Here is a 51884-nt window from a genome sequence, read left to right as displayed (position 1 = left end):
CACTGTTGTACCTAAAAGTGAGTGTTGGGAGGAACTGCTTGGTGCTGTGTTTGAGTAAGTTCTTTGCTGTGTTGCTGTAACATATTTTTGTAGAGGAAAAGGAGAGAAAAGTGCCATTTTATGGCACTTTTCTCTCCTTTTCCTCTACAAAAATAAACTTGGAAATGTCAGCATCAAGAATGGCAGCATGTTTCTTGACAGGATGAGTGAAAGATCACACAGTCACTTCACAGAAGCACTGCTGAGTTGTGTTAACTAACTTCTTCTGTGTGCCCTTAACATGCCCAGCTGGAGGGAAGCGTTGGAAATTGTAATGGTTCTGGATAACAAGAGTCAGTGTTTTGGTAAGAAAATATAAATTGAATCACTCTGATGTAGAATTAGAGAAGGGGGTGAGTCTTGTTGCACTGCACTGAATGTTAAGTTTCAGTGAGCTCTCCCTACGTGCTTTGGTCCTGAGCCCCACCAAACTATAACAGTGACTGTACTGCATTATAAATGACGTCTTTTTGTGGAGAGTCCACTGACTCACACTAGGGACAAATTTGGTGGGAACCTCAGGACAGAGAGGAACTTTTCAGTTGAAGTGTAATTTCAAATTTCAGTACAATTTTGCATAAGCTCTTCATCTTTTGTCGTGTTTCAGTTCTGCATGTCTGTACTATCGCTTTGTGTAGCTGAAAGGGAAGGGGAAAGAAAGCTCAGTCAAACAGTTACAGGAAAACTTTGGAAGTGAGACCAAAATACTGATCAAAGCCTTTTCAAGGACTGCACATCTTTGCAGTGCACTGCTGAGAGCAATGCTCTCCATGTTTCTGCACGTGCCCAAACAAGTTCTAAATGTTTGCTGCTCTGTAATGCTTGTGGACCCATAAATAACTGCTCATGCCTCTGCTCCAATCTTTAACTGTCAGATAGCTGAACATTTAGATAAAATATTTAAATTTGAAATGCTCTTGTTACAATATTGGCCTTTTAATTTGCTCAGCATTAGAAGAGCTGTGTTAATGAGACAAATGGTCTCTTGTTATGTAAATAAGTGTAGAGTCAATAACCACAGACCATTTCTTATCCTTCTTTCCTCCACTCTTTTAATGAGAATGTTGCCATTGAAAAATGGAATTTCACTTTGCCTCCATGGTGTGGAAACTTGTCAGGTGATCCTATTGAAGGGTTCGGAGAAGAACTGTCTGTGTAAGTGTTCAGTGTGGATATTTATAATTAGCTATTAATATAAAGAAACTGCTGGTCCTGGTAATAAAGCACATGGTACTGATGGGACTCTGCTTTTGTGGGCACTTTTGCTAGACAGGAGTAAATTATTTAAATGAATATTTGCTTTGCTGTTAAAAACCTCCTGGAAATAGCAATAGCTGTACCACATAGATAGTATTCCAAGACAAATGTGCTACTAACAGAGGATGAAAGGATGAATAGCTGTGAGTCTGTTATGTGATTACAGATGAGGCTGTCCAAAAAAGACTATAATACAGTATGATACATACTGGGAATTTTATTAATGTTGTAATGGAGAACTGTTGCTTTTTACTGTCAACTTCAGTTTCATATAGCAGAGTCAACCAAATGATTGATGCAAGTGGATGCATCTGGTGGAGCACATCATTCATGTCATGCCAGTAGACCATCAATCACCCTCTACTGCTCAGTCCCATGGGAGACTCTTCAGGGATCTAATGCACCTTCCTGTTGCAAGGTATTTGCCATTCAGCCCCCTCGTGCTTCTTTCACAATCAAACTGTTACACAGATCACATTGAGCATCTCCTTCTCATCTTTCAGAGCTGGACTGTTGCATAAATGCAGACTGCAACCCCAACTCTGGAATTTCAAGTCTGGTTTCCATGGCTTAGGTTGTAAGAGCTGCTCTTTAAACAGAAGCCTCTAGGAATGAAAACAGCCAAGTTTATGCACTAGAAGGGGTAAAGAACATCTGAGTGGCATGGACAAGACAGAGCATGGCTGTTTGATCTCTTGCATTTCAAGGACTAGGAGAAATTACATTATAATAGCAAGTAGCAGCTTCAAGCAAACAAAAAAGAGGTGTTTTCTCAACAAGGGACAGAGGCTGTTTTGTTTATGTTGATCCCATGAGTCATTGGAGAGTTTCATGGAAAAAAATATGGTGAATATCAATTCAAAGATAACATATTCTGGCTTCAGCTACAGCCAAGTAAAGTCTGGGAGAACACTGGTATAATGTTAGTCATATTTTATGGAAATCACACAGGGTGGTGTTCTCATATGGCACTGCAGAATGTATCTGCTGATGAAATGCTCTGGCAAATTAAAGGCGTTTCAAAAGACTCATTAAAACCATTAATTTTATACCACTAATAACTGATATTCAAATACCTCTTTAGGTAATGGAATCTGGCTTAATTTATGTTCTTTCCTGCTGGCAGAATATTTTGTTACCTGTTAAAAAAATCTTGGATTTGTAGACTACAGGAACAAAAAATTACAGTCCCTGGACACACCTGTATTTTGTATAGATTAGATTAGATTACATTAGATTAGGTTAGGTTAGATTTGAACTCAGATAAAATATCTAGTCTTCAAGTAGTGAGTTAAAGGTTTTATACTCTTAATTGCCCCACTAAAACTAATGTTTTGAATTCTTCATATAAAACAGAAATCAAACTGGTTTCCAAATGAAAATACAATCTGTATATAGCTTATTCTATCAAACATAATCAATTTATTAAAAACATTAGTGCTACTAATTTTTCTTCTTTCTCACCCTTTCCTCTCCTCCTACTCTTGTAAGACCATCCTGTTTTCTTTACGTGCCATTACAAAAAGTTGCACTTGGTTGGGGCTCTGAGCAACCTGGTCTAGTGGAAGGTGTCCCTGCCCATGGCAGGGGGGTTGAAACTGGATGGTCTTTAAGGTCCCTTCAAACCCAGACCTTTCAATGATTCTGTGATAATTCTCTCCCTGATCCTTTGCATTTGCATATATATCATGCTTTTCAAATCCTACTGAAACTTCTTTCATGTTCTGCTCTGGGAAAGCCTCGTTTCCTAATCATTGTGTGTTCTAAGCACGCAACCTGAATTAATCCTTTATTTTAATTTTCTGTATCTCCAGCAAGGATAAGCAGGCTGCTCATGACTCTACACATTCCTTCTTCTGTTTTCACAGTAAGTTTGGCCATCCCAAACTTTCAGGCTCCAAATTTTTGCTCTCTTGCGCCATGACTGCTAAAAATGTGGTTGTTTCTCTCTGCTTCTTCTGTAAAGTTGAAACTTCATACCCACAATATGTGCTATAGAGACTGAAAGTGTGTATTCCTTCTGTGTGTTCTTCCCTGAAAAGCCACAGAACTGTAAAATGTAGCAGTGAGTTCCCCAATCATCCTCAGAAGATCATACCTACCTAGAAAATGCACACAAATCCCGAACTGGGGCAACTGAAGTAGAACAATCAGCCTTATGAAACACATTGGCCTTTATTCTTCAGCTTTTCTCACCTAGAGATTTCTGGACTGAGAATAAAATCAACGCTAACTTTTAGAAATGGTGCAGTGCACCTTTTTGCCTTTCCATTCACACTGCTGCTGTGGGCACTGGTCTTTCCCTACAAAATAAAAAAAAATCCATTATTTGGAAGTAATGCAGTTCTGCAGAAATACAGAGTTGGGATTGGCAACCACAGCTGAGATTCTGTGCAAGATCACGAAGACCAATATGAAATTTGATTCCTGAGTAGTAAGCAAATCTGGACGTGAATTCACTGTGAAACCACTTGGCTACAAAGTGGTTATGAAAATAGTCAGGGTGGCTGATGTTTGTCAAGTGATTGTTGGATGTTATACATTCAGTGAGCATCTATTTTATGGAGGAAGTTTTAAGCTACATTTTTATGGTACATTTTTAATTGTTCAAGGCTCGTGGAAGCAGCATGGTTCATTTTATACACATCAGTTGGGAAGCACTGTCGTAGAAGCAATGAATGAACATAATTTCTTTTTCCAAGGGAAAGGGTTGCTGCAGCAGAGATAAGAGGCTACAATTATGATGACAAGCAATTGAGCTGATTTGAAGCCAATGTATTTAAAGTTAAATATTTCTGAAGTTTCTGTATTTTCTGTCCATGAGTTGTGGAAGTTCTTTGTGAGCTTGCCTTTTCTCCATAATTAGCAGCAGGTTACATTGCTTCTGGTTGATAAGCCATTAGTTATTAGTACAGTGCTAAATCTGCCCCTGTAACAAATGACCCAAAGGGGAAAAGCTGTCTGTTTGATGACAATAATAATAGCTTTTAACAATTGGATTTACTTAGCTAGATGCTAATTGATCCACTTACAACCTTCTGCAAGAAGAGTTTGTGAATGTTACACAGGACTGCAGAGAGCTGCAGGCAAAAATTAGAAGACAGCTGGTGAATTAAGGGTTATGAACTGCCAGGTTCTATTGAAGGAAAACTACATTTCAAAAAAGGTCTCGGTCAGTGCTGAACATTTAAAAGAGTTATGCAAAGTTTAACTTTGGATAGTGGTGTCACTATCCAAAAATCACTTTATTACATAGTTACTTATTTTCCATTGTTCTCTTGCTTTCATTGACACTGAAGAGTGGAGAGATACCTGGAAGGTGTCCATGATTATGAAATCCATAATTAGGAATCTGAAGGAAAGAAGTTTCTGTGTCCAGTAATCTTTCAAGAAAAACAAATGACTGATGCGCTGAAATTTGGCAACTGGGAAACCCCCAACCTTGCATAAAATGACAAGGAGCGTTTTAAGTAGAAACCATTTGCAATTTCAGTTAAGCAGAGAAGTGTTTTAACCTGAGATCCACAGGTTTCTGATCCTTTCCCCTCTCCTAGTACCTCTTTGTCTTATTTAATTGTAACCTGTTCCACTCCAAGTACAGGAAAACTGAACCACCATTAAGTGCTGGTCTGTGTGCCAGTCAGGAGGGAATCCATCCAGCTGTGCAAACACAGCTACAGGGCTAACATACTATTCCAGGAGAGAAAAACAGCTTTGCATGTTTCTGGTTGACTAAGCCAAAGCATAATTCCTAGAGACTTCCTCAGTATGAGGAAAAGTATTGCCAAGAAAAAAAAATTACAGGAGAAAAAAGTAAACAATTGCCTGGAATTCTAAGCAGTGTGAGCCACACTGCTGCAATAGCAACACAAGAATTTATAGGGAGAGGGAGTATTTTTTCCCCTGTTTATCACATGGGGATGCTTAAATCTTCATGAATAATATCTTCTGTGTACTTTCTGATGTAAAACAACCCCCAAAACTTTAGAAAATTGAATTAGATGTCCAGTACAGCACATCTGGTGTTACACTCACCATACATGTAGTACTACTGAAATACCCTAGTTTGGAACGTTCATCATCCCTGCTGTGCTGACCTCAGAGTTTACAATGACTGTTTCTGAACCTCCTTTCCTTCATGTTAGAGCAGGCTCCTAACCAGGATTAATAACAGTGCATATTTTAAAGCAGACCCTGAGAGAGACTGGCAGCGTTTGTTCCCATTTACAGTTCTAAAGTCCCTGTCAGCACCAGGGTTCCCAAGGAAGGCAAAGCAATGCTATGCACAGGAGCTGCAGAAGAGCAGGGGAAGGAAGAACATCTTAGAACACTTTAAAACACCTCAAACTCTGCCACAGCAACTTCCCCCCTGGCTGAGTCCTGGAAAACGGCTGGTAATGGTTGTTCTAGGAGACACTTGGAATTCTGTTCCATGCTAAAGGTCTGATCCAACCAGGCACCCTGTATCCTTGCTTCTTTCTGAACTTGATGTGAAGTGGTGGTGCTAGATTGTATATCCAGTGTGTTGATGGACTGAAACTACAACTGTGTGATTTGCAAATTATTTCTCCAACTCATGTTTGAATCAGCACTGAAAACTGCTCAGCCAGTGCTTTGCCACACACTCTGTCTACACTGAGGACTGTGGTGGGCCATAAAAACCTCTGCAAATGATACTGTACACAGCAGTGCCAGTCATATCTTCAGTGTGGTGTGTGTACAATTACAGACAGTCTCTAGCAGTGATCTTACTCTTAATTTCTCAAGAATAAGAAAACAAAACAAAACCAAAAACCAAGAGCAGATATTTGCTCAAGTGTTTAGGAAAGAACTGCCCCTTAGCCATGCTTCTGTGTTTTTGCAGACTATTGATCCATAACTTGGCTCATTTTGAGAAATTGGATTTTTACTTTTAGTGGAACACTTCCAGTGCAGTCTTGCTCCATTGGACCTAATGGTCAAATCCTCACTGGCTTCACTGAATTCAGGATGTAAGTGTAAGTTCATCCAACAGCTCTCAATTTTTCCCCTACAACTACAGTTCAGCTCTTGAAAACAAGACTATGTGGAGGCCCCTTGCTAAGGCTATGAAAGGGTGATGTCTATTGAGAGTCAAAAATTAGATTACAAGGTCCTATTTTGGTGTAGCCAAGAATTATGATATGCAACACATTTATGGTGTTTAGTATCTTTATTGGCATGTCTAAAAATACTTTATTTGCAGCTATTTTTTCAAAATTATTTCTTAAAAATATTCTAATTACACATTTCTAATGCGATCTTCATCTCTGTGTTTGCTCTCGTCACTGATGATGCTCAGTACTAGCATTTGGAGATTTGCTGGTAAGTCTGTAAATTCTACTGTTCTTCACTTCTGTATCAGCAGTGGGCTCACTGTACCTTCTTAAAGACCTGCTTACACATGACTCCACATGCTCTTATTTCCTGAGAAGAGAAAATAATTAAAAAATACAACTTTTACCCAAAAGACATGGCTTTATAGATTCACGTGTATGTCCACCTTAATTTGAATCCACAATTTCTATTAAATTAGTTTGGGAGGCTCATACATATTTTTGCCTATTTTTCATGCTAAAACAAAACCATTTTGTTTTTGTTTTTGTTTTTGTTTTTTTTTCCTGGTACAAGATGGAGTAAGAGAAGTTATTTTGGGACCTCTGATCTTAAGGGCCAAATATTGCGCATTATTCTCTATTTGCAGTTTATGCAACTGCTTAGATCTTTGAAATGGGCATTTCTATTTTGGACACGTAAAGAAGTTGAGGTGGGTTTGACAAGACAGACACAGGCTGAAGGCCCACTCTGGCAACACAGAGATCATGGTACTAAAGCACAGGTGTACACAAGAGTTATCTGGGTCTGTAAAGCAGCACAGCAGAGAGTCCTGACTGATCCTGAGCACACTGGATGCCTAAGGCTGCCTTCTGCGTTCCATAAGAGCTTTCCCAAAATCCTCACTTGCCAGGCATTGGATCCCTGTGAACTGGGCAGAAGCAGGTGCAGTGATGTTCACATCCTGGCCTCTGCTTTGTGAGGGCTGCTGCTTTCACCTGGTGACCCTTCTCTACTGCTGAGAATACTTCACTTTGACCTGAGAAGTGCTCACAGATGTGTCCATGTGGGATGTGTCCATGTGGGATGTGTGCATGTGGGATGTGTCCATGTGGGATGTGTCCATGTGGGATGTGTGCATGGGTCAGCTGGTTTAGGTGGCAGAAAAATAGCATAGGAGCTGTTAAAGGACACAAGGACAAAGGTTATGTATGACCCAGCAGAAGGGATGGTTGTACTTTCCCAACAAGACTTTCAATGAAGATGTGGGAGTACTTTGAGGAAGTTATGCACATTTTTTAGGGGGGACTTACTTGGATAAAATGACATTAAAAACCTTACATTAAGTCAATAACCCTATTGACATATGTTGCTGGACCCCAAGAGGAGAAAGTGCTTCATAATGAACTGGTGAACCAGGCAGACCAATCCACTGATTTGTTCACTACTCTATAGGTAACCCAGAAGAAGGAGTGTGCAATAAGGGCTAAGAGATCTGCTGACAGTGACAAAAACCTGGGGAGCAGAAGCAATCAATACAATAGAAAAGGGCAATAAAACTCAAAAGGAAATGGAGAATGGCCAAATAAGTCACTCACATAAAATAAAATCTAAGGAGGAAAAAGAACTACAAAGTGCAGACCATAGAATGAAATGAAGGAAATAGGAAACAATAAACTACTAAAGCATGTGGTATCACTCTCTACAGAACTGGGGAAGAATTAACACTTGGCTCATTGTGTAAAGTTCAATAGGATCATAAAGCTATCGAAGTATCAATTTTTTAGAGGAAACTGCTCATTTTATCAAAGCACTCTCAAAAGTACAAGCCCTAGTAACCTTAGCTGGTCAAAACTAAAGTACGAAAAGGACTCTTTACTGTGTTTTTAATGGGGAGAGTTACATTAACAAGGATCAGGGAAGTGAAGAGGATGTCTTTTGCAGTTCATGAAATATAAAAAGTGATAAAATTGAAATATTGGGGAGTGGAATCTAAAACACTTTTTGCATGAAGTAATTTTATACTGAGTTCTGAGACAGATTGTGATAAATTTTACAAGTGCCAGTGAGTACAATGATGCCTGCATGAGCTGGCAGGTGTGACACAGAACCCTGCACAGCCTTTGGAAAGAGCCCCAGATCAGTCAGATTACCTTGGGGTACCCAGACTGGCACCAGACACATATATTTGAGAAACTGAATCTCAATTTCTGGCTTATAAAATCAACCTCTTGACAGGGACAAGGTGAGAAAGTGGTCTGGGCTGGAGGTCCATGGCAGGTTGAGTGGATAGCAGCACTCAGGACTCAGAGAAATCCATACTGGGGACTTCCTGAAAATAGTGTTTAGTAGAGGTTTGGGGTACTTTTGCAGATTTCATAGCTCTGCTACTGATTTGAATATTTAGGGAACATCCATTTAGGCTGCTGAATGCTAATAGTCCTGGACAGAAATGGAGGCTGGATTTTATTATCTCAGCAGGAAGACTGCCTTTTACCCACACTGATGAGAGAGTGAGGCTGCTCTAAAGCATTACAGGATAAAAGGATAGGCATCTTCTTTCAGGCCCTGTTAATTTAGGAAGATGAAAATGATGATCTGAAAGAACATACCTTTCAAAAAACTTAATTGCTGTTTTAGTTCTGTAGGCTACAATGCAGTGTGACCTGTAATTATTTTAAAAGAACAATGATGTATTTTTCCCTCATTGTTGGGTGTGCAATTTCACCAGCTCCCATAGTGTGTATTTTAGAGACTGTGAGAGGGACATTCTGTTAAATGTCTTCCTCAGTGTGAACATTTCAGCCTGGCATGTCTGGACAGACAGTTAAAACAGACAGAGTGGTGCTCTGAAACCTTTGTGAGGTTTTTGTGAGGGACACAAAAGTGTAATGGCTCCAAAAGAAATTGTTGCTTTAGAAACAAGTCAAATGCTGCACCAATACATGATTATGTCCAAGCAGGCCCAAACAACAGCACATCCCCTGCTGTGTTACATCCAAACATTTTAATAGAGTGGCATTTAAAACCTCTGACATGATCTTACCAGGTGCATTTTATCTCCTTCAATCCACTGGGTCCAACCACGACCTTCTTTTTCTCCATTCTGTACACAAAGAAGTTTATCTCCATCCCAAGATACAGTGGTCTAACAAAATAGACATGCTCAGTGTTACTGCAGTATTCTCTGGTTTTATGATTAGTTTCCATGAGGCAAAACTTATCTCTAATGTAATTAATAATTAATGTATCCCATAAGAACTGTAGAGTGTTATAATACTTAGGATAACTACAAAAGAAATGAGCCCAAACAGAAAGATGCTGCCCAACTGCCTGCCAAAAACTGGAAGCATGAGATAAAGTTGTTTAAATGCAAGAAAAAAAATACCATCAAAATCACTGATGATGAGAGCACACTGCTCCCTCCCTGCTGACAAACAGCAGGAGAAGGGTCTGCAGCCTAACGCTGTGTTTACAAAAGGAGCTGAAAATTTGAGATTCAGTTTGGGTTTTCCACCCTAAGAATGACTCCCCAGCTGCTCTACCTGAAAAAAAAATTCCCACTTCCCAGCCTTATGGATGAACAAGGCTTTTCAATACTGAGCTGGGTTTTCCTCGTGTCTTAATCTGCCTTCCTTCATGGAGCAGAGTGGTTTGGAAGCATCAGCAAACTGCTGACTTTCCCAGTATCACACCTTTTAACTGAGGCTGGGGAACTGCCTGAGCCAGGACTGGCAGATGAGAGTGAGAGTCAGGTGTTGCAGTATTCAACACAGCACTCTTGTGAATATTGGTGCTGTCCTGAGTGGTTCAGTAAAACTTGATTCATAGAACTACTTAAATGTATGACGGTGCATCCTGCAGTTGTTACTCTGGTTAGTGTTTCCTGACAGTTTGCCTTCACATCTCCCTAAGATAAAGAGGAGCAACACTCTGTAAAATATTTAAAGAGGGAAGAGCACTGACAATTTGTGCTCCATGACGATAATTTAACATCAATATTAGCACATGGCTTTTAAATCAGCTTGTTTGAAGTGACTCTGAGGACTAAATATGGAATTACTGTCTATCTTGTAAAAGCCTTCAGCCTCTGCCTGCATGAGGAGCCAAATCAGGAGAGATGATGAATTCTGATCTGTCATTAAAGGAAACTTCTTGCATCCATCCTGTGGAGTTTCTAAGAGAATTCAGCCTCCATTTTTCAGTCTGGGAATTAATGCCAGTTCAACACTCAGGAACTATGCAGTCCTATTTATTTAATCCGTGCATGTCACAAACAATTAATTCTTAAGTGATATCCTTGATAGCCACTATCTCTGAATGAGTACAGCCAGCAGGCTCCTACTGTGGGCAGCTTTAGACTAAACAAGCATGGAAAATGAATCATAGAAAGAGTGCCAGAACAGATAATCACAGGCAAGGCATTGGTATTGTTCACACATAGTCTGTTTGCACCACATGGGGTCTCTGAAAGACAAACTCATGTGTCCTTGCTAAAAATCTCTTCAATTTGGAAACTGCACTTACAAATTCTTCTGTTCACTTTTGGAAAATGATGTATTTAAACCACGTAGCAGATAACATTTTAATGAAACTATATCCTCTTAATGTGAAAAATGCTAATGTAGGAAGGAACACATTTGGGTAAAACAGTAGTTTATGTGCTCACCCACAATATAAAATCCTTTCCTATATCTGTTTGACTCCTACTATTTGCTGTCTTCTGTCTCTAAGTGGATGTCTTCAGATTCAAAGTGGAAAATGTTTATAAGCTAACATACCTAAGAATTTCTGATGCTGAAAATGAATACAACAGGAAATGAGTGATAACTTGTACGTGTGAGGGATCCTGAGGGACGAAGCCTTTGTACGTGCAACTCTGCTTAGGAACTGCACTTACTCGTATCCATTGAGTATTAGCTCAGCACAGTTTAATCATTAGACTATCTACTAGTTTCTGTGGGTTTTGGTAGGAATTCAAAGGCAATATACCGTGACAAAGTAAGATCCAACTTTATTTATCCAGCTACTAATGCTCAAAGTCAGTTGTGAAAATTATTAGGCCTGATAATATTCCCTGGCTTAGTACATTTGGGGGCAGTCGACAAATATTTGTAGCTGTTCAAGGAAACGTTAACTTTTTAGCCTCCAAGGGTGACTGAAATTGTTTCATCTCAGAAAACAACACACTTTTTTTCTCTGGCTTTCTTGTTTTTCCAGTTAAGATTAGATATTGCTTTTTACAATTTGGTGATAACCACAAAGAGTATAATACCACAGACCGTTAACCAAGCTGCTTTATCAGACAATGTTCTCAGTTATCATCCTCTGCCTTCCCTCAGAGAAATAGAAATGCTGAGGGGATATGAGTAAACCATACAATTTCTGATTTTTGTATGTAGCTATTTTGCTCTCAAGGTTATAAAGGACAGAATATTGCAGGAGAACATAATGTCCTTTTCTTTATTAGCAGAGCAACCCCTTTATGACAGTGAGGTTAATCAGCAGCATCTGTATCTTGTCTTTCTTTAGGTCAAACTGTAACATCTCAATGTCTCTCTTATTAAAGACACACTAATACAGAAGACAGAAAATTCTCTTTCAACTCAGATTGAAACAATTTCTTTCTCTCTAAACATCTCTACTGACACACAGTGAGTGGTAGCTGAGGTTGGAGGGGCTGTGGCTGCTGCATTTGCACCCTCCACCAACACCTAACACAGAGCAACACCTGCCTTACAACATTCCCAAACATTTGGGTCAGAACATAAAAATAATACTCCAAAAATACCACTGTAGGGCAAATGTTGGTATATATCATCTCTTTTGTTGTCTATAAGAGCAAAGATTCATTTTGAAAGACTGGATCAGGATTTCCCCACAGCGTAATCAGGAGCCAAGCACTTGAACAGACTGAGGCAGCTCTGCACGAGCCTGCAGTTGCTGTTGTTTTCCTCTCCTGGCACACACTATCAAGAAACACTTTGCCTTTTATGTAAAGCTACTTTTCTTAGAAAAGTAGGCCTTTCTAATTAACCTTGTTTGCCCCCATTTTGATAATAGTGTTACCTAAGGTTTGCCTGATTACAGAGACTGAGCCATGGCTGGAAACCTTTGCCAGGGTTTGGTGGACACAGCATGCCCAGGCAGGCAGCTCCTATTCTTCATCTTCCTCCACAAGCAAGAGGAGAGGCAGATTAACTCAGAGGACACTGGGAAGCTGCACTTTCCTGATGGTAACAGAACCAAGCAGATGAAAATGTAGTATTTCTCTAAAACTGAAGACTCCTGCAGGATAAATGGAAGACATCATTTATTCCTTTTAACTGGGCAGTACATAACCTAGTTTGTTATAAGCACGCCTGAATTTTGCTTACTCACTATCTGATCATTCTTAAACCTAAGGTGAATACTTCTTAGGTCAGATGCATGTATTTCTGTGGGAAACTTCAGCAGAGAATGGGGATTAACGTGCTATTAAAAATACTGAAGGTACAGAAGAAAAGGTAAGGGAGTGAGATAAGAGTGAGTCTTGCCTTAATTTAACTCTTCTCAAAATCTCTAACCAACAATACTGCACTTTTTTCAGACTGCATACTCTTTGTTCTTGAGGAGTAATAATATGGAATGGAGCTCCTCTGGGAAATGCAAAAGCCTTTGAAGCCTGAGAACACAAAAAAAGTTCAAGTTTTCTTTAGTTTTATGCTATGATTTCTGTAATCTTACACTTTTTCTGTACTCTGATATTTTCCTTTCATTACTTGGTCATTCATACACTTTCATTAGTGATTTAATCTCCTTGATTTAATCTCCTGCTATGAAGATTTAAATTCATGTGCACAGCAACACCACCTTCCTGAAAATTAAAGCCGGAAGAAATTATGATTAAAATATTCTCATTGCTGTTTTCAGTTATGAGACAAGGTCGATTTATTAAATGAAATATTTAATAAAACCAAACCACATCATTGACTATGTCTTTGCCTTTTCTCTAGTAGCAGTAACAGTGGTGAAGTCTTGCACAACTCCAGCTTCTGGTGGCAAGTCATATTGCCCCACAGCCAGAGACAGTGACTTTTGTCATGCACTGAAATAGCCATCAAACCTGTTATCAGAGAACTTTGCATTTCCCAGCGAGGTCTAAGTGCAAACCCATTTGATGCTGGCTCTGCACCACCCTTCCCATTCCCCTGCTGGCTGTTCCTGCTGTGCCAGGTGCTCTGCAGCTGAAGGTACAGAATGTATTTTACGGGCAAATGAAGGAAAATAACTTTTTTCAAAGTAGTTCATGAACATTTTTTGTTAATGCTGCATAGATTTTTGACACATTGCATTTACAAATACGAGCTGCAGCCACCATCTTTCGTCAAAAGTATGTTACTGATTTCCTGTCTGTAGGAGAACCACGGCAGTACCAGCGCTGTTTCTCTCCCACTTCCCCTCAGAGTGTTGTCTCTATGTATGGTGCAGCAAATGACTGCAAAGCTCCAAAAGTGCACTCCCTGCTCCATCTCAGTCCAGCAGTTCCCTGCTTGTGAGAATGACTTGTCATTTCACAGCTCTAATTATGATTTCAGAAGGATTAAACAATGGAAAGTCATTTTTTTTTTAGGTCAGATGACACAGGAAAATCCAATTTGAGCTGTGTCCTGTACAGTGTTTACAAATAACACCAAAGACAATATCCTAGAACTTTTGGTCAAACATGGCAATATATCCAACTAGGTATCCAATGGCTTCTCAAGATAAAGCATTTTCATCTGTACTATCAAAGTGATATAAAACCCTCTGATAAGCAGTTTGCAGGGGAAATTTTCATCAGATGAAGTGCTGATGGAATCAACTAATGTTGATGTCACAGCCAAAGTGTAATGTAGCTGTGAAGGGACGTTCTGTAATGCTGTGGCCTGTGCAGGAGGCTCCAGCCATGCTCAGGGCTTGTCATCTTCTCTGTCCTGTAACCCCTTTCATCTCCTCAAATCTGTGTCTGGTAGGTTGGTGACAGAGGGGGAAACCACTGAGAAAACAACAAACCCAACAGAAAAATCAGTGTTTGGATTCCTGGATTTATCTCAAGAGCCTGTTGCTGGCCAAAGGCTGTGCATACTTAACCACACTGTACCTAGGGCATGATAAAGTCTTCTTTGCTTCTATTACTGCCAGCATTTCCACTGCTAGAATTGCTAGAAAAGGGGCTGAGGATTGGACTGGCAAGTTTTAGATCAAAGGTGTCTGCTGTCAGACAGGAGCAGATCTTAAATGTTCCAATTCCTTATTTTGAATCCTTGCTCATAAGAGCAACAGAGGAAAGCAATGAGTAAGAATATGATGCAGGGAGTGGACGAAAAGCTGCAGGCCATGCAGCTGACAGTATGTGGGAGGAGGGGTAGAATCACTATTTTGGACAGTGCATATTGTTTCATTTCTTAGACATGGTGGGTTTTTTCTTACTGAAATAAAATTGCATCCAAATAATACAAAAATAGAAGAGTTGTGTATATGCTAAGCCAGAAAAAATAATAATAAAAAAAAAATAAAACCCAGCACATCCAATTCACTTCATCCAAGGATCAGAATCGATTCTAAGACACTTACTGTTTAAATTAATGTGTATAATTGATTTATCCCCTGTGTAATTTTAGCAAGATGCAATTGTACATAACACTAATGGCTTGTCATTCAAAATTGGATTTGTTACATCTGGTTCTCAGCTTTTCAGCTGATTCTTTGTGATTGTACTTTCTGCATTCATAACTCTCAGAGCTTTTCAGAATTCTCAAAAAAGCTGAAATGCTAAACCCATCCAAAACCACGTTTCCTACAGAGCTTCAGTGTGCCAGCAGTGCTTTTGTGAATAACTGGCTCAAAAAGCTTCTGATCAGTCTCAGATTTTAGACACGAATCCAGACCTGCAAAATTTGAAGTTTATGACAAATTATATGGCAAAAGATTCATTTGCTATCACTGTGTGAATGTGCTGAGCATTTCACCTGCAGGCAATAAGCAGTGATGCCAAAAGAGCAGGCAGGGGGAAACAAGGCAGGAAAAAGGAAACAGTTCCTCTTTACTGAGGCACAGACAGGAGTCTGAGAGAGTCTGAGAGAGCCAGGAGTGGACCTCTGTTCTCCAGACCTCAAGGGGATTTACTGGAGGGTCAGAAATATCAACAGAAAACTACATGAAAGTCTGCCTCTTTAAAATTATTAAAAAAAAAATCAAATCTGTGATTATGCCAACGAGGAGCTGGGGAAAACACAGCACTGCAGAGAGAGAGGGGGCACTGACTCTGAGAGAGGACCAGTCCCAGCTGCAGCGATTCCAGAACAACGCTTGAGCCAACAAAGTGTGTGAAAAAATATCTACAGGCCCAAAAGGACAGCATGGGAAGGGTAAAGAAACAAACCAGCCCAACCAGAAGGATCAAGTAAAGACATATTGATGATCCTGCATCTTACTAGACAGGCACAATTTATTTTGAGACTTCTCATCCTGTGGGGATCCCTACTGAAACTCCAAGTATTGGAATGGTGTTTGTTGGTTGTTGTTTTTCTAGCAACAAAGTCTTAATTCCAAAACCTACTCTGAACTAGATTAAGAGCTGTGAATTCCATTTGTGTAACAGGAGAGCCTTGCCTAAACAGTTAAATAAGCTTCATGAGCCATGTGATTTTGTAACAGGGCTTTATCCTGACCTTGCAGTGGTATAAATCAAATTATGTCCAGAACAACTAAATTTCATATAAACTAGAGAGGAATCAGTGTCACACAAGGCATTTTTGTTAAATAAAACTGCAGCCTCAAACAACTTGTCTCCCCTCAGTAGGATAAGACACAGGTAGCAGTCCTTATGTGGCTGTCTTAAACATTAATTGACTATATTTTCAGGAAGCTACTTCATATGGTAAGATGGATGATCGATCTGATGAGTGAATTCTACAGCTCCCAAATCCTCACCCTACCCCATCCCAGCAAGTCTTAACTATGACCAGAAGTTATATTAGTTCCAATAAAGGAACCCTAAATACCAATTGGATAACTTATTCATGGTTATATTCTGCTTGCATTCAATTTTTTTCACTGACTGGTTAATAGGTATTATTTCCCATATTCAGTTTAAAATTCCTGCTGGTTTCTCTCTTTACCAGTTCCCAGTCATTGTCATTTCATTTCCTGCTCCAATGGAAGAAGAAAATTACTACACCAGGCTTCGAATTACCAGAGCATCCCTCATGTGCTCGGCCAAATATTCAGTTCTGATGCAACTAAGACTGCTTTCAGTTATCCAGGGAATTCTGCTGTTCTATATTTAGAACATAAAATCTTCCTTGATTTTTTAAACAGATCATTTGCCCTTAGTCTCTGTCAGAAGAGAGCTTCATTCTGCAGAGTGTGGGCTAAAGCAATTCAGTCAAATGCTTGAACAGCAGAGGAAAATTAGAATGCAAAAGGTTCCTTGGACTTCAGCAGCAAAATGATTAGAAAAGTAAAAAATTTAGGAAGGTAGTTTTTGCATCTGAGCTATCCCACTTTCAAGCTGCTTTGATTCACTGGGTGCAAAGACTGGGAATGTGAAACTTCAGCCTTTGTTTCAGCTTTTAAGCTTTTTCAGTTAAGTTTTCCATAAATTTTTTAGTACATATTAAGCAAATACACTTTGAAGGCTCATATTTTCTGCTTAGTGTCAATTCCTGCCCTGACATATTTCACGTTGCAGATGATTCCTCAGTTCCACTGTTTATTACCTGCTGATGAATGAGATTTACTCGCAGAGATGGTTTTCAATTAGTTGTCGTTTCAATAAGGTCTTGCCTCTTTTGTGCACAATAAATTTTTTCCACACTAATGTTTATACACATGAAACAAAGCTTCATCCTTAGTGCAGTACCTGAGACAGTCACTAAATTAATCACAATGAGAGATTACAGACATTATCTTTAAAACTGAGGACATTTCATGATGAGACTGGAGCTTCACTGAGAATTAAGACAGCAGGATCAAACACTCAGTGCAGGAAATACCAAAGGCAGACAGGAGTGACCAACTACAAAAATGAAAGAGCCCTCACTGAAATGAAGGAGAGAGCCTGTACTGCCACAGGAGCATCAACTCACAGTGTCAAAACTTCAACTTACTTCTAAAATAAGTATCAGCAAAGCTTTTCAGCCTTTTCTCATTATGGGCAGGATCAATTTGGAATTCCTGTAGTTACACTCTACCCTGACTGACTCAAGGATATGTTTTACAACTGAAAGGTGAACACAATTTCAGTGATTACACACAAGATGTAACCTGTTCACTGTGCTAACATTATGTTAACTCTAGTGAGGTGATCTATTCTTCATTAAAAGAAAAAACGATCCATACCTATAGGGTGAATTACCTCCAAGGTTGTTTGTGCTGCTCTCCTGATGATTGCTCTGCCATACAGATTAATGTTTAATGTGCAATTTGTCTTATCCATGTTACTTTGTACTGCTCATACACTGAGCTACTTGGATGAAACTTGCCCAGTGGTCTGCTCAGTCCACAATATAAATAACAATAATTGATTCACAATCTCTCCCATTACACAGGCTGACTATTAATGATTAAGCCATTTATGGAGGCAGTTCCACAAGCCCCAGCTGAGCAAAGGAAATACCAAGAATGATATTCAACCTTTGCTTTTATGGTGGTTTTCTTGGTAACACCACTCAGGGAGTGGTCCAGTATCTCTTAGAGCCTCCATGACCCTGCTCTCACAGGACTCTTTCTGCACTGCTGGAGTTATTTTGCTGTTTAACAACTGCAAATTTTTCCTGGTGTTTATCAGATTTGGCCTGGAGTAATTTCAGAAAGACAAAGCTTCTTGTACTGTTTTGCCTTTGACAAACAGAGGCCTCATGTATAAGTCTTTAATCAGAAAATGGAACTATTAGGTGTGATATGTTGCTACAAGGCAAGCAGAGAAGCAGGGATCAGTGACCTGAACTGTACAGCTGCAGCTGGAATTTGTTCTTAGAGGCCATAAAGACACATGGAGACCTCTGGAGGGTTTTGTGGAGTTACATCCCTAAGTAATTCTTAACAAAACCCCCCATCAGGATTAGTGACTACCTCTGATTTTTTGTTTGGTTTTATTTTGAAAAGGCAAGAAGGTGCTGGTACCTTCTGCTTCCAAGGCTGAATAAACATTTTGCACTAAACAGTAAGCAGATAAAATGTTTGAGTAACCTTTGAAAGCAGGGTGAATTAGGTTCTACTGCAAATCAAATAGCTGTTGTAGTGGCTAAAATAATCTTTCTCTACTATCTTCTTTCTGGTTTAACATTTTGAATTCTTCCCTATCACTCAGTTTAGCAAAAAAGGGTAGAAAATTTTTGCTCATTACAAATAATGAAATCTTTAGGCTATTTCGGGGGAAATCAAGATTTCTGTGTTAAATCTATTTAGTACTTTGAAAGCAGGATTAGGCAAGGACCACATTTCCCTGTCTTCTCAATCTGACTTTTTGGCACAGTGGTTGCCTCACACATCTTGTAAGAACTCAGTGCAGGCACTTGCTAGGCAGCCTCAGAGCACAGAGACTTCTTTCTGCCATGTAGAGGATGGTTTAGTCCTCCTTTAAACAGGACTTTAATGGCATTTGAGTACAGGCAATGCTTAGATGGAGACAGCTCTGTGCACACAAACACTGTGAGCAGATGTTCTGATGTTTCCTATCTCAAACGGCAGTTTGGCCACCTAAGTCAAATCTTTCTGTGGGCTCATAACTGCTCAGTGCATCTGGACCTCATTATTCTGATCAAGAGCCTTCCAGGAGTCAAAAATGCATTGTGCCATTGGGGCATTTTCCTGGCCACAAATCCATGTGCTCCTCCCTGCTGTGCATTCTGGATGTGCACTCCTGTCACACCTGTACCCTCTGGAACAAGGAGTACAAGGCATTACTTGAGGCAATCAGCAGGTAGCCATACTTTTTTTTGGTCTCCACAATCTTTCCCTTTCCTGCCATGACCAGAGCAAAAGCAAATTTGCATATCTTACTGTCAGATAAAACTATTGGCTTAAATGGCACTATCTTTCCAAGAATGGAAAGCTAATAATTCTCTTTTATGGGATTTCTCTTCTATAGTCCCTCCCGAGATAAATGTCATTTGTTTATCAACTTCTTCACTGTAGAATATTGCCAGTGCCACGTTTTCAAACTAAGAGGTGAGAACTTTGTATTCTCAAGTTTTTCCCCTGTTAATTGCTATTTATCAGTCATAAGATAAAAACTACTGTCTCCCTGGCAAGCAAAAAGAGCTCACAAGAGTCACAGCTCAGAGAGAGAGTCCTGTTTGTTTGATCATTTCAATAATATTTGCTGCAGTAATTAATGTGTCTACTCTAATAAATGCATATAACAATTTCTAAGTAATATATACTTATAATTTCAATTATCTTACATGAATTTTTCAGGCCCTTGCCCATTCTTACACATGGGGACTGGTGTTTGGTCCTGCAATAAGTGGATTTCCTCTACCATAAAACATCATGCAGTGAAGAGGTTCTGAGAGGGAACTGAGATGCCTTTTTGGCTAATGAATATCCCAATATAACTGAGCAAAGTTTCACTGAAGTTACTGTTCACTCACTGATAAAATAGCTTTGTGCTCCTGATTAAAATTAGTAGGTACTGCAGGTACATCTTGGCCAACTGAGAAATACAGAAACAATTGTAGGAATAGCCCCACAAAAAGGTACCAGATGAGGTCTGGGAAAGGCCTCAGATTAGCAGGACTCTTGTTTGCCCGTGGTTACAGTTCTAATTCTTACCATGCACTTGCGATCATCCACCCCAGATAAATCCTCCTCAAACTCCTTTCCTATATCAAATTCCATGATGTAGTTTCTAAAAGTGCTTAGAGTTTTAATGATCATATGATCCCCGTTCTGAAGGATTTCTTTGTCAGGCTTCACCAAGTTTGCTATTTTTCTGACAGCAACGTTTACATCTGAAAAAGAAAAAGTGTTATTTTTTTATCGGGAAAAGTCGTCCACAAAAACAAGCTTGTCGCTTTTTAGGGAGAACTAAAAGGAACAAAGATAAATAAAATGTCCAGATCTTTCAGGCCAGACTTCTCACCAGGAAAAAGTCCACCACCAAATTCTTTTAACTTCAATAACTTAATGTTTCAATTTTCTCATCACGTGGAATCTTAAAAAAATTTGTATTGGGCAATTCATAAGGCCTCGAGTATTTCTCTAGAAATACTAACACAACATCAAATGCAGACACATAAAATTGCATAATGTACAGTACTGATTCTTTATTAAACACAAAAATTTTACTCTTTTCAAATTATGATTGTGGTTTTTTTTAAACACAAAATCTGCCAGCTCTTCAAGCTCTGTTGTTTCATCTCTGTTAATGCAAGCTTCAAGATGATAAAAAGTAGAGGCTGATTAAGGCAAAATAATTTTCCTTAAGGCAACTCTTAAAAGCGCATTCCTGAAGAAAATATTTATCACAAAAATGATTTATGACTATACATGAAAAAAAATAGATTAATTTAAAGACCAAGGTGACATTTATTGATTATTTACTGAAGAAGTACAAAGGGAACCTTACCCAGTGCTTTCAGATACTCCTCAAAATTGTCATTGCTGACCATTTTCCAGTACCCATTGAAATCCACAGGCATCCCTACTTAGGGAATTGTCCAAACCAAAGCCTCAGAAGCGTGTGCTGATTGTGCACCACACAGCTCACTGCCTTTCTTTGGGCAAGCTGGAACTCTGCTTTCTTTTATCTCTTTTTCAGCCCATGGAGCTATGCAAGTCCTCCTAAGCCGATTATTGCTGAAGTGCTGCCTTTAAACCCTTCCACAAGGCTGACCCTCGGAGGTTTCCAGTGACAGCAGGATGACTTGATTCACACTGAATGAAACTTTCACCTTTCCTATAACTTCTGCAAGGGACATCCACTTTAACCATATTATCTGCATTTCTCATGCCACTCAGAAAAAGAACCCTTAAAAAGGTTTAGTTTAGGAAATCAGCCAGAGCTACACAAGTGCTTACCTTGTATGGTTTCTGAGGCAAAATCTTCCTTCTTGAGTTATGTTTCAGCTACTTTGTATCTTCTTCTTTCCAGAAAACAATCACACAGACTCTTTCAGTGAAAGCAATTTGGGTCTGGCTTTACTTCAACTTCTCCCCAAGCTCCTTAATTCTAGAGAACCACCAGTGGAAGCTGTCTGGCCAGCTGAGGGTTCAGGGAGGTGGAAACTTGTATGAAGAAGCAGTGGTTAGCTCTGTATATTGAAAAATGCCACATCACTACTGAACACATAATTTAAGAAACTTTGAAACACAAAAATAACACTTTAGAGAGTTTCTATATTCTCTGAAGGTGTCTTCTGTCAGAAATGAGAAACACTGATCCAGCACAACAGGCAACCAGCACAGAAGAGAACAGATTTTTCTGGCTAAAATTACAGCTCAAAGACTGAGCCCTGTTAGATAATTTCATTTATTTATTTTCCACTGTGTATTTTCAAATGGAACAACTGATGTTCCTCTTGCATATATTATCAACTCTGGGGCTTTGGCAACTACTTACCGTTGCAGAAGGCTCTGGATCAGAGAAGTAAAGAAACCCACTTTGAACGTGGGGATGAGGATTGTGTGGAATCTGAGTATCCAGAGGCTCAAAAGTAGCATAAGAGTTACATGTGTTTTGATGTGCTCGCATGAAAGAAAGATTTATTTCCATCTCTTGGCCAAACTGCCAAAGCTCAGAAAGTTATTTAGGGTCTTATAAAGTGAAATTTTAGCATGAACATATAGTGAAACATATCCGTATAAAGTTATGGTTCATTATATTTTGCTGTTTCCAACACTAAGCCATCTTCAGGCTAAAACAGCCTGTAAGATCACAGCATTACAATTTAGGAAAGTCCTATGTTTGACCTTTAGGCATTACTAAAGATGAGCATTCATTATGAAGACCTCCTTTCTTTTACTTTCACAAGGAAGCTGTTCTTTTCATACTTTAGGCTGTGCAGCTGAGCCGATTCGCTTACACAAGGATTCATGTATTTAAAACACCACACGATTTCAAGAAATTTCGGGCTGATGTGCTTTCTTTTTATTAACAAGAAACAACTTTCTGAAGGATTTTCAATGGAAAAGCTCCCTGGGTGTCGAGGTCAGCCCCTCCAGCCATCAGTCCCTCCGAGTGGTTGCTGTTGGGTTGTGCAGTTTCAGAGGCTGCAGCACGTCCCCCTCGTTCCTCCTCTCGCTCTCCTCTGTGTAGATGTTGTGCTGGGCAATGTAGGCTATGACAGGGTCTGGCAGGAGGTATTTCACACTCAACCCCCTGCACAGGGCAGAGCGGATCTGGGTTGCACTGATTTCGTTCTGAATCCATTCTTCCACCAGAAAGATGTTGTGCTGAAACTGAGTTAAAAGGTCAGATTCCCGGATAAACTGAGAGGGGTCAGAGCCAGCCCGGCTAATACAGACCAAACCAAACTTTTCCACTATTTCTTTGATGTCTTCTTCCTTCCAGAGATTGGGGGTCTTAAATGTCTGTAGAAAATCAGCCCCACAGAGCAGCTTTAATTCTGGTAGGACTGGAAAGACAACAGGAAATAAGAGATGTCTGTCCTTGCTCAGTTTTCTAGGAAGTTTATACTTAAAATTGGATTTAACTCATCACTTCTTTTCCACCCTCCCCTCATTTTAAAAATAATTTAGCTTTACTCCAGTTTGGTGAATTTTTCAAAAGGTTGCAAAAAAAAATCAGTTTAGATGTTGTGTCTCATCACAATTACTTTACCACCTACTTCATCATCGCTCAGCATATCAAACATTATCAGTACAGAGGTAAAGGAGAATTCTTTCTCCACTCAAGCAAGCCAAAAGGAGAGAGAAACAAATGAGGAGAATTATGACAAACTGTATCTAATCAACTACCTTACAATGACCTAGCTAGATAAACTACTGAATTTCATTTCACTTTTAGACAAATTTGAATCAGCAGAATATTTTACAGATATTTTGTCTTACGTGGCCATGGCATTTTCACTCTGTATCTTGGAGTAATGACCAGGAAGGATACTTCACCAGGACATTTTTTTTTGTTTTCTCTCCATTTCTTATTTGCTCTCCACTGCCTGAGCCCATCTCTTTCCTCAAACCTCTTCTGTGTAACTCATCATTATTCCGAGTATTTTTCAGACACTGACCAGGTATTTTCACAGCCTTGTATTCATGTGCATACAAATGAAGGGGGAGGATGGAGGTATTGCCTCCTACTTGTGGTTGTAGGTGGTTAACACATCTGCAAGTCTTCTACAAACACCTTAAATGAGCAGTTCAGAAAACAAGAAACGTCCCAGTGACGATGCACAAAAGCAGACCTTTTTTATTCTCTACCAGCTGCAAAGATACAACTCATCAACAACCATGAACAACTGAAATGTATTATTCATGGCCAAGAGAGGCTGCAACACTACAGGACAAATGCAATGTATCAAAACTCTAGCAGCACCCTAGCAAGTCATAGGGCCAGGGAATCTGATTAAACAGGAAACTGAGAACTGACATTGTTCCAGAACCTGCCAGACTTTTGCTGTCAACAGAAGCTTTTCTGGCCAGAAACACAGTAAACATCAAGGCATCAGCATCACTGGGGTGGTATCCGTATACTTTGTCCATTTTCCAATACTGGAATTACAATTCTAAGTAACCTCTGTGTTTTCGATACTTTTTATTCATATATTCTGTGCTTTGCAAAACAAGCAGGGCCACAACATACATCTCTGACATAGCTAAAGTTATGCTTATAAAACCAGGATTTAATACAGCTCCAAGGTCTCCTGTCTGAGTGGGAATTATTACAAAACACTGCACCAGCAGTTACATTGGCATGGCTTGTTTTTGGCAGGCAGCTCCAGCTCTCAACACTCACCAGCTACTCTGCTCAACTTTTTCATTATCAGTTAATCTGGGAAAGCTGCACAGCTTTTAATACTAAACAAAGAGTCATGTTTACAGTTATGAACCAACCTGGGTGCTCACAAGAAAGGGAATCCCCTGTGGATCTTTCGTTGGGATGTTTGTCTTCCATGAATTCCTTCTTGGACTGGAGCAATCTGAGTGATTCATTATAATGGTGCCTGCATTTAAAAGAAAGGCTTCTGTGTGAGATAATCCTCTCAGAGATGCAACAAAGCGATTACCTGGCACTTTCCCATTCAAGAACAGAGTCTGCCTTTATGCACTTTGGATTTGAATACAATTTGTTAAGAATCTGGCATATTCACTCTGCCATGAGATTAGTATCAATGCAGTTAACATTTTGTGGAATTCACAAGCAATGTCCTTTAATGGCACTCTGGTTTTGAAACCCCTTTTGAAATTCTGCCATTATGGCAGTTTTGGTAGCAAAAAAAAAAAATCCATTACAGTTAAAACATTGTGGAGGTTTTTGCTTGAAATAGGATTAAATCACACTTCAATCATTAGATTTAATTTCTTGATTAAATACAACTCCTCATGATCATGTTTTTAGAACATGTGCTCAGATTTCAGGAGACATTTTTGTTCTCTCTCCTCCTCTTCTCCATAAGAACATGTTCCCTGAGTTTTCACCTTGTGGTCTTTCCCTTCATTTTAATTGAAAGAATTCTGAGAAACTAAAAATACGCAATTCTTGTAAGATTTTTGACATCTGCTGTGCTTCTAATTTTACTGAGTTCAGATGCATGAAGGCAGTCAAGGATCCCGTTGCCAGCTTTTCCAGGTTTCCATTACTTTATTCTTTCGCTGCTCCTGATCACTGGTGCCCCCCTGCAATGCTGGTATTGCTATCTCATGTAGGGACCTTTTCTTTGATCATAAGGGGCAAGTGCCAGTGTCAGATCCAAACACCTGAACTCCCTTCCTTCCCAATCAGCACGGCCTTAACTGTTCAGAACAGTCCCTGGCCTGCACCATCCCGAGCCACGCTCAGGTGTTGCTCATATTGGCACCAACCACACATGCTTCAGGAAACAAGCTCATGGTTAGACAGGACAGGCAGGCCCAGACTCACATCAGTGTCCAATCTCTGTCGCACACATGGAGCTGAAATGACCATCAGCTCCTGTGTAACTGCATCAAAGCAACGATTCTGAGTTGCAAGGCACAGTGTGAATTCAGTGTGTGTACAAAGCCCTTGGAATGTCTGGTGTAAGGAACGAGTTTATAGTTTAGGGATTTAAAACTGCACTCTTCAAATCATGTAAGTACTTTAGCCACAAAAACAAGCTGCACATGTGTCAAGGATCTGCACCCAGACAGGCTGCAAAGCAACCCCCAGTAATTTTTAATGCTCAGCCACTGGCGAAAGAAACTGCACAGACAAGAGGTGAGGGACATATGGCAGCAGAGAGAAGGTTCCAGTAGCTTGGTCTGTGCCTTCCTACACTTCTAATTTTAATCCTGTCTTGTTGTAAACAAGATCCTATGTATAGTCAAGCACACTGACTGTGTACTGTGGTCTGACATTCTTGGGCCACGATTCAAAAACAAGAACGCTTGGCAAAGAGCTCCCTGCAGGAGTAACGTTACAGGCACTGCACAGGGGCTGTTCAGCAGGAGGGTTTCAAGGGCTGGAGCAGGAGGGTTATGTTGCTGTGAAGATACACCAAAAAGTACAACCAACCTGCCAGTTTATTAAGCATTTTCTGAACTGTGTATGAAGCTCTGAATAACTACAGAACTCAATCATAAGCACATCTCAGCAAAAGTTGGGTAATGCAGATCTTTGCCAATTCTTAATTAGTTAGGAGTATATCTGCACACCAATCAAATCTACAATAGAAGAGGAGCGAACGTAGCTCTCTGGTTACTGGCAGTGCTGTTTCCTTGGCTAGGAAGGGTATTCTCAAACAGTAGATAAGTGGAAATTAGCTCTATTATATTCCCTCCTGCTTTCAAAAAAAAAAAAAAGCCTTGGGATAGTCTCCAAAATTTCCATTCTCATTTAATGCACCACCGTAAGTGGGATGTGAGCTTTGCTACTTAAAATTCTTTTATGTCACCACTACTTGCGAGCCTCTGCAAAATCCACAGATTTTGATGAAATGTGACATTTTTATCGCACTCAGTTAAAACAAGTACTGTAGGAAAAGGCCATTCATGTATCTCAGGACAAAATGTTCCTCTGCAGTTCAGTGTACAACTCAAAATACTGATGAGAAGAGACATTCAGGTACAATAATGATTTCTGCCTTTGCCTGGCAATAGGAATATCTCTATCGGTACTGAAGTTTCCTACCTGAGGGAGCTCACAGAGAAGGCAGCAATTGCTTCTTGGGTCTTTGAGCTGGGAAGAATCTACAGACTAACCTTGAAACAACAACTCCACAATAAACCATTGCCTGTTTATACTTAGTAAGATTCTAGCTCTAAACCCAGCTCTTTTTCATCTTTTTTTCTACCTGTGACACTTACAATACGATGTAAAGCACAAACACCCACATGAGCATTCATCAGAGCTGCTTCCCCCTTCAAGGGACAGGGCTCAGCATTACATTATGGGACTGGTTCAGCTCATTAATACAAATCAACATTAGGAAAAAAATTATTTAGGCTCATTTCTCTCCTTAACAAGCAGCCAGTGTTAACATTTTGTGAATTTAATCATAAAACTAGAGGTTCGCTTTCTAGGTGGACAAGAAGTCTGGCTGTTCGTACCACATGGGTACTACTTTGCCTGAGCAGAAAATCATACATGTAGGTTTTATTTACTGTACCTCTTCTCCTAAAGGACTCTGAAGTGGATTTACAACTTACAAACCCAATCTTGCAAGCAGTACTGGCTTGGAGCTGTGCAAGATCAAAGCCTTTGTAAGTAGGATCACCTGATCTGTGAGATTTGTGACTGTTTCCTCTGGAGGAAAATAGTTTTACAGAACCGAAGTTTAGGACAAAAATCCCCAACCCAGCCAATACTGCAGAATAAACCTTTAGCTGATTTCTCACACTGGGATATACAGCTGTGATTAGAGAGAAGAAGAGGGTTTTCTGCAGAGACAGGGTGGCACTGTCAAGCCTTCCTCCCATCCCAATCCTATTCTGCTTCCTGGAGGGAAGGGGCAAAAGGAGCAAGTGGATATCTGTGTTCCCTCAGTGAAGCAAATAAAAGCTGAACTAAAAGGCTCCTCTAGTTGTTTTGTAAATATTTAGTGAATTCTTATGTATGCTTTTGTGAAGTAACAGGTCTGGCTTTTAATTGCTTTCGCAGGAGCCAAAAGATCTTCTAGGGCAGTTGTTGGAAGGCACAATTTAGAGCTTTAAGCTACACGTACCTGTTTCCACTTGGAAAATAACTTAAAAAGTGGGGGTAGAAATGAAGAATCAGTGACAGGTCTCAGAGCACATTTGCTGTAGACACCCAGGAAATCTTTCAGTTTATCTGCTGACTTCTGCAGCACCTTGTGTTTCCAAAAGATGGTTTAGCACAAGAACTTAGCTTTTTCATACCTTGCCTCATAATGCACTTCTTACCATATGGGAGAAGGCACGTTTCATCAGCTTAACAGGTTTGGGACAAATGGTTTAATTTTTCCTTCCAGCACAAAGCCCCAGCAAACTCAAAGAGATTTTGAAGGAAACATCAGCAGTGATGAGCTTGGGTTTAACTTGCCATTAGAGTTAATAAGGAAACTTTTCAAGGAGGTGTGAATAGATAAACCTGGAGGCACAATAACGCTAACAAAGCTAATCTGGAATAGGGATGCTCCTGAAGAATTGAATTGTTTGTAAACTCACTTTCTGATTACGATCTCTATTACCTGCTTAGAGATTTAAGAACAAGAAAAACAACACGGAGAGCCAAGAACTTTTCCTGCAGAACTCTTTCAGTGGCCAGAATTTTGCAGAGTCTTTCCCCATGCATTGAACTACTTAAAGGGCATTAGTGCAGTGGTTATTACCCAGGTTTGGGGAAAGCTTATCTGCTTTGCACTAGCAAAGGAAAATCTCCTGGTGAGGAATCCTGACTTCTGAAGGAAAGGGATGTGAATTTTCACTGCCCACAGGTACAATGCTTTGTTTCACAGCAAATGAACACAACCAGACACGTCCTGCTTTGCCTGGGTGTTCTACAGGAGCGAGGTCTGTGCATTGACCTGGCAGTCAATAATTTCATAAAGACAGAAAACAGATAATGTGATTACCTTAATACTTTGACTGTCTCTATCCATGTCTCCTGCTCACTCTCCCATGGATCAACTCGAATCCAGTCAGATGTCTTCAGTGCTAGTTTAGCCATTGCTATCCTGTGCCTTGCTGAAACCAAGCCTTTCTTTCCATAGTTGTCATTAACAGGAGACATTATGCCTTCAATCACCTGATACCTTCCTTTTGAAAAAAAAAGAAAAGAAAAATGAAAATTATGTCCTCTTCACAGAACCTTGAAAATTTAGGGTGGATAACACCTTGGGAGCTCATCTAGTCCAACTTCTTCACAGGTTAACTTTCACAATTAACTACAAAGTTATAAGACACTATCGAACAACTTGGTTTGGGTTTTGTTTTTAATACATTAACAGCAATTAAAGTGCAGCCTTTTTGTTCCTCTGTGAACTGCTCACAATTACTATCAATATGTTTATCCTGTTATATGATCCATAAAGGAAAGCTGGATGAACAGACAATTTTAAAGCAAGTAGAGATATGAATAATTTATGTTGCAAAGTACCCAATTGTTAGATATGATTAAGTTTCATAGTCCAGTAATTACAGCTTTGATACAGCCAGAGCAGTGGATGACTTAACTAACACTACTTTGTTCTTAAGCATCTGATGTTTGTTTATCAAAATCATTGTGCCTTCTTGGGCTAAAGCAAGAATTATGGCATATTATTGCAGCTGTGATTAATGTGACTCAGACACATCAGAAGATTCAAGAACAAAGATGGGGCTAATGGAGTCTAAAATGAGACTTACAAACACCAGCTTAGCAGACACTGAAGTCCCTTTCTATCTGGCTGATCATGTTAATTAAATTTCAAAATACGCCCATACTTTTCTATTCCTGTAACATCATGTAATCATTAACACAACAGGCACTTTTTGTTAAGATTTTGCAGCTCTGTCCTCAAATCAGGAAACGAAAATGTAGTTCTCATTTGATAAACTGTCAGTCATTACTCTAAGCTGCAACCCTCAAGAAATGGAGAGGAGAGGAAGGGTGTCTCAACTGAACCAAATTATTTCTAATGTAACACTTGCATTTTAAATAGCTATGCTAAATATGGTACTGAAGGGGAAAAAAATCTTCTTTTTTTTCTAATTCAGTTGTTTTAACAAAGAAAATTAAATGCAGCATGTTACCTCTATTGTTTGTAATGAAAACAATACCCCTGGACTCATAATTTCTGATACTGGCAATCCAGTAACTTCACATTTATTTTGATACAATAGGGTAAAATTTTCAAAAGTACTTCATAGAGTTGGACTTAAAAAATAGCATTAAAATTCAGTGAGATTTGCAGCCTCTTAAGATGTCATTTCATCCTGTTTTGAAACATTCTCATTGAAGGCAAAATGAGCAAGATAAAACTTTCCAGAAACATGCAAAGATGAGCATATAATTAAGTGCATCTCTTGATCAGAAATTAGAAATAATTTCACTTGATTTATGAACAACAGTTATTCTCTGGTAGTCTGATATTATACAGAGCTATAAAAAATTGTCATTTAAAGGGAAAGAAATTACAGTTTGAAGTAATTTCTCATTTAAAGGGAAAGAAGGTACAGTTTGAAGTTATTAGTATGTTAACCTTCTTAAAAGGTTTTTCCTACACAATAATTTTATTTTCCACATTTCAGTTTCTTTCTTTTCAGTTCCTACAGACATAAATTGTTCCCTTATATTTTAAATGAATATATTAAGTGTAAAAATTAAATTTCTGTGAGCTCATGTTAACCAAGAACGATGTGAGTCTGTCATAGCCCTGTGAGTTGTCACGATTTCAGTCTGTAGCCTGGCCTAGAACTGCATTAATGGGATAAGAGCTTCTGAGGCCATATCAGCTTGTTCCAAAGCAGAAATGAAAACAACTAGAAGAGAAAAATGAAGGTTGGTAACGTTTGATAGTCAAACACAGGAAGTGTCTGAGATGATTCACAGCTGAGTAACCCACACTGTGCAAACACGATGCCCATGAGAGCCTTCCACCTAAAATTACAAGCTCTAGCTGTCAAAACATAGGAAAACATTTTATTGCTGGCTTGTAATAACTTGTGTAATTTGAAAGCTCACCTATTCAAATATGCCCCTCAGTTCTGGCAGGCATGCAAAGAGGAAATCATGAAATTCTATCACCTTGGGCTCTTCTTAATGTCCACCGCAATTCTCCTCTCTGGCCCATGAATTATTCCAGGTAGCTTTAAACCTTTCTTTGTCTAGAATTGTCTGCAAATTCTATTTCTCTGGAATGGTAATTTTTTTCATCCTGAAGTGTCTTGTTGAAACAAGGCATTTGTTGAAAATGGAAGTTTTCATTTCTTCATTGAAACAGCTACTGGCACACTTGCTTTTACAAATACAGATAGTTACTGGACTATATAATTTCTTTTATCAGCCTTCTATGTGTGACTACACAGAGATTAAAATCACATGACAAAATTCTGTATTGAAGCAATAGCAGTGGTTTCCCTTGAACCCACAAGAAAGCCACAGTTATCCTCCCAGAACTCTCAGCCTATTAAGGCTAGGAAAACAAACACATGAATTTGTTGTTGTTCCATTTAAACTAAAACGTTAATTTTATTTATAGGTTATAATTAACTGGGGTGGAGAGAGGGATATCTAACATCTTTGTTCAGATTAAATATCAAAATATCCTATGCCTACCTTCCCATGACATGCATGTAGGGATTGCCAAGCATGAAAAAGGAAATGACAATAAGCAAGAGTTTTTTTACTTCGTGTTCAGTGACCTTCTGTGAGGAGAATTCAACAGAAGGAAAATCAAAGGGGTAAACAATTCAGAAACTGTTGCATTGGAAGTGAACACACACAGTAAATACATCAGAGCACTAATGGACAGTCTTTGAGGAGAGTTCTCCATAGGATGGATGGCTTTGCCTTCCCCACTGCAGAGTGCAGGGAGGATGCGCTGGTGAATTCGATGAGCTGTGCGAACACTGCAGTGACAGGAGCACCACACAAACACAGCTCAGAGCACCTGGCTGAGTGAGCTGCAGGGCCTGGAGGTGCAGATTTACCTCCACGCTCAGACAGCCACAGAAACATACTGTGGCTCCAGGAACTCCTCCAGCAGATGAGTAACTGAGCGTGCACAGTGATCAGTCCTCAAAGAAACGCTCACCCATCTCCACACAGCACATCCACAGTAAACCTTTCGTATCGAGATCTCAAAATACAGCTTCACTTCTACAGTGTTCACTAGATCTGGACAAAAAGGAGTGTCTATGAAAATGAGTATTTCCCTGAAAAGGATGGATAAACCCACCATTTTGAGAGTAACAATGTGAGTAATAAAATATTGTAGCTCTACTCGTAAGACACCTTGTTCTCAAATGCTCTCATCCACGTAACATGACTGGGAAGCAATGGTTGTCTCCAGTGATGTTACAATACAGGAGGCTGTGATTCCAAAGGCAAACACAGAGGTAACACAAATACCACTGCAAGCTGGGGATGCTCACCCTTTATTCTGCTGAGTTTTACAGTAAGACAACAAAACTTGTGGAACAGAAACACACTTACACTTCTTCCATCTAGGAAAGCATCATTCAGAAAAAGGAAAGTACAAGCTTCAAGAAACGATTTTAGAACAAGGGATTGAATCTCAGAAAATTTTAGCTCTATCTGAGGATGGGTAAGGCATCAAATTTGCAGGAGTGCACTCAAAATCCAGATAAAGAGAATCATTAGAGTCATCCAGGCACACATTGTATTTAAAAAGCAGCATGACAATATTTGTTGGTTGATATTAGCAGAGAAAGGATGAATTACTTGACATGTGGCAATGAAACTGCTTAAAGTACCAGAAACTCAATAAAATTTCCCACTTGAAATAGGGATGTATGAAAAATAAGATTAGCCAGCATTTGAAACTCAAGTGATGTACAAAAAGCTGGCAGAGAGAATTACTGGAGCTGTCAGTCAGGATGCACATCAGGGATAGTCAGGTCATTCCTGACAGCAAAACCTGACTCTGAAGTCACAGCATCATTAAGGTTGGAAAAGTCCTCTCAGATCGCTGAGTCCAACCATTAACACAGCCCTACCGAGTTCATCACCACGACACGCCCCCAGTGACAGATCCACTGCCTTTCAAACGCTCCCAGGGTTGGTGACTGCAGGGAGCTGCAGCCAAGCCACTTCACACCTCATCATTGCAGTCCCATTTGTAAGGGACAACTCCTGCAACAGCACAAACTGAAGCCATTCCCACAGCCTGGGTAAGGGTCCCTTGCCATGGTTAATTCCTCCCTCCTGCTCCTCACCTTCCCAGGCACTTCCAAGTGCGCTGCTCCCTCTGGAGAGGGAATCCCTGGGCACACAGCAGCCTCCTCCCTCAGGTGGAACAAACTCTGGCCGTGTATCACCACTGCTCTCCAGCCCCACTATCACCTCCCTCTCTGCAGCCGGTGCTTCTCAGCAAATAAGCTCCAATTTCTCCCGTCCTTCCCCGGGTATTGGCACAACTGGAAACAGGATTAAAATCGTGAGGGAATTTTTGTATATCCATACATAAAAACACACATACCTGCACTTACAGATACTTCAAATAAAGTCACCTCTACTTGCAACGGGTAACTGAGGATTCTTGCTTTGCACTGTGGGCAACCCAGACACAAGTGAAGGGTTTCTTTAATGCACAAAGCCCTAACACTTGTAAGTCTTCACACATTAAACTAAGAAGGCAAAAGACAAGTCACACCCCATCCAGAACTAAGCACTGACACCGGAGAGGTGCAATGTCATGCACAATTTCCATTTCACTTTTAGGGTGATTTTTACCAGACTTCTTTAAGTAACCTTCTCTGAGTAAGGGGTGGAGTCTCATTACACACATCCTGGAGCAGACTAGACAATGAATTGTGATTCAGACAGCATCCTAATTCATTTCCCAGTTCAGTTCTTCTTCCAAACTAATGAAATGTTACTGGACTATAATATATGACTTAAACAGAATTACCAATTGGTCTCACATTACCCTCCTGCTCCTTGCACACCTGGGCAGCAGAATCAGTTACAAAATTACAGTGAGAAAAGTCAATTAAAATATCTTTTTAACCCTTTTTTCCCCAGTCTTGCAGGAAACCACAAAATAATATTAAAGTTTTAGGACAACAGAGTTTTGTAGAGGCTGCCCTCTGAGCCAGCTCTGCAATTCTTCCTCGTGAGGGTCAAGGTATTCTCACAGTACACAGAGAGTAGGTAGTTGCTGCATTTACTGCACAGTGGTATCAGTGGGTTACCACATTCTCTCCCCTGCCTCAGTTTTACAGCCAAATTCCTTTTACTATTATTTGCTGTTCAGGTTCCTACTGAACCACCTTCCTGAGAACTTCTGTCAGATTCCAATAAACTACAATTCCCTCAAAACTGCTTCCAGAAACATAAATGCATATTTTAGCTGCCAAATGAAAAGAAAAAAAACAAGAAAACCCCCTCAGCAACTAAAGAGCTGATCAAGCTTAGAGTTCAATGCCTCTCAGTGGCTTTTTTGATTCTTGCTTAAGTTCCTGATGTTACCCACTTTCTCCTTTGTAGCCAAAACGTTCTATCCCGCTGACATCTCGCTTTTTGATTTCCTTTATGAACAAATTATTTTCCTAGAATGGAAAAAGTGCCTCTTAGTGAAGATGGATAACGAATAATTAATGTTTCACCTTTTCTCCAGTTCCACCTGGCCGTCAGAACCGCTACCTGTAACACTTCTTACTAAAACACAGCGTACCATAAAAACATGAAATTTGAACATAAATGATTCTCCTAAGTCTCAGAATTATTAAGCATGCTCCTTCACAAGGCTCAGCCAGTTCCATGAATACGATCCTAAAAGTGCTGATAAAACTTTCACTTTGCTTGCACAAACACTCATTGTACTTGTTTCCACCCTGAGCCGAAGGAAGAGGCAGTGCTACACTTCCTACACTGAACATGCCACGAAAGCCTCCATATTAAGTGATCAGTAAAGAGAATTAAAATTAAGCCAGACATAAATGGAGAGCTTATCCAAGCAAGTACTGAAAATCTTTCTTCCTTTCCCCAGCACAGCCCTGTGTGTGTGACCCTGTCCCCACCTCACTGACCTGTCTGGTGCAGGTGATCTCTGGCCAGCTCAAACAGCCGCAGGTGCATGTTTGTGATGGGGTTAAAGGAGCCACAGGCTAGAAGGATGACAGGGATCCTGCTCTTCATCCTGACAGCAAAACATGAAAACTCCACTCTAAAGAGAACAAAAATTAAAATAAAAGACAAACTTGACAAAGAGAAGCCCCTGTCCCTTCTTCCTACTCTAAAAGAAGCAGCATTTTCAGAACTGTGTATTCGTGGAGCATCAGTGACGTAGCAGGAGATCAGTCCAGTGTATCATCACAGCACACAGCGAGTCCCTGCTCAGAAACACTTTCTTTGTTATTAATTAGGAGAACATCAACACATTCTCTTTCCCCATGTATAGAGATGGATACAAAGTACTTCTAGAAATTCAAAGTGTCATTGGTATCAAAAACTGACAAATTTTTGAGTTTTTTTTTTTTTTTTTTTTTTTAATTTCTAACCTGCATTTGTCAGAGAACAAGGGTTTGTTCTGTCTGTCAACTGCCTGCCAGTCACTTTGGAACCTGCAGGCCTGCTACGAAAGCAGATTTTATTTTTTTTTTTTTTACAGTAACTCCTTACAATGAACCTTTGCAACATGTGACAAAACCTGACCTGCAAGCCCCAAACCCACAGGTCTGAATTCCGCTGCCTGCAGGCAGGGGGCCAGCTGGCAAACACTTCTAGCCAGATTATCAGCATTTGCCTGGACAGTTTCCTTGTTGGATGGCAGAGCAATGGATACTGGATAGAGGACAGGGAGCAGCAGGGAGGGATCCTACAGCTGTTACAGGAAAACGGCAGGGACATTAAAAAGCCATGAGCAGGGAAATGGGAAGGGAGCAATGCTGGCAGGAGCCTCGCTGGGGCATTTACAAACAATCCTTGCAGTTAAAATGTTAAAATGTCAGCCACCTCAGCCAAAATCAGTTTAAATTAGTCACTCTGCTTGGAGCTGCTCATTTGCACAGCTCTTTTTACAACTGATCCAGAATATACTGGCATGGTAAAAACACGGATGTCCCCCACACACGTCTGTAAATTCAATTTCTTTTCCTAGATTTGAAATCTCTACAATGCTCACAATGATGTATCATACATACACTATTCCCCCCAATCTCCCTGACCTCCAGGCCTCTCCACCAGATGTTAGCAGTCTTCCTGCAGAGGACCTTTGTATCCCAATCTTCAGCAGTCAGTCTTGGGTTAACAGACCAAATCCAGTCCTGGGTTCTGTGCTCTGTTCAGCCAAATCTTACTCTCCATCTGCAGTACGACCAAGTACTGCAGCTTGGACCCTACCTCTTATTGTTTCCAGTCCTTATATTCCCTTTTTTTTTAACTTCTCTGACTTAGAAAAATTTAATAATTATGGTTACAACAATGTGAAGTTGATGTTTTGTAGCTGCCAACTCTACCAGTTCATTTACAGAGGATTTACAGCCCTGAAGCCTGGGACTGTACCTCTGAACAGCATTCAGTGCACCCTGAAACGAATTTTAATATTTCCACTTGTGACACATGAGCAGTTTGCAAAGTTTTATAGAGAAAAATTCTCTGAAGCATAAGTGCTGTTTGTAACTTGAACATTTAGTACTAAACACAGATATAAAGATTCTTTCATAATGTTTTTATTTTCCTGTACTCATCTCTCCTATCTCCCATCATACTCAGGGAGATATGCCACGGACAAGGGACTTGCTGGCAGAGCCATGGGAAATGAGCAACAGTTTTATGGTTACAGTTGTGGCAGCTGTAGGAAGCACATCTCATAGCACCCTCTCCTCTCTCTCTCCTCTGCTTTACTGTCCCTCTGTGGACACCAAACTAATACAGGAAAACTGTGTGCAAAATTTGCGGGTTGTTTATTCACAAAAACCAACACCGAAGTTTTAGTTGCCATATCAGCAGTTCTGTAAATGCACCTTCATTGTCTTTTTGCCTTGGAATACTGAGCAGAACATTGGTATGTGCCTGGGAGCTCTCCCATGGGTTGGTCCATGGCTCTGTGAGCTCCCTTCTGTTCCCGTGAAGGGTGCTTTACATTTCCACAGTTGGTCTTTCATTTGCCATCTTAGTTGAATGACTGCTTTTGATTTTCTTTTAATTCTATAGACTACTCTATTTCTCACCTGAAACAAAGGTGTTGGATGGTTTGATTGCAGCTCTTACTCATTCATACCCAGGAGACCCCAGGGAAAGCCTTCAATGTAATTCCTAATGATAATCAGACAACACCAATAATGGAAACTCAAAACTCAAGCCAACATCAATAAAAAGAATAAAAGAAAACAAACAAACAAGAATATAATAATATTAAACATGTAATGAAGATGTGTTGCATAATATGTTTTTATGCATATATACACCCCGATTTATAAAATCTACTTATATATTAAAAAAACATAACCATAAGAGCAGTGGTTTTATTCCTACTATCCCCAATATAGTGTATCCTAAACCTATTCAACAGACCTAGTACAACTCTTAAGATTTCAAACAAAACTTTCTGATGCAGCCACTGTCTTGGCTGGTATTAAACACTTATAGGTTTGAAATCGTTAGAACTCCACTCAAAATAACAGGGAAAAAAAAGGGAAGTTAAGTGGTTTTTCAGCTAAGCTCTCTTGAGAAATCAAACACAGGAGTAAAAACTCCAAACACAGAGCCTGTGTGCCCTGCCCTGGGCACTTGTACCAACAGCCCTGGCCAAGCAAGTGTCTCCCTGTAAATGCCAGTCACCTCCCACCCGAGTGTGTGCAGCTGGGAAAGCCTTCAGCAACATGGTACATCATGTGGCAACACACAGAAGGGCAGGTACCATCACATTTAAGCCATATAGAAAAGGGTTTATGATGGACAAATCACTATAATCTTCATTAGAAAGTTCCAGCAAGTTCTCTTCCCATTGCCGATATCCCTACAGTATGTCAATAATAGATGATGGAACAGATGACCACAGCTCAAGTTCTGCTGAAATTCAGGAATTAGAGCCATATCTGATTAATTATCAGCAGCACAATGGAGTGCTGAGCAGTGCAGGCTGATTCACGAGCTGTTAAATGAGTAAACTGGAGAACAAGACACTGATCTGTGCACGCTCTGAGCCACTCACCCTTGAGGTAAAATTTCCACAAAGAACAGAAATAAACCAAATCCTAGCACAGGATTAAAGTGTTATCTCCTCCTGGGAGCTCGAATCTAGATTAATTTAGATGAAATTTAGATTTGAACAAGTTCAAAGCTGCCCATTTCCATTCTCTTACTGGGCCACATCATTAACTCATATATATTCATGTAGATGCACTGAGTCCAGCTGAGTTACACCAAATGACATTATCAGAATATTTTGGCTGTTAGACATATTCTCAAAGTCAGAAAATAAAAAATACCTTTTAGTAGCTGACCCAAATCACATCAAACCACAGTACACAAATGTCCCTTAAAAATATGCCTGGATATCAGATTTTCTCACACTCTAAATAATGAGAGCCACTCCTGTAACAGAAGTTACTTCAGTCAATAAGTTCCCAGCATGTTCTGTCACTGAAATCAATCCTCTGCAACAGTGACCAATATTTACCAGTCTATCTCCACATTCCACTTTAATAATGAACATAAGTACCTGGGTGAGATAAAAAATTAAAAATGTACAATCTAAAGTGATATTTTATTTACTCATCAAAAAGTTTCTCACCCCAGCAAAGAATAGTTTGTTTCAGTATTCACTGGAGCAGCAGCACTTTACAAAAATAATCCCTGCTTTTTCACATGTATCTTTGAAGAGCCAACAAAACCTCTTCATCAGTTACATCTCTGAGATCAACCTAAACCTTTCTCATAGTTGCTTTTGCTTTTAAAGATTTTTTTCTTCTCAATAAAACTAGTCCTCTGTTTTCAGTTCCCAATCCCAACTGTTTCTGCTCCACTGCTACAAAGAACCTACAGCTGAAAGGAACTAAACCAAAAAAAATCACCATAAAAAGTACACGTGGATGAAGCATGAAAAAATATAAATAATAAATTGAGCACAGGACTCAAGCAATCTGAAATACATGCAAATATTGAACCTCTAGTTAATAATGCACGGGTATTGCCTGCAGTGATTTTCAAGTGCAAAGAAATTGAGCAGAACTATTCTTTAGCACAACTTTGAAAGGATGGTGTTCACAACACACACAAAACAGAGCCTGTGAGCTCAAGTCAACAATCTCATTCTTTAAGCCTGTGAGCTGTTGCAAGTTTAGACCTTGTAACCAGAATTACACAGTGGGGCACAGGAGTGTCTGGTCCCACGAGTCCCCAGAGATGCTCCCATGATAGTATCCTATAGGAGATATTTTTTCTTCATATTCTTAATAAGAAGAATATTATATTTTATTAATATTCTTAATCATCCTGCAAAATAATCATGCTTACAGGCTGCCTCTTGCTTGAACAGCAATAAGGGATGCAACAACTCAGCAACAGGGAATTCAGAAACCACCATTCATGCACATCAGCAGTAAACTCCCAAATTTGAACATGCCTATATGTGCATTTACCAAATATTTTGAGGTCATTAGATTATCTGCTGTCCTTAAACAGTAAACATGTAAAGAAAAAGCAAAGCATAACGCTCCTAATGTTCTTTCTCTGCATCTCTGGGAAAAGGAAGAAATAATCCCTATTTTGGAAACTGCCCATAGAGCATTTGACAGTATTTAGGCACAGAGATCTGTCACAGTTCCATCTGGTTACAAAGCCAGTGATACCTCCCCAACCCAGACTATGCAGAAAACAAGTAAAATAAGACCATCTTGTCCAGCTTCCCCAGCCAGTTTGCTGGGAAATGCAGGATCTCAGCCTGCATTTCACAACAGCAGGCCCTGCACAGTTTGCAGCACTTCCACAAGGTCACAGGGACACAACCAACTCCAGGCACCTGCTTGTATTTATTGCAGGATAAGCTTTATAATTACTTACCCAGTAATCCCCCGTGATCACTCAACACCTAACTCCCAACTCCTTTCCTACTTCTTGTGCCCATATCACACAAATAAGTAAGTTTTTTATTCTTCTACAGTTGTATAAACTACTCTAAGTAAAGCCAATACTCATCCTTCTGTTTGCACGTATGAGTCAGTCATCCACGAAGAACAATATATTGATTTACAGAAAAAAAGAGGATACATGCAGAACTAAAACCCAGGGCGGTTATTTTCAAGCAAACAAACTGCTGATTTAGTGAAAACACCAACTTATCTGTCAAAACAGTCTCTTGCTAAAACTTGGGAGTTCCTTTCGAGAAGCCACTCAGAGTGATTTTTTTTGCCTTTCATCATCGTTGTAATTTTCTTATAACTAGCAAGATACACTTAGCATAACCTAAGGCAAATCTCACAAATACAGCTTGCACACAAATGGGAGATATTTAAGTGGTGAAGAAAGCATCTTCAATCACTAACATTTGCTTTTATGAAGCTGGCTTTAAAAGGCAGCAAACTAATGAAACATCTGAAAGTGCTACTGTAGAACATTCAGATGCAAAATAATCATATAGAGCAACCAGAGGGAAATGCAGGATTTCCAGAAAAAACAGCAAGACCAAAGTTAAAACATCAACATCCATAATCCCACTAATTACTTTTGGGTTTCAAAAAAGGGATCACTATTTGCCATCATGCTGCGTTAGGAACAACTAATTCCTGACAGAGTTTATATGGTCAGGAAAGAACATCTCACTGGCTCTTCAGTTATATGGAGCAGGTCTTCCAGCAAAGTAAAGAATTAAAAATAATAAATTAAAGTCCTGGCTAAGAAAGCCAGCTCTCTATGCTTTGAAGTTTACCTGACCACTTGTAAGAAGGAATGAATTGTGCAATATATACAGAACTGCTCAGTTTGTTAAGTGCATGATAGGCCTGATTTTCCTATGAAACTTCATCTACTATTTACTGCCAGAGGCAACAAACCCAGCTCAGAACTGAGGTTAATAATGAATATATCAGGCTGCCTCTTGAAACCATGTGCCCTCCTGCACACACTCAGTAGCATCCAGCTGCCCTAAGTGTAGCCTCCCTACCAGTGAGAAACCTATTAGCAGCTAAATTTTTAAGCCATCAAAATGCAAAGCATCATGTGCATTTCTTGCACTAATATATGAATTTTCCTAATAAGACTGAGGATTTTGCATAGCAATCAAGCAGTTTAAGTGAAATGGCTCCTAGGCTCAAGAGTTCACATTGCTTCTTATCTTTTTATTTTAATTAAATGATTGCTTTGGAACTCTACTTGTCTCGTACAACCAAAGAATTTGGAAATTACACAGGCATGTATGTGCCCTGCCTATTGTCCAAAATTACACAGGATTGAGGAAAGGTACCAAGACCATCACATGGGGTATTGTCTTAGTGCTACCAAAAACCTGGGTGGGACCAAGTCTTGACTGCTCTGAGCAGTTCTGGTGTCAGCTCAGGATGGGCAGTTCAAATAGCCAAGTGAACAGAGCTACCGCTGTCCAGGAGAGGCAAAAAATGCCAGGGACTGTTTTGGTTTGGAGAAGAAGAGCCTGGGGCAGGCTACAGCTGAGTTTTACGGAATGATGAAGGCACTGGTTAAACTGAATGCACAACTCCCTGCATCCCAGACCTAGAGGGCAGTCAGTGAAAGCAACACCAAATTTCACAAGAGGCAAAAAGGGCACTCTGGGAGGATACATCCATGTGTGGTGCCCCCAAGGAACACGAGGTGAGGCAAGAGGCCAGGTTAGTTTCCCTAAACTGCATCTCCTCTCTCCATTGCCTGTGACAGATCTTATGTCTTTGAAGCTCTCCATTATACTTTGTGAGCCTAAAAGGCTAATTTCTTAGTTTCTTCTAGTTATTGTTAAGAAAAATGCTCAATGCTTGGTGAGGGAACATCCACACTTTTTTTTTTTTTTTTGAGTGGCAGTTGCACTAAAACAACAACAGGGGCAAAAAAATATAGTTGTGAAGTTGGCTGGTGAGATGCTGCCAGTCCTCCTTCAGGGCACCTGCTAAGGCCAGGGCAGGCAGCTGTGGGTTAACAGCTTCACCCAGCCAATGTAATCTGCTCCAGATGCAGCAATAGCTACTGACACATTTTATGAATTAAGTCCTTAGAAATCATCACTGCGATGAAATCCAATCTGTCTAATTAAATTATTGTAAAAGGCAGAACCTCAAATAGTTCAAATTCCCCTCTGACTGGACTGTCACCTATTGTGTCCTCAGTTCCCCTTTGCAAAGTCCAGATCATCGAAACACTAATTAGCTTATCACAGCTACACCGCAGTCTAAAATGTGTATTTCTGAAGCGACAGGCATGAAGGTAATTTACTGCTAAACCCACACAGTGGAGCTGGACTTCAGCAGCGCCTGTGCTGCTGCAAAGCTTAAAGAAAACAAACATCAGGGACTGCTTATATATTCAGTTATAAAACCGAACCACAGCTGTTGCACAAGGGGGGGAAACAAGCCCTTAAAGTGATGTAGAGGAGAAAGATGAATTACACCAAAAAAAAAAAAAAAAAAAAAAAGTAACCGTATACGCACACAGATCTACAATTCTGGATCTATGCTTACGGTGTAATTGACGTGGCAAGTACAACACGGGCATACCGAGGCCTACCCGACCCCTCCGCGCTGCGCTCCGAACCCCCCGCGCCCTTCCCGCCCTCAGCCCCGCTCGGAGCCCACCCCGATCCCCGATCCCGGCTCCTGCCGCCGCCTCCTCCCCTCCCTCCTTCTTTCCCTCCCTCCTTCCCTCCTTACCGCGGCTGTCGTGGCCGCTCTCCCCGCCTTCCCCGCCAGCTCCGCCCGGGCCGCACGGCGCGGCCGGCCCTGCCCGCGGCACCCGCAGGGAGCGGAGCGGGGAGTTCTCTGTGCTCACCTGGAGGTGACGTCCCACGCTTTGCCTTCCTCCTGGTATTCCTGGTTTGTTTAAGGACGGGCCCTGCGGCTCTAGGGCTGCGCTTTCAGTGTGACGAGATCGAAAAGGGTTCCCGAGTTCGTATGGATTTCTCAGAGGCTGGGAGTAAGGGAGCTCAGGTTTCTCGGTGTGTGGAATGGCCTCGTGGAGTCACCTCCTTCTCAGAGGCTTTGGGGTATTTTGAGAAGTCCAGAAACGTCACAAAGTGCGTGTTAAATAGATTCTGCAAATAGCGAAGTCCAGGGAATTTTAAAATAATTTATTTCTCTAATTTCTACCTTGAAAAGAAGACTAAACACGCTAATGGAATTTCAGAGGGGTTGATATGAAATGGGTTAGTAGTGTTGGGTATGTGCAAACATTATGCTACAGGGTAAGGGGTATAATACAGCTACGTTAAAATCTGCATTCACTACACATCTGCTTCTAAAATCTACACAAATTTAAAAATAAAAAAAACCTCTAAGGCATCAAATTCTTAGGCATGTAAAATCCAGTGTCTTGCGATGTCCAAATGTCACCCGTTATGTTTAGAATCTACCCCAAACCTCCTGTTTTTCATGGCATTGAAGGGAAACACAACCATTCTTCTTGTCTGACATTGTGGTAAAAAGTAAATAGGATTGTGGATTGCATTTTTAAGCTTTCCTGTGTGAAGTGCACATGCAAACAATAAAACTTTACTCCTGCTCAGAGATCATAATTCAGAGCTTTGGCTGGCCTTGCTCAGGGCTGGCCAAGGGACGGCGTTGGCATTTCTGTCTTTGGATTGAGAGTGGGAGCAGGGTTTATGCCTTTGAGGTTTAACTTCAGAAAGTTTGAAATCATAAATTAGATTCCCAAGACAAGGCACAAGCTTAAACAAAAGCAATCCAGGTAGGTATGTAAAGTCTCATATCATCTGCTTTTAAGCATATATGGCTGTTGGGTTTGGGACTTTCTCCCTAATGCTGAATTTTTCACACCAGCAGATGGTCCCCAGAGCTTCAGGGAGATAAGAGCAGCAGTGTGGGCTGTGCTGCAATTCTTGTTTACCTGTGTGTGGCATTTCCTTGCTCCTCTTTGGTCCTGCCCCTGTTCACATGAAGTTTTAATTTTAGAATGCAACTTGTAATTTGAGATGGTAGGGAAATCCTGTTGCTAGTGGTGATGTTTTTCATTGTTTTAAACAGAAAAAAATGTGGGATAAAAAGACTGCACAAACCCTTTCCTATATTTAAGCAGCCCAGACTATAGGTGCTCAACTTTTAAATTCTATGGGATTATGTGATGATGGCAAGCCAGACTGGAAGTTTTGAAATTAGCTAGTATGTGTATAAATAATCTTTTTTATCAAAGGATCTACAACTTTATAGAAACAGTAATTCCCCAACTCCCTTGGAGAGACAAAAGTCTATTTAAAAAAAACTGTATGAAGCTGACATTCTAATGCATAATGGACCATTTATTTTGGCTGACCAGCCTTACTAAGCATCTTCTGAAAAGCAGTAGTTAGGATTAAAACTGCCTTTTTCTAGAGTTTGAATTACTGTTAGGTGTTTTGGGAATAAATAAGATTCTCTGTAAAAGGAGACATTGTCCTTCATTGACAAAAAACATGACCAATCCAAAGATTAAATCTTGTGCATCAGGCTGAAAACTAAGAATGAGCTGCTGAGTTGACACAAATTAAGGTGGCTCAACTGATCTCAGTGGGAACTGTTCAGTGCTGGCTGAGGTTCTGTCCTTCACAAGTTTTGTTGTGAACTGAATCATAGTTGCAGTAATAATTACTTCTTTTCTGTTGCTTTTAAACATACGATTTCCATTTCATGTTAGTTTTTAATAAACTGTTTAATATATAAAACGCTTTTAGAACTGAGAATTATTTGCTGATGCTAAACAAATGGAGCAGTGGGTTTGATCCTAAGCTGTGTTCTCCCCTGAGCCCTTGTGCAGTGGGTGCAATTGCAAATCATGCCTGAAGTGCAGTGATGTAACGGGGCAGAGAAGAGGATCAGAAAGGAAGTGTGCAGGAGCTGCAGCACTGAGATGCCACGCTGCGAGGGGAGAGCAAATCACCACAGAAAGTTCCACGATGATTATGAAAGATGATCCAGTTAAAACTTGTCCTCCAGCAATCAAATGAAGACAAAGTTAGCCCTACAAGGTCGTGCAGCGTTCTGACAATTACTCAAAGATAATGGTAATCACTGCACTGGCTTCTGCTTCACGAGTTTCAATTCTGGCCTACTTTCAGTGAGACTCTGGAGCAACATGTTGCTCTGTTACTCCTCTATTAGTATTAAGTAAAACATAAGTCAGAATACCCCTGCCAAGGTGTAAAAGTATGAGTATGAAATTCCAAGCCAGCGTTGTTCCAGATGCTCTGAAGCAGTCGTTGTAAGAAAATTTGGCACTGGATGCAGTGCCTGAGACACAAAAAGCTCCCAGGGTCTTACATAAGTTCTGCACACTGAGGCTGTAGGATTAGGCCCTGTAGTTGTAAACTCTGCCAAAGCAGCAGCACAGCAAGCCTTTTAGTTCTTGGCATCTGCTCTGTGCTGATGGGTGGTTCAGATCTGAAGAAAATTCTATTGGGAACGAGATGGAGAAGCAAAACGTGAGAGAAGTGTTCATTAACCTTTCCCCTCCATAACAGAATTGGAAAGCATTAGCTGGAAGGCTTGGCTTGATTCACTCAGCTTCATCTATGAAGTAAATACACAAGCTTTTATCTTTAAATTGCTTAAATGCTGCAGTTACGGTTAGTTTGAACATTACATCAAATATTACAAGTACAGGAGGACAAGAAAATGTTAACGTGCTGCAAATGGAAATCTTTCAATTGTTTGATTGCTATTAGAATTAAAGGCAAACATTAGCAAATCCATTATTACTGAGGTGAGCAGTAGAAATGAAAAGGCTAAAATGCAGTACAGACACAAAGCAAAGCAGGCTCCTCTGTGCTGATTCCTCTGAAACTGCAGAAGAAAAATGAGCTGAGGTAGAGACAGGGCAGAATGCAAAGCTTCATCTGAAAGCTAAGGAGAAAAAAAAACAAACCCACTTAAAAAGGACTCGGAAGCAATCATAAAACTTTTTAACTTGGCTGCAAGGAAGACTTCACTAGAAAATAAAATACAAGCACTGAAAGGGAGATAAATAAAATTTTCTCACTTGTTTTAGGCTCCATGAAGATAAAAGCAGGTTTGGTTTTATTTTGTTTTTTTTGGTCACAGGTGAACAGAATGGAATGTTTGGTTCATTTGCTTCTTTCTTTCTGTTATTAGAGAGTCTGTCATGCAGGCATTTTAAATTGTTTTGTTTTTTTTTCCTCTGTCTCCTTAATCCTCCACTCTTTGTAAAATTATGTCAATATGTATCAATTGCTTTTGTCATTGCCTTCACTTGCTTGTATTTTGAATTTTAGTGAAGCTTAAAACAGCTTTAAAATAGCTTGTTTTGTTTGTGTAATGTTTCAGATGACATTCCATATTATCTTTCCAGCACAGTGAGTGGTATTATTGATTGATAAAATCACAACATTAGGGTTCTTTGGTATTTTAATCACAATTTAAAAAAATTTTGCAGGGTTGTATCTGGAGGTAACAACAACAACAATATATATGCAGTCTGAGAGAATTTCTGTAAGATAATTTAAAAATCAATTTTTAATATAAGTGGGGTTTTTTCAGGTGGATTTTATGAAAGTATTTGGCACCTTGCTTTTCCTTTATGTATTCTTTGGGGTCTCTGTTGATGCATGTTATTATGCTGCTGTGTTCTTCTGTAATCTGCAGGATTTCACCCACAGGTATTTTAAATAGTAGCACCATTTAGCACCATTTTTATCAAATGTCAGCTTTCCTCTACCAAAGCCTCCATATCGTTGGAAGTTTAAGATTTAATAGTTCTGCTGAGCTGAGAGTAATACCACTCTCAAAAGGAAACCAGACCTGTTTGCCTGTTCTGTTCTAATTCAGAAAGGAAGGACCAAGATAAGAAATTACTGGTACTTCAATATATTTCTGTGCAGCAAATTTCCTGTACAGCAAAGGTGGGAGGGAAGGACACGTCAGCAGAGTCCCTGGGGCAGAAACTCCAGTAGTAAAAAGGGTTATAATGAGAATACAGTATAAACTTTACATCTCTTTACCATCAAGAATGAAATGGGATTGAAAATAAACTCTTGCTTCTCTACTGATAAATGACAGTAACTTACTGCTTTGCCTCCTTAGCCTCAACAGACCATTCTAACATTGCCCTGGTTTGTATGAGAGCAACAGCAAACTCTGGGCATTAAGATTTTTTAATGTTTAAAGTGCTGGGAACAGCCTTGTGATGATTGGAGTGATTTTAATTCAATTACTTTTAGTTAAAATACAGCCCTAGTCAAAATTGGAATGTATCATGGTGGCCTATCTGATAATTTTCTGACTGCGTGGTGCTCACTGATCACACACAGACAGGGCAGAGAGGAAAGCAAGCAAGTCTAATGCTAGAAAGCATGTGAGTTTTCCTAAAATTGGGTATCTGACACAATACCATTCCACAAAGATATGGAGAGGATTTTGTGTCTTTTCAACACAGAACAAAGACTAATTTCAAACCTGGAAGGTTTGTGGTGAAACAGAGCTGTTATTTTTGGGGAGCTCTGTAATTTTTAGAATTGCTTCTCCGTAACACAGGGTTGTGTAACAGAGGAAAAAAATGGGCTAATATGTGGATTGCATTATTGCTTTTCTGAGAGGAATTGTTGTAAAGGTGCATCATTTCCCCACTCTAAATAACAGAGATACTCCAGGCTTCAATTCCTGCTACCATAGCCACAGGTTTGCTGCAATTGAGGGGGTTTTTGGCTTCTGATAACTGAACTTATGATTAATGCACCAGGGTGAATGAAGTGATCAATAGTGTGGGGTTTGTGTTCTGGGGAGGCATTGCAGTGTCACTGTTCCCACAGAGAGTCCTGTCTGTGCACATGACGTGCTGGAACTCCTTCTCTTAGCAAGCTGCACAGTTCCACCAGGAAAGTGGGCAGCTGCAGCCCCTAATGCCAGTCAGGTGTCTGCCTTTCCTGGGTACCTGATATTGCCATCCTTCTCAAGAGTTATCTGAGGCACAGCGTGGTTAAGTTTTAAAAAAACCCCAAAAACCTGTATTTTCGCTCATATTTGTAAACTTCTTTAGAACACGCAATATTGAACTTTGATCAATAACAATTAAATGTGCTGAAAATATCCCATTTTACCCATTTTTAACTATGGTTTCTGTTATCTTGGTCAGCTAGAGGATCCATCTCTCAGCCCTCACCAGTCTAAATTTTAATGACTTAGCTAGAAGGTTATTTAATCTGTTTTATATAAACTTCGAAATGATACAACGAGGCAGAAATTTAATGCTTAAAATCTTGATTGCAGTAGAATTTAACATGAAGGATCTTTTCACGAAGCGGTTTTGTGCGGCACAAAGCATCGAGGCTTCATCCATCTTTATTGCTCCTCATTTGAGGCCCAGATCCACACTTACGTGCCAGATGGCAACTGCAGAGGAGTTTCAAGTTATAGCTGCAATAGATGAGAAGATAAGTGCCTCCTGGGAGGGGCAAAGCCAGATTGCATATTCCTTTCGATTGCACCTGATGACTTATTGCTTGTCACTAATTGGTTCGTCCATTCACAGGCAATTCAGATCCACCAGCAGTTCCTAAACTTTATCTGCAGCTCTGTTCTTCCTGCAGAGATCACGGGTGAGATAAACCCTTGCAGAGAAGAATGTTTTGTACGAAGCTCTGTGAAAAGCAGACCTAAGGGCTTTTTTTTTTTTAACTTTTCATTACTGCTGTGTCAAGATTTTTTTCCTTCAGGAGAGCCATAAAAATCTGGTGTAACTGTCATTGTTAGTTGTTATTGCAAAATAGCATAGCTGGCTATGATGTGCTAACAATTGGCAATATATGCCTATTGAAAAAAAAAAGAGACAGAAATCTATGGTAAGTAGAGCTTGGTCTATTTTTCATTAAAGATATGAATGTTTTAATCAGAAATCTTCCTCCTTCATGTATTTTTGAGTGCATTTCCATTTTAGTCCTGGGTGGGGCCATGTCAGAGACTGAAATGGTTAATGGCTCAAAGATTGTTAAGATCTTAAGTGTTATTTTTATGCTTTAATATTGCTCTATTACTATAGATGATAAGGACCAAAATGGCTACATACCTGTTTTCCTTTGAAACCAAACTGTTCCAGAATAAACTCAAATATATTTACAAACACCGATCCTTCATTTTTGTGTCACTCTAATCCACCCCAGGGGATCTATCAACAGAAACCTGGGTTACCCTCAGCTTCTGGGGCGGGTTGTAACAGGGCATTTGACTTATTTACACTGCACGCAGAGAACAAGACAGCCGGCAATCAAAACCATAAAGTAACTCAGGAATGAGAAACCGCTGGTTTATTTTCCCTACTTAGAGGCCATCAGCAGCTGAAACGTCTCTAGAGCTTTAGAGCAGCGTTAGTGCTTGCCATTGTTGTTGATGAAAGACAAAATCCGTGTGTAATGGCACAGCATACAGCCAACCTTGTAATAAGCCCTTTAAAAGGTGAAGTATCCACTTAGAAAACAGCATCCCTCACGCAGTGAAATGTCAGTAATTTTCCAGCTAATGCAGAACCAGAATTATCTCCCAAACTCTTCAATTGGAAGCGTTTTCCCAAGATGTGTTTTACCAAATGCAGTGACAACATAACAGAGTTATGTGCAGACCGAAAAAACCTGGCTGTCTGTGTTATAAATGATTATTAGTTGCCCTGGAGGGGGAAAAAAAAAAAGACAAGGAAAAACAGGCTGTGTAATTAAAATCTTCAGTGTTCACTATCTTTGTTGCCCATGTGTCTGTAATCACAATTCCAACAAAACCAGAAGTATAGGTGTGAAAGTGCAACATATTGGGGCTGTAATGTCATATAAATAGGTGGAGAGCGTATCTTGTTAAATAAACATGAAGTACAATAAATCACTGGGAATCAGTGGTACTTCTCAAATGTGTTCTCACCAAAGAAGGGTGTGAAAGAGTAGAAATATTCTTAACTAGAACAGGACCACATTAAACACGTGGAGACATCACTGGGGAGATCATTGTTTGCTTCAGAAAATCACTAAATTGGCTTCACCTGTGGAGGGCTCCACCCGTAACAGATGAAATCATGGACAGGCATCCAACCAGGGATGAAGCTGTTTAAGACTTAGATAGCTGTGTAGGCAAACCCCAGTCCTCAGGGAAATAAAATCTGAACATTGTAACTGTGTTAGAAAGTAGTGAATGTAGATCCCTAAAAATCCCGGGTCAGGTCTTTCCAGTGTTGTGGTTTGCTTTTCCTGTAAATAGGCTCTAGATCTAAAGTATTATGGGGTGCTCGGAGTCGCCCCTTTGCTACAGCTGAGCCAATGGCTTGCAGCTGACATGACTTGAAATCCTTTCCACCTGTGTGCAGCAATTACCATCTCATCAGCCACCACAGGTGGGTGATAAAGAGCACGCACTTAACAGAGCACAGCAGGTCTGCTCTGTTGGTCTGGGAGCAGCAGTGGAAGGTCCTTTGTCCAGCACCTAGGAGGTCTGTAAGTAATCCTCAAACACAATTTCACATGCGTGCCAGTCCGGGGATACCTTGGGTTTGCTTTGGGAGTTCTGTGCTGTGCTAGTGAGCCCCTTTGAATGGGGCTTGTGAAACAGTGCTCTCCTGTGGGATCTTTGGAGAGGGACCATCATGGTGGGTTCTATCATAGCTGTGACATCAAATTGCACGGTTTTATCCTTTTATCAAATGCCTTTCAAAACACAGCTGTATGTTGATGGATAAAGATGTTTGTGGTACTTTTTGTCATCTTGCAAAATTGGGGGTATTTTGTGGTTTGAAGCATTTCTTAAACCCTCAGGGGAAAGAAATGACTGCAAAATAAGAGGAAAAGTCTGTTATGCTTTGAAGTAAACATATTAAGAGGGCAAACCCAAAGATTTGGGATGAAAGGCTGTAAAGATAGCAAGAATTAAGTTAAGTTTTCCACAAGATGTTTGAAATAGCATTATACTCTGTAGTTATCTGAGAATAAACACCTGCTAATAATGACAATCAAATAATACCACAGTCTGCATCTGAAGTCTCTTAAAACACGAACTTGAGCGTTATCAGTTGTTTGCCATGTAGTATAACAAGACTTGTGTCAGCCTGTGCACGTTATAAGGTAGTGTAATGGTAAGATTATTACACAGGTAGGCTTTCACCAGCTGTGATTCCTGACAAATCTACATTTGTGCTTTTAGAAACCAGTACAAAAGTAACAGGGGCCTTAGTTCAGGGCATTGCTGCTTTACTCATGGAGCGTCAGGTATTGGTTATAGCTGGAGGAAATTCAAAGGCACCTTTGGGCCAACAGTGCAGTTGTGGCAAAGTGACATAAATCGTTTGTATGTGAATTTATTACCCTTGAGGGTGTGCTGGCTTGACTGACATACTGGACTGCAAGTTCACCTTTAGACAGGCAGCTTCCAAAGATGGAAAAGAGTTTGGTTACTGTACAGCTAAAAGATAGTTTTTCCCAATGGATAAAAGTTATTGCTTTTTCTTCTTCAAATTAAATGTAATTTGTTGAAAATGTTAGAAGTTGTTTTCTTCAGTTTTATTTTTCATTCTTGGCTGAATTCAATGGGGTTGTGTGGCCTAAACCAGTAAGTTTGTGCTTGAAACCACCAAGGCTGATGGTCTGGTGAGAACAGAGGTCATGGAGATGCTTATTTTTGGTGAGATGGAACATCTTAGATTCAAGAATAAGCACTTCTTAAAAAAGGTTTTTCTTCCTGAGTTGGCACTGGTGTGGTGACAGGCCTGCATGAACAGGGGGGACTTTCTTGGACTTGCTTTTCTGCTCCAGAGATATTCGTGTGTCTGAGGAACAGCAACAGCCTCTGTGGCTTTTTTGAACTTGATATTTTAAATACTCCAACCACTGTTTGTATTTGTTAGTATTTCATGTCTCCCACACCTCTGCAAATGCAGCAATGAGTGATTTATTTCTGAGGTCAAACCTGTTACAGAAGGTGCTGTTTTCATGACAGGTTCAAGGTGCTTTTCAATGAATCACTGCTCCAATAAATCATTTTGTGTATATACCAGCGTATACAACTCAGGGCATTAATTTCCAAGCAGTGCCTGTCATGAATATGTAGTTTAAAAAAAAACCCTGAGATGAATAAAGCATATGGCCTTTACA

General features: G+C 40.0%; 2 protein-coding genes across 5 annotated transcripts; both read right to left on the bottom strand.

Moving 5' to 3' along the window:
• Positions 1-6474: 6474 nt before the first annotated feature.
• RBP1 (retinol binding protein 1) lies at positions 6475-21526 on the bottom strand. Of its 3 annotated transcripts, none has more exons than XM_050308486.1 (4): positions 21418-21526; positions 20170-20348; positions 9416-9517; positions 6475-6741 (listed from the first exon to the last, which is right to left on the bottom strand). In XM_050308486.1, the coding sequence occupies exons 2-4, from the start codon at positions 20272-20274 to the stop codon at positions 6688-6690; spliced, it is 261 nt and encodes an 86-aa protein (XP_050164443.1). In that variant the 5' UTR covers positions 20275-20348; positions 21418-21526; the 3' UTR covers positions 6475-6687. The 3 variants fall into 3 exon arrangements, with proteins under 3 accessions (XP_050164443.1, XP_050164441.1, XP_050164442.1); XM_050308484.1 differs by lacking the exon at positions 21418-21526 and adding an exon at positions 20966-21388; XM_050308485.1 differs by lacking the exons at positions 9416-9517; positions 21418-21526 and adding an exon at positions 20966-21398.
• Positions 21527-22352: 826 nt separating this feature from the next.
• On the bottom strand, positions 22353-42712 carry NMNAT3 (nicotinamide nucleotide adenylyltransferase 3). 2 transcript variants are annotated; one of them, XM_050308482.1, is made up of 6 exons: positions 42593-42701; positions 36832-36916; positions 34690-34826; positions 28569-28752; positions 24412-24521; positions 22353-22973 (listed from the first exon to the last, which is right to left on the bottom strand). In XM_050308482.1, exons 2-6 carry the CDS (start codon positions 36873-36875, stop codon positions 22564-22566), a joined length of 885 nt encoding a protein of 294 aa, XP_050164439.1. In that variant the 5' UTR covers positions 36876-36916; positions 42593-42701; the 3' UTR covers positions 22353-22563. The 2 variants fall into 2 exon arrangements, with proteins under 2 accessions (XP_050164439.1, XP_050164440.1); XM_050308483.1 differs by lacking the exon at positions 36832-36916 and having other exon boundaries at positions 42593-42712.
• Between the last annotated feature and the right edge of the window lie 9172 nt (positions 42713-51884).

The sequence above is a fragment of the Myiozetetes cayanensis genome, unplaced genomic scaffold (assembly GCF_022539395.1).
Source record: "Myiozetetes cayanensis isolate MyiCay16 unplaced genomic scaffold, myiCay2020 scf13, whole genome shotgun sequence".
NCBI classification, from domain to species: Eukaryota; Metazoa; Chordata; class Aves; order Passeriformes; family Tyrannidae; genus Myiozetetes; species Myiozetetes cayanensis.
Note: the sequence above shows the minus strand (reverse complement) of the source record. Positions and strands in the feature narration are given on the sequence as shown.

Bases quoted from the DNA above. Each gene is read 5' to 3' on its own strand.
- RBP1 (XM_050308484.1), bottom strand. From the start codon at position 21,038: ATGCCTGTGGATTTCAATGGGTACTGGAAAATGGTCAGCAATGACAAT. The intron at 20,349-20,965 runs GTAAGGTTCCCT...TTTCTTTTTCAG, and splicing joins GGAGTATCTGAAAGCACTGG to ATGTAAACGTTGCTGTCAGA. The intron at 9,518-20,169 runs GTAAGAATTAGA...CTATTTTGTTAG, and splicing joins TGGATGATCGCAAGTGCATG to ACCACTGTATCTTGGGATGG.
- NMNAT3 (XM_050308482.1), bottom strand. From the start codon at position 36,875: ATGAGTAAGAGCTGCAATCAAACCATCCAACACCTTTGTTTCAG. The intron at 34,827-36,831 runs GTGAGAAATAGA...TGTTCTCTTTAG, and splicing joins ATCCAACACCTTTGTTTCAG to AGTGGAGTTTTCATGTTTTG. The intron at 28,753-34,689 runs GTCAGTGAGGTG...TTTTTTCAAAAG, and splicing joins AGATCACCTGCACCAGACAG to GAAGGTATCAGGTGATTGAA.